Source organism: Xenopus laevis, chromosome 5S, assembly GCF_017654675.1.
Source record: "Xenopus laevis strain J_2021 chromosome 5S, Xenopus_laevis_v10.1, whole genome shotgun sequence".
Taxonomy (NCBI): Eukaryota; Metazoa; Chordata; class Amphibia; order Anura; family Pipidae; genus Xenopus; species Xenopus laevis.
In genome coordinates this window covers 49,748,304-49,809,251 of record NC_054380.1, presented here as the reverse complement: position 1 = coordinate 49,809,251, position 60,948 = coordinate 49,748,304, and the positions used below count along the sequence as shown (strand labels likewise).

At 38.8% G+C, this 60,948-nt stretch overlaps 1 protein-coding gene across 1 annotated transcript; it reads right to left on the bottom strand.

The window, feature by feature from the left end:
- Nucleotides 1-20,703: 20,703 nt before the first annotated feature.
- Nucleotides 20,704-36,943, bottom strand: slc35d3.S (solute carrier family 35 member D3 S homeolog). The gene is made up of 2 exons (XM_018265328.2): nucleotides 36,245-36,943; nucleotides 20,704-22,165 (listed from the first exon to the last, which is right to left on the bottom strand). The coding sequence occupies exons 1-2, from the start codon at nucleotides 36,678-36,680 to the stop codon at nucleotides 21,339-21,341; spliced, it is 1,263 nt and encodes a 420-aa protein (XP_018120817.1). The 5' UTR covers nucleotides 36,681-36,943; the 3' UTR covers nucleotides 20,704-21,338.
- Between the last annotated feature and the right edge of the window lie 24,005 nt (nucleotides 36,944-60,948).

The window sequence follows — 60,948 nt, the reverse complement described above, 5'->3', positions numbered from 1 at the left end:
GGATCTCACTATCATTTTAAAAACAGCCAGAAAGAACAGGATGGCAACCAAGCTTCTAACCAAACATAGTAATTTAGTTTTAAAAACGCCCATCGAGTTAAACCTTTTAGTCTACATGAAACCTTTCTAATTGCTATCTGCTCCATGGGAAGGGGGAGCTCCTAAAAGTTAATTTTAGTAATCCTGTATTTTCTTTCTTTCTAAAAAGCAACCCAAGCCCTTTTGAGATTACTCTTTGTCTATGAAGCAATTAGGGGGTATTTAAAATGAGTCCATAGATCTGGGTTACAAGTTTGATGGGGTTTTTAGATTGAAGAAGTCTTTCAAGTGTATAGTCCTCATATATACTAGTGCAGTGCTGTCCAAGTTCTGTGGTACTGAGGGCCAAAATTTTACTGGCCTATGTGGAGGAGGGCCAATAATGGAAGTCAGTGTTGGCCACTCCCCCTTTTAAACCACACCCACTGTAAACCACACCCATATTACCACAAGAACTTTTAAGATCGTATCCACATTAACGGTGGTAGCACACCAAAAAACCAAATGGTTGGTGCTCACTGCAGGGAAATCCCTCATCACTCATATGTGAAAAATTGAAGTCATGTTAAAAACATTCCCTTAAATCCATATGCCTCATCCTCCCCTGCGGATAATACAACAACCCCCCAACACATGATTAAACACCTTAGGGGCCCTTAACAACAATTTCCAAATGCTAACAAACCCCTAACAGGCTTACATCCCAAAGGTAGGGTAGGGCAAGCAGCACTGGGCAAGCAGTGAATGGCACACACAGGGAGGCAGGGCCGGGCCAAGGTATTTTTGCACCCTAGGCAAAAGCTTCAATCAGTGACCCCCCACCCAGTCCTGCATTACCATTTCCCACCTTACCAGTCATATAGCCCCCTGTACCTGTGCCAGCACCTATCATATTGCCTCCATTTGTACCTATGCCAATGGCAGTTAATCCCTCAGATTGCCCCCAGGCCCCAATCTGTACCTGTGCCAGCATAAGACAAAACATCCATCATATTTTTACCCCCAATCTGTACCTATGCCAGCGGCAACCAAAAGAATCCATCATATTGCCCCAATTTGCATCTGTTCCAGCAGTAGCCAAAAATCCATCATATTGCCCTCAAACATCTGTGTACCTGTGCCAGCAGCCACCATATTGCCCCATATACCTGAGCCAGCAGCAGCCAATCCCTTATATTGCCCCCAATCTGTAACTGTGCCAGCATCAGCCAAAAAATACACACTATTGCCTTCATACAGTATATGTACTTGTGCCAGCAGCAGCCAAATATCCATCATATCATTTGTTTACCTGTGCAAGTAGCAGCCAAGCTATTGCCCACAAATATGTACCTGTGCCAGCAGCTGCCAAAAGGGAGCTGGGGAGTGATTGTCTGGAACAGGGGGTTTATAAAGTTGAAAAACTATTAAAGGCCAAGCAAATCAGGGTTTAAAAAAGAAAGAAAGGAAATTCCCTTTAAAAGTGTGCCCCGCCCATGATTGCGCACTAGGTGGGCGCCTACTCTGCCTGCCCCTAGTTCCAGCTCTGCAGGGAGGGAAGGCAGAACAGAGCAGGAGACAAGTAAAGCTATCATTCTTATATGTACTACATACAGTGACACAGTGCTGGTGCCCCATTAGCATTTTGAATAAGGTGTGAACAGGTGAACAATGTGGGCAGTTTCAGTCTGGGTCTCAGGTGTGAACAGTACAGGCCTTTAGTATATAAACACTAGAGGTGTCACAATTGTGAACAGTACAGGGGGATCACATGTGTGATACAGGGGATTAGAGTCTGAATTTGAGGTTTAAACAATGCAGGGTGCAGTTTATCTCTACAGTGATACCTTTTAAATTTTACATATGGTAAAAAGACACAGCATCTGGGGGGCCAAAAAAAGGGGGGGGGGTCGCGGGCCGCCAGTTGGACAGCCCTGTACTAGTGGTAAGGTTCAAATTGTTTTCAGAATACATCTCACAGTTGGAAGTGTGTCCTTAGGCTGTGGGGTGTATTTTTGTCCTAATGAGCAGTATGATGCAGAAGTGTCATTAATTAAAACATATTTGAATTTTTGATGCCCCTCTGTAGCTACATCTGAAACATAGGGAGGTGGACAAGGTAGATTAAATAAGCAGTTCTCCAGAGGGTGGAGGGTCAGGGTAGAAGAGAGGGGTGTCTTGTGCAGGACTGATATTTCCCACAACATATCTGTTGAGGGCTTGCAGAAAGCATTTTGCATGGATTCTTTGCCTCTAAGAATGAGGCCTGAAGTTGTATGTTAGGATTTCCAACATTTATACACACTGGTGTGTATATGGTGGTTACCTTTGTGATAAAAGTAAAGTTTACTTAGAACTTTCACTCATGAATAAGAAATCACTTCTTGTTCAGATATGCATTCTTTTTTTTGTTGCAATGTTACTATTCACTAATACTTATCAATGAATTAGACACTTTGTAGGATGTCCTGTCACTGAAATTCTTACCCAGTATTTACATGGGTTAATTTAACAAGCTCAAGAAAAAAAACAGAATAGGATACAGGTGTGCATTTTTAGCACATTGTGTTATTCATTATCCTACCATATGAAAGCTTCTGTTCTCAAAATACTTTTAGAACAATTTTATTTATTTATTTATTTATTGTATAAATATTTTCAACAGCAAATACAACAAAACAGTTGTCAGTACAGGTATGTACACAAAAATATTTTATTAACAAAACACATTCTAAACCTCTCCAGTAATAAGTCTATCCTGCTCTAAGGTCTTTATTTGTAATGTTTTAGAAGAAAATTCTTTATTTTCCAGCCTTGTACTCCTTCAAAATAGGGTAATCTGGTGCATTCTCTCTTAAGAAGTTGACATACGCTCCCATCTCACCTAGTCTTTCAACCTGCTGAGATGTTGCATTTTGTGCAGTGAATGGAGCTGATTCTGGGGGAGTGTCTGACTCTGAGGGAGGAGGGGACGAATGGGTCCTGCCTTTGAAAGATGTATAGCTGAATTGAACATGAAGAGCTGGAAGATAAAGAGTATGCATGTTGAGTTCAGGTCATGAAAACATAGCAATGGAGCATTGAAAAGCAGCAATGGAGCATTGGAGACTGGAGACTGAATGTATCCACTTTTTAACAGATAAAGGGCAACCCATCACTGTCCAAACACTCAACCTTACAAAACCTGAAATATAATATCTACAGATAAAACAAACATCTCAACATTTAGATTGTTAGCTCTATTGAATGGGGCTAGCTTTGACACCTGTTTAGGTCAATATTTTGTATGTAAACTATATGTACCCTCTTTTAGCGAAGCAGAATATGTTGGTACCAGTGATGTAACTGTAACGACAGGGCCTGCTTCCTATGTAGTTACGCCCCTGGTTGGTACATGTCAATAACAGCTTTATAACGGAGTTGCAGGTAAGCTAGGGCTCTTACACCACATGATTCTTTCTTACTGACTAAACCTAATCCGCTAAATACTAAAAAAAAAAAATTAAAATCAAATGTGCTCTTTCGCCAAAATTGCTCCAGGTTATTCATGTTAGTGTCATGATTCTTACAACTTACAAATTGTAGGACAGTTTTGTTTTTGTTCATGAGCCACTCCAGTTGTATTTGTAAGTATTGTCTTGCTAAAAGATTAGTTTTCACAAAAATATAATTTATTATCAATTTATTTATTAGACTTATACAGGATCTTCAGGGATTTTTTATAGTATTCATTTTGCTTTATGATTTAACAAGATTTCCAGTACCTGGTGAAGACATTCTAGGTGCAAAATAAACACAAAAATATCTCCAATCTTTTGGTCCTTTTTACACACACTGTTAAATTTCTGTCAGCCTACTACTCAAACAAAGAAGCAAGATTAATTTTGAGGAGGAAACTTGAGAATCAGTACAACTTGATTTAATTAAAGTATTTAATTAGGATCATTTTATAGCTTAAGCAGTTCAGCTTTAATTAAAATTAAGAATTTACCAATTAAAAAAATGCTTCATTTGTCTGAATAATTCAGTCTTCCATTGATAATTTGCTTATTTTTCCAAATTTGATTTGATTTTGAAACATAGTCTGTCACATACCTTGCAGAATTGACACTGATACTGATAACTAACGATTGCTCTGAATTCATTGCATTCAAATAAAATAGAAAATATAATAATCAGATCAAAAAACCATCTTTTATCTCAAACTAAGCCAAGCTTAACACTATAAGGGATCATTTACAACTCAATTGGAGTGAACAGAGTGCAGTTTCAAGAGCAACCGCCATGTTTTTTCTCCACAATGCAGTTTTTTCCCCAGAATTCCAGCATCATTGCAGTCATGAGGGGGAGTTGCACCCAGTGCGGAAGAGTCTGCACAATTGCACTTTAACACAAATTGGACACAAATTAAGTGGATCATTTTAAAGTCCTGTAGGGAATTTGTGCAAACTCCTTGCTCTTATCCTTTGCAAGGGCAGAACCACAGAGCCTGTGTCTGTGTGCTGTAAGCTGTTACCTAGCAACCAGCTGTTCAGTGATTTCAGTGCAACAGGAAGTGACACAGCAGCTAGTGAGTGGCTGGCAGGAAGAGGAAGTCACAGATACTGGCAAAAGAAGAGAGCCGCATGGTGGACAGAGAAAGATATGAGAGAGCTGCTGGCGGGCCCAGACAGCTGAGAGGCTGCACCACAAGCATTCATTTGGATCAGGCTGGCACAGGGAAGCCATATACTGTGCCTGGAAAGACAGAGAGTGTGAAAGGAATACAGACTGGAGGAACAACCAGCAGAAGATTCCTATCTGGTAGTTGCACTGTATGCTGGACTCGCCTGAAGAGAGCTCTAAAGTAAAGTATCCAAAGAGGATTTGTGAGTATCCTGTTTAAAGGGACAGTACCCTAAAGAGCGCTGAAGATAAACAGACTGTTTATTAAAGGACATTAAAGGACTTTGCCTTTTTAATTAGCTAGACAGCTTTGCGCTAGCAAATTAGTTAGTGAGGCCCTATTGCCACCAGTTAAGAGTACTGCCTGTATTGGGTGCCCATTTATTTTAGATAAACAGTTATTCAGTTTAACCAATACTGTGTGTGTTATTACTGTATTCATAGTGGGGTCACCCGTAGGTGCATTCCCGGATCCCACTAGGTCGAGGCACTACGCTAGTAAGTACCAGGTACCCAGTCTCTCCCAATACCACTGTGGAGTGGCTCAGGTTTGTCCCGTGTTATCAGGTAAGCGCCACACGTGGAGTGTAACACCAACAAAGGGGTGTCGAAAGTAATGCACATTTCAAAAGTAAAAGTAGTAACCTCCGCTGTATGCTGGCAAATGCACGGAGTTTGTCAGGTAAAATGGGAGACCTAGAATTAATTGCATGCTCTAAAAATTATGATATAATTGGTATCACTGAGACCTGGTGGGATGAAACATGTGACTGGATTGTGAATTTAAATGGTTACACCCTTTTTAGGAGGGACAGAGGGATTAAAAAGGGTGGAGGAGTGTGTTTGTATTTAAAGCCTGAATTAAAGCCATGCGCTAAAGAAATAAAAATAGCTGGCACTGGTGAGGGTGTAGAATCACTCTGGGTAGAGATTTTGACTGGGCAAAAGGTAACAAAAAGAATTATCATTGGTGTATGCTATAAACCACCTCGTATAAGTGTCGAGTATACCAGCTACTCTTGCAGATACAAGCGGCTTCACAGCTGGGTCAAGTTGTTGCTATGGGTGACTTCAATTATCCAGACATTGACTGGGGTAATGGGGTTGCTAAGACAGAAAAAGCTAGTAGGTTTGTAAATATGCTGAATGACAACTTTTTATTCCAGCTCGTTCAAGAACCTACTAGGAATAACTCTCTTTTGGACCTTGTAATAACTAACAATACTGAACTCATCTCTAACATTTGTGTGGGTGAGCATTTAGGGAATAGTGATCATAACATGGTCTCCTTTGAGATTCTGTTGCAGAAGCAATTCTATAAGGGAGTAACTAAAACACTAAGTTTCAGACGTGCAAACTTTGACAGTATAAGGGCATCTCTGCAACATATTAAGTGGGAAATGCTTTTCACAGGGTTAAACACAAAACAAAAATGGGAAGTCTTTAAAATGCTGCTTAATAAATATACTTGTCAGTATATTCCACTTGTAAGCAAGGAACGTCGTTGCAAAGCAAAACCTTTTTGGTTCAATAGAAGCGTTGGTGTTGAGGTGGGTAAGAAAAGACGTGCTTTTAAGGCTTTCAAGTTAGCTGGTACAGCTGAAACATTTATAAGGTACAAGCAGTGTCGGACTGGCCCGGCGGGACACCGGGAAAAAACCCGGTGGGCCCCGACCCTCGTGGGCCCCCGCCGGGCCAGGCCCCCTCGACCGATATCTTGTTTTTTGAAATAAAAAAAAAATCTTCGTCGATGCACAGTGTGCGCATGCGTGCAGACGCAGCGCCGTGCGCGCATGCACACAGAGGGTGCCACCGTGTGCGCATGCACACTGAAGGGCGCCGCACGGCGCGTTGCAGCAGGGGGACGGGGGCCTGTAGGGGGGCCCTGGACTGGAGTCCCGGTGGGCCCCGGGCCCCCCAGTCCGACCCTGGGTACAAGGAGGCCAATAAATCATGCAAAGAAGCTATAAGGCAAGCTAAAATTGCTATAGAAAAGGATATTGCTGCAAGCAGTAAAAAAAATCCAAAATTATTTTTTAAATATGTTAATAGTAAAAAAATGAAGCAGGAAGGGGTGGGACCCTTACTATCAGAGGGGGGTCAGCTGGTTGATGAAAACAAAATAAAAGCGCAGATTCTGAACTCATATTTTTCATCTGTCTACACAAATGAGGAACCAGTAAGTGAAGGTTTCCTTCTTAACAGTCCCAATTCTAGTAATACAACTAATGATGCATGGTTCACACATGAAGAAATTCAAAGGAGACTTGAACATGTTAAGATTAACAAAGGTCCAGGGCCAGATGGTATTCATCCCAGGGTAATTAGCGAGCTTAGCTCTGTGATTGCCAAACCTCTTTACTTAATTTTTCAGGATTCATTGAGATCTGGCATAGTGCCGAGAGACTGGCGAATTGCTAATGTGGTGCCTCTATTCAAAAAAGGAACCCGTTCTCAGCCTCCAAACTATAGGCCAGTTAGTCTGACGTCAGTGGTAGGAAAGCTTTTCGAAGGGTTAATAAAGGATAAGATACTGGACTTCATAGCAAATCATAATACTATGAGTTTGTGCCAGCATGGTTTTATGCGTAATAGATCTTGCCAGACTAACTTAATTTCTTTTTACGAGAATGTAAGTAGAGACCTCGATTCTGGGATGGCAGTGGATGTGATTTACTTAGACTTTGCTAAAGCATTTGATACAGTGCCACACAAAAGGTTACTGGTTAAATTAAGGAATGTTGGCCTGGAACATAGTATTTGTACCTGGATAGAGAACTGGCTAAAAGATAGACTACAAAGAGTGGTGGTAAATGGAACATTTTCTAATTGGACCAGTGTTGTTAGTGGAGTACCGCAGGGCTCTGTACTAGGTCCCTTGCTTTTCAACTTGTTTATTAATGACCTGGAGGTGGGCATTGTGAGGTTCAATGTTGATAAATGCAAGGTTATGCACTTTGGCAAAAATAATATAAATGCAAGTTATACACTAAATGGCAATGTGTTGGGAGTTTCCTTAAATGAAAAGGATCTAGGGGTCTTTGTAGATAACACGTTGTCTAATTCTGGGCAGTGTCATTCTGTGGCTACTAAAGCAAATAAAGTTCTGTCTTGCATAAAAAAGGGCATTAACTCAAGGGATGAAAACATAATTATGCCTCTTTATAGGTCCCTGGTAAGGCCTCATCTGGAGTATGCAGTTCAGTTTTGGACTCCAGTCCTTAAGAGGGATATAAATGAGCTGGAGAGAGTGCAGAGACGTGCAACTAAATTGGTTAGAGGGACGGAAGACTTAAATTATGAGGGTAGACTGTCAAGGTTGGGGTTGTTTTCTCTGGAAAAAAGGCGCTTGCGAGGGGACATGATTACACTTTACAAGTACATTAGAGGACAGTATAGACAAATGGCAGGGGACCTTTTTACCCATAAAGAGGATCACCGTACCAGAGGCCACCCCTTTAGACTAGAAGAAAAGAACTTTCATTTGAAGCAACGTAGAGGGTTCTTCACAGTCAGGACAGTGAGGTTGTGGAATGCACTGCCGGGTGATGTTGTGATGGCTGATTCAGTTAATGCCTTTAAGAATGGCTTGGATGATTTTTTGGACAGACATAATATCAAAGGCTATTGTGATACTAAACTCTATAGTTAGTATAGGTATGGGTATAGAGAATTTTAATTAAAAGTAGGGAGGGGTGTGTGTATGGATGCTGGGTTTTCATTTGGAGGGGTTGAACTTGATGGACTTTGTCTTTTTTCAACCCAATTTAACTATGTAACTATGTAACTATGTAACTATGAAAGGGTTAAAGTCCCATTTAGCGTAATTTACAGAATTCAAATATGTATGCAAGTTACATGTTCCCCTAGTGCAACTGCATTGCTGCGATTAACACAGGGAACTATTGGAACTCTGAAGCTACCATCAGGCTTGGAGACTAAGATAGATCCAGGGTTCTGCCAGCTTCATTAGGTGCAACTGTGCTCGATTCAGGACAGACGGCAGAAAGGACTGAGTTAGTGATGTGTGGACCAGCCCGATACCCGCTGGTCGGGGCAGGTTCGGAACAACCTCATACCCCTCTTCACCAGCTTCCGACTCTCGGGTACCGGTTTTATAGCCCTGCGCCTGCTCACCTGCCCCTTTTGTGACGTCATCAGAGGGTTGGGACGGCGAGGGTCTATTAAAGGAACCCGGGTGGGCGCAGGTGAAGGGAGGGCGGATATCTGGCGGGTGGAGGTCGGGAAAAACCAGACCCGCACATTACTGAGTGGCTACAAGTCCAACTATATGGTAGTTCAAAGGACTCCCTTTTGAGGCAAGTACCTTTAACATATGGGATTTTTTTGGCAGTACTCACTATGGGCAAATTAGTAGCACCGCAACTGCTTTAGCAGAGGTTAATGAGGCATTTAGTGTTGTCTTAACTCATCTTATTTTTTACATCTGTGTGGTATGTAGTGTAAAAATTCATAGATGAGATGAGCACCAAATGTTGACTAAAACTAACGTGTTAATGTTATGCTTTACAAAATGAAACATTTTTTATAAACTAATTGCAGAAAGACTTTCACCAGCTCCCATCTGATATAAAGTCAGCAATTTGGGGCAAGCCATATAAATATGAATTACATATTTTAGAAATCCATATTTCTTTTTTTAAACCAGAACTAATTCTGGGTATATCTTACCATACCATTTTGTTTTGTAAAGTAGAACATTATCTTTCAGTGAGAGTGAAAGATAAAGCAATAATTAGAACAATACAATACAGAAATCGAGAGTAATGGAGAGTGAGGGTTTTCAAATGAAAAAAGATATTTAAAAAAAAAAAAGCAAAATAGAATAAAATATTTAACAACCGCATGCTTGCTCTCTATTTTTTAACTGTGCAAATTGCAATAGATTGTTATTATTTCACTACAATGGAATGATACAGAGCTCAGTGCCAGATTTTACAACTCCTTTTCTTTAAAGAGGCATCTGAATGTTTAGCCAAGAGATCTGATTGGCTTATAGTTCTCATCTGCTTTTAATAATACAGCCCTAAATATAACTCATGCAGAATAAATGTTTTGAAGGACTTTTGTTCCCCTAGTGTGTCTGATGCATAGATCCTGAGCTAGAAAAATAAAAATAATGCTGCATTTGTAAAAAGTGACATAGTATTATCATATGATAAACCTTCAACTAAAACAGGGAGGAATATATAAAATGTGCTGTTTATCCTTTTGGTTAAGATTTCCAAGTACAGGTGTGGGTTCCGTTATCTGGAAACCCGTTATCCAGAAATCTCTGAATTATGGAAAGGCCATCTCCCATAGACTCCATTATAATCAAATAATCAAATTTTTAAAAATGATTTCCTTTCTCTCTGTAATAATAAAACAGTAGCTTGTACTTGATCCCAACTAAGATGTAATTAATCCTTATTAGAAGCAAAACCATCCTATTGGGTTTATTTAATGTTTATACAATCTATAGTAGACTTAAGGTATGAAGATCCAAATTACAGAAAGATCCATTATCCGGAATACCCCAGGTGCTATATGTTCAAGATTCTAATATTCCAACAGAAAATTATGTGGAACAGGTTTCCAGTCTGCCTATTCCCCCCCACCACCACAGCACTTCAATTTGAAGGCGAGAGTAGCAAGTAGAACTAGGCTATAGTAGATTTACTATGTGCTCCACTCCACTTTTTCAAGCCCATTGGTTCTTTTCCAATCTAAAAAAAAGGGCGAGGGGTCTAAAACCTGTAGTGATACAAGCTGTTTACTGCACCATAGTTCTTAATTTTTCCCTAGTTACTGTTCTACTAGATTGTAAGCTTGCTTGGGCAGCCCTCTTTACCTCTTGTATTGGTTATTAGTTGTTTATGTGTCAAATAAAAAATAAATTTTTCTTGTTACTTTCTAAAAACTCGCTTTTGGATTGTGTAGAGGTATAATTACCAAAACAGTGTTCTTCTTAGATAAGATAGCAGTAAAATCCTCACACTCTCCAACTGTTTACAAGAATTAATTTAAATAAATAAAATATTAAAGTGCAACTGGTGATTAATCAATTAATTCAAGTAAGATTGAACTACTGCTCAAGTAAATTAATAATAAGAATTGATTCATTAAAGTGCCTGTGCTCAATAAATATAAAATTGAAAGTATTTATTAACTTACAATAACAATTGCCAGAAATTCATTTAAATTAAGATCAGAAAAGGAAAATAGTATTTTATTTATTTAAATTAATTATTGGAAACAGTTGGAGAGTGTGGGGATTTACTGCTATCTTATCTAAGAAGTAGTTGTTTTTGTGTGTAAATCTGTGTGTTCAATGTAAACCCTCACCTATTGTACAGTGCTGCAGAATATTTTTGTGCTTTGTATTTGTATATAAAAATAATAATAACAGGAAAAACATATAATAGGCTACGTTATTTTTGTCAAATGGTCAGGATACCACATATTTATTAAACTGTGTAGCTAGGTAATAAGTTTCACCTATGGATTGCAATTAATTCCATGAAGTATGTGGCATCTTCACAACACTCTGCCAATATGGTCAGCTAAGTGGCAGATGATAGTCAACATTGAAAAATGCAAAGTCATGCACCAGGTTGTAAAAAAATTGCAAGCCACCCGGATACCAGGAAAAGTCCCGGTGGGCCCAGGTGACAGTGGGCACTCTTGCTTCTAACCATTTGGCCTATTTTATGGTCATTCCCCCATTCCCTTTATGGGAAAAGCTTAATAAACGAAGAATAGACTATAGTAAATATATAATAAAAGACTAGGAGAATAAAGAGGTTGAGTAAGGAGAGAAGGAATAATAATTTGTAAAGTGGGCTCACGGTCTAAGGTTTTCTGGTGGGCCCCTAATATTCTAGTCCGACACTGCATAGATTCACCTATCTAGATTATTAGTGCAGTTTTGGTCTAAAGTGGTCAGGATATTATTGAATTGAAGAGAGTCCAAAGAAGGGCAACAAGCTGGTAATGGATATGGAAAGTCTCAAAGAATGACTGTGGAATTGTGATTATGTAGGAGAAGAGGCACTTAAGTGGGGAATAAATAACTGTGTAAAGGATATATTAGGGGTCAATATAATATAGGTTATAGGTCTTTATTTACCAGTATGTACTTCCAGCAGACACAAGGGCATCCATTCCAATTAGAAGAAACCATCGTCCATCTTAATATTCAAACGTTTTCTTATTATTTTAAAGTGAGAGCTGTGAAATCGTGGAAATCGCTCCCTGAAGTACCTGTAGTTGTACTGATACATTAGTCATAAAGGGGTAAGATGGCCTTTCAGAAAGTAAAAGTAGACAGAATTAATTAGAATAGCTATTAGTGCAAAGTTGATCCCCAAGAGTTTATTCCATCTCTGAGGCAAATTGGAGAGGTGTTTTTTTACTTTTCTCAGGCCTTGAGATGCAGGTTTTATTTAGACATAAAAGTTTGGAATTGATGGACAAATGTCTTTTTTTCAGCCTAATTTAACCTATGGTATTATGATTCATTACTGATGAATCATTGAATCATTGAAACCAACCATATTCCTTGACCACCATTTTATGGTAGTAGGAATTAACCCTTAATGCTGGATGAATTTATTTGAACATGAAATTTATTATATTATATACCTTTCTTAAGGCTCTATTATCTATTACAATACATATATTTATATTATAATTGTCTGCTAAATTTGTCTCTATAAAGAATTAAAAAAGAAGCAAGTCATTTTTCCTGTAAAATAATTGGAAACAGATTTCAGCACATTAAAAACAGGGGAACAAAAACTTGAAAAGAAAGGAACAAACACACATTTGTAGATAAAGAGCTACTGGCCTTAAATAATTTACGAACATCACCACCAAGTGAACTTCTGCAGCAAGAAATATTTGTTTTATTTACAAAGCCAGACAAACCTTTATATGCATTTACAAGTACTTCCAGCATATTAGACATCAGTCTTCACAGTTCATCATCAGTTCATCAGCTAAAGTGTAAGTTCACCTGAAAATAACATTTTAAGGCAGTGGTTTATAAACTTTTAAGCTGTATTGAGGGTGCAGTTTAAATAGCTATTAGCATAAGAAAGATGTGATTCCTTATATGGCATTCTGCATGTATTTAAATCACTATAGCAGAATGGTCGCAATTACAATATTATGTGTATTTCTAAGATTGGTATGATTTAAGTTTGGAAAGCAAAAATTTGCTGTAAAAGAGGAGTCAACACACAAAGGGCAAATTAAATCTTTGTTTTATTTGGAGTTACTTAAAGACAGACTGCTATTGACCTTTGCTCTTTTGCTTTGTTTTTAATTCTTATCATTTTTGTAGCTCTTCATTTTGCCTTTACAACTGACTCTCTAGGCAGTTGTTTGAATTTAAAATATATATATATATATATGTATGTGTGTATATATATATATATATATATATATGTATGTGTGTATATATATATATATATATATATGTGTATATATATATATATATATATATGTGTATATATATATATATATGTGTATATATATATATATATATATATATATATATATATACATTTTGTGCATACTGCTACTGAAAAATGCCTTGCCCTTTAAACAAAACAGGGATTGTTTGTCCATATATTGCAATATATTTAAGCTGGCCAACTACGTCAAAGTCATCCCATATCTGGCCAGTCCTATGCTCAATTTTCATCTGATTCATTAAGAATTCTATGGTTTAATTATACATTTTATAAAAGGGACGAATACGTTTTACCTGCAACTTACTAGCTGCTTTCAAAGATAATGATAATGGGTTGAGTGCAGAGGAATCTTGTATTTGTCTATATGTATTTTGTGGTCACACCCTCATTGCACCCCCGCCTAATGTTTTTAAAAACTAGTGGTGAGCACAACTTTCCCTTGTTTGTTATAGTTCTACAAGAGCAGTGACCAGCTCCATGTTGTAGCTCCCACCCCCTCCAACTATAGTCAGGTGATCCCACTGGTGTCTAATAAAAGGGCAGCCAAGTTTGGGAGTTTTACTTTGAAAGCAGCTAGTAAGTTGCAGGTAAAACGTATTCGTCCCTTTTATAAAATGTATAATTAAACCATAGAATTCTTAATGAATCAGATGAAAATTGAGCATAGGACTGGCCAGATATGGGATGACTTTGACGTAGTTGGCCAGCTTAAATATATTGCAATATATGGACAAACAATCCTGTTTTGTTTAAAGGGTAAGGCATTTTTCAGTAGCAGTATGCACAAAATGTCTCTGTCTTAAATATATTGATAATGGGTTGAGTGCAGAGGAATCTTGTATTTGTCTATATGTATTTTTTGGTCACACCCTCATTGTACCCCCGCCTAATGTTTTTAAAAACTAGTGGTGAGCACAACTTTCCCTTGTGTGTTTTATATATACATATAATAATATTCAAGAGAAGCACTCCCATATATAAAAAATTCTCATTTATTTCTGTTGCATCAATGTCCAACATTTCGGTCCTTGTTAGGACCTTTCTCAAGGAAACAGAAATAAATGAGAATGGGAGTGCTGGTTCTCTTGAATATTACGTTATATATATCCCAACCGTGCACCCCGGCTATACAAGCCACAACAGTGTGTGCTTTGGAGTGCGGATACTCACTGGACTGTGATATATATATATATATATATATATATATATATATATATATATATATATATATATATATATATATATATATATATATATGTTTATTGACAATTAGATTTCTGATGAAGAAAACATTGTAAAATTATTTTAAAACCACAAAAACACCATCTTAAAATGTTCAAATTCATTTGCCAAGAAACAGTTTTTTGACTTTGGCTACATGTGAAAAACCTTACAAATAAGGTTAAGGTATTCAGAGTGATACTAATCTTTGCCCAAATGTATTGCAAAATTAAGTAAATATAAGAGTGACTAAAACATTTTTGTCAACATAAACAGTATAGCATGGTGCTGAGAGACTGGAAAATTGCTAATTGCTAATGTTGTGCCACTATTCGATTAGTTGAATGTAAATGGTAGGAAAGCTTTTCAAAGGGGTATTAAGGGATAATACTTGGCTTCATAGCAAATTACACTACTATAAGTTTGTGGCAGCATGGTTTTATGCATATCAGATCTTGCCAGACTCATTTATTTGCCTTGGATACAGTGCCACAAAGGAGGTTAATGGTTAAATTAAGGAACACTGGCCTGGAACATAGTATTTTTACTTGAGAACTGATTGAAGGAGAGATTACAAAGTGAGGTGATAAAAGGATTTCATTGAATCAGTGTTGTTAGTAGAATACTGCAGGGTTCTGTCCTTGGTCCTTTGCTTTTTAACTTATCAATGCTCCTCACCTCGAGGTGGGCATTGAAAGTACTGATTCTATAATTGCTGATGATACTCGGATGTCCTATTTATTATGCTGTGTAAATGAAATTTGAAGAAAACTGTAAAATAAATGGTAAATATATCAAGGTAAGTTTTATTTTATGCCATGTAAACAACAGATATGCCGCCATTCTTTTACATTCCTTCAGACCTTTGTAAGTAAGTTCCAGCGGAATTTGCTCAAACAATGTGTGGCCTATAATAACTCTTCCCCTAAATCCATGCAGGATGTTTGCAGAGTGATTTGGCTAAATTGAAAACTTGCCAGCAAACTGGAAAATGAGGTTTAGAGGCAGATTTATTAAGGGTCAAATTTCGAAGTACAAAAGACTTTGAAATTCGACCATCGAATTAAAAAACGTTGAATTCGAACATCGAATTCAACGTTTTTTTCAACAAATTTGGCAATCCTGTGGTCGAATAAAAATCAGTCGACCGACCAATTGGTTCGAACGATTTTTAGCGATCCATCAAAGGATTTCTATTCGACTAAAAATTTTTTTAGAAAAGTGCTGTGGAAGGTCCCCATAGGCTAACATTGCACTTCGGTAGCTTTAATTTGGCGACGTATGAAGTCGAAGTTTTTTTTTAAAGAGACAGTACTTCGATTATCGAATGGTCAAATAGTCGAACGATTTTTACTTCGAATCATTCGAATCGAAGTCGAATGGTCGAATATAGCCTATTTGATGTTCGGAGTACCCAAAAATTTACTTCGAAATTTGAACTTTTTGACATTTGAACCATTCACTCGAGCTTAGTAAATCTGCCCCTTAATGTTGATAAATGCAATGTGCGCTATACATTAGCAGTGTGTTGGGGGTTTCCTTAATTCAGAAGGGACTGGGACAGTGCCATTTTGTGGCCACTAAAGCAAATTATGAGGATATACAACTAAGGTTGTTTTTCATGAAAATAGGGCACATGATTACACTTTACAAGTACATCAGAGGACATTATAGCAGGGGACCTTTTTACCCATAAAGAGGGTCACTGCACCAGAGGCCAACCCTTCAGACTAGAGGAAAAGAACTTCCATTTGAAGCAGTGTAGGTCAGTGAGGTTGTGGAATACACTGCCGGATGTTATGATGGCTGATTCTGTTAATGCTTTTAAGAGTGGATGATTTGGATGATTTCTTGGAGAAGCATAATATCCAAGGCTATCGTGATACTAAAATCTATCATTTGTATGGAGGGGTTGTGTGGGTGTATGTATGTGTGCTAGGATTCATTTGGAGTGGTTAAACTTAATGAACTTTGGACTATTTTCAATCCAACTTAATGTAACTATAGGCTCAACAATTTTCTCAGGTTGTTTTTACCATAGAATTAAGGTGCAGATATCATATAAAGTTTACATCTGTTCTGGGCAGGGCCGGAACTAGGGGTAGGCAGAGTAGGCGCCCGCCTAGGGCACAGTCATAGGGGGGCGCAATTTTGAAAAGGAAAATTTTTTTTTAAGTTTTTTATTTTATTTTTCTTTAAAGTTTTAACTCCTTGCGGCTGCCCCAGGCCCCCAGCAGAGTTCCGCTCTGCTTTCGAGACCCAGCCAGTCTCTACTTGTCCTGCTGGCTGGATCCGTCTTCTTTAGAGGCAGCAGGCCAGCAGCGACACGTATTGCGCAATTGCGCATCCAACCAATGATGCGCCTGCATCAAGAGAGGCGCACTGCCGCGCGCTGACGTCAGGAGGGACCGAGAAAGCTGTGCGCCTGTGTGGTGTGACCTGGCCTGGTGCGTCGTATGGGTGCGGCCGGCGTTCTTACTTAGCTCTCTCCTCTGAGGCGCCTCTGACAAGTTTCCTCCTGACTCGGGTGGCTGCCTGTGCCTGGCGAGTGGTGACTGATCTGCTGCTGCTGGTATTGGAGCTATTTGGCACACAACAACAACAGGTACAGACTTGGGGGGGCTGGGGGGGGCAATGCATTTGTTTGGCACAACAGGTACAGATTTGGGGGGGGCAATGAATTTTTTTGGCACAACAGGTACAGATTTGGGGGGGCTGGGGGGGCAATGGATTTTTTTGGCACAACAGGTACAGACGTTAGGGGGGGAAATATTTTGGGTGCTGCTGGCTGGCACAGGTACAGATTGGGGCAATATTTTAGGTGCTGCTGGCTGGCACAGGTACATATTGGGGGGCAATATTTTGGGTGCTGCTGGCTGGCACAGGTACATATCGGGGGAGATATTTTAGGTGATGCTGGCTGGCACAGGTACATATTGGGGGCACTATTTTGGGTGCTGCTGGCTGGCACAGGTACATATTGGGGCAATATTTTGGGTGCTGCTGGCTAGCACATGTACATATTGGGGGCAATATTTTGGGTGCTGCTGGCTGGCACAGGTACATATTGGGGGAGATATTTTAGGTGCTGCTGGCTGGCACATGTACATATTGGGGGCAATATTTTGGGTGCTGCTGGCTGGCACAGGTACAGATTGGGGGCAATATTTTGGGTACTGCTGACTGGCACATGTACAGATTGGGGGCAATATTTTGGGTACTGCTGGCTGGCACAGGTACATATTGGGGGCAATATTTTGGGTGCTGCTGGCTGGCACATGTACAGATTGGGGGCAATATTTTGGGTGCTGCTGGCTGGCACAGGTACATATTGGGTGCAATATTTTGGGTGCTGCTGGCTGGCACATGTACAGATTTTGGGTGCTGCTGGCTGGCACATGTACAGATTGGGGGCAATATTTTGGGTGCTGCTGGCTGGCACATGTACAGATTGGGGGCAATATTTTGGGTACTGCTGGCTGGCACAGGTACATATTGGGGGCAATATTTTAGGTGCTGCTGGCTGGCACAGGTACAGATTTTGTGTGCTGTTGGCACAGGCAGAATATCTTGGCTGCTACTTGCATGGATAATTGATGGATTGCACTTTTCTCTTAGTAGTTGTGTTAAAAGTAAAATTTTGTGGATATTCTAGTATTTGCACTTTGTTTAACAGGATAAAATTATCCTACTGTTTTGGTTTTTATGATTTTTTTTAGTGTACTTTATTTTTGTTTGTTAACATTACATATTTATATAAAAGAAAAGTTTAATTCATTAATGTGTTGTAAGGTTTCTTTATTAAAAAAAAAAAACTGTAAGTGATTAGGTGGTAAATGGTCCTACAGAACGGGGGGGGGGGGCGCTGATTGAAGTCCTTGCCTAGGGTGCCAAACTACCTTGGCCCGGCTCTGGTTCTGGGCCCTCATTTTCTGAATTCCTGAATAGTAGTAGTTTGTTTAGTTATATTCAGTAGTTTTGGTCTCCAGTGCTCAAACAGGACACTATTGAATTAGAGAGGGTCCAGAGAAGGGCAACTAAGCTAGTAAAAGGTATAGAAAATCTTAGCTATGAGGAAAGACTGGCAAATTGGGGTTGTTCATCTGGAGAAGAGGCTATATGATACCTATGTATAAATATATAAGGGGATCATTCTGGAAGGAGAAAAAAAGTACCCCACTTGCTTCTCACAAATTAGTTTTTCAAAAAATTAAAGTTAAAAAGGACTCCAAACGCCGACATGCGTTTCGCAATAATAGCTTTGTCAAGGCGTAAACAAAGCTATTATTGCGAAACGCACGTCGGCGTTTGGAGTCCTTTTTAACTTTAATTTTTAGAAAAACTAATTTGAGTCTATTGGGTTGATGGAATAGAAGGGGTGGGGAAGTTATCAACTTCAACCTGTGCTCGGTTACCTCGCTACTAAAGCTCACAAGAGCCCGTGGATTTGTGTTTTTTTAGGTCTTCTCAGAATAGGATTAAAAATCGAGACCACAGTCCCGGATACTCTGCCTCCTTTGTCTTTGTGGTGTCCCAGGGATAGAAATCAATTTAGGTAGCAGTTTTGGGACAACTCCACCTCCTCCAATTTTCTATTTCTTGCTTAAACCTTTTAACCTGAGCATTGTGTGTTTTTTTAAAATTAAACCTATTAATTGTGGTCCTCTTTATATCAACTACCTTATTTATTATTAACTGTTCAGCACTGTTAAGCACTTTATATTTAATGAATTTATATTTAAACCAGCACTTGAGCACTTTATTTAATATTGCAATTTATTCTTTAATTGATTGTGGGTGCAAATATAAGGTATATGACAATACACTGTATTGTAAGGCTATTAACTTGGGTTAAGTAGAATTAACTTTATCAAGTATTTATCATCATTTTCTAATTTATAATACAATTAACAGAATGAACTATATTGCACTTGCACTTTAATGTAACTTAATTAAGGTTTAATTTAAGTAAATCATAACTAAGCACTTTATACTCTTAAGTGGTTAGTGATTACTATAGGGTAATCACAAAACATTTAATAGGTAGTTAAAACAATCGAGAGACTGCTGAACGAGTGGGAAGCAAGTGGGGTACTTTTTTTCTCCTTCCAGAATCAATTTAAATTTACTGACTTAGGTCAGACCTCTGCTTCTGCTGCGGGATAAATTTAAGTTCTAAGGGATCACCTTGTTTGTGTATATAAGGGGATCATATAATATTCTCTCTAATGCTTATTTACCAGTAGGTCTTTCCAGCTGACGCAAGGTCACCCATCCTGATTAAAAGAAAGGAGGTTCCACCTAAATATGAAGGGGTTTTTTACATTGAGAGTTATGAATATGTGGAATTCTCTCCCTAAATCAGTTGTACTGGCTGATACATTAGATACTTTTAAGAAGGGGTTGGATTGCTTTTTAGGAAGCGAGGGAATATAGGGTTATGGAAGATAGCTCATAGTACAAGTTGATCCAGGGACTGGCAAATTAGAGAGGCTTCAGATGGGGTTTTTTGCCTCCTCTGGATCAACTAGCAGTTAGGCAGGTTAAAATAGAGTTAAAAGGTTGAATTTGATGGACGTGTCTGTTTTTTTTAACCTAACTTACTATGTTACAATGTATATATGTGTGTGCATGTAGGTATAGATGTGTTTTCCTAAATTACTAAAAATAAATTACTAAAAATCAATGTATTAAAATTCAGAATTTTTAAGAACACTCTTTAAAACAAAAATCTGTCATTTATGTTAAATTTCAAGGATATCGTAAAGAACCCATAGGCCTTGCCACAGAGGGTTGAAAAATGGCGGTGCCACATGCCTTTGATTTAAATGAAACACAACTGTGATTACAAGTGGCTTCTACCAGAAAAGACTTAAAACTAGTGCAACTGATCGTCTACATGGATTGTGAACCTTTAAATAAACTGTAATATGTTATAGGATGCCCTACTCTCTTCATTTTTTGAATAGTGTTTGAATTATTTGTCTTTTTTGTACTTGTTTGGATCTGTCAAATAGGGATCACTAACCCTGGTAGCATAAAAAAACTATTGTATTGCTACAATTTTATTGTTATTATATACAGGTATGGGATCTGTTATCTGGAAACCTATTTTCCAGAAAGCTCCAAATCACAGGAAGGCCATATCACATAGACTCCATTTTAATTTAAAAAAATTACATTTTTAAAAATTATTTCCTTTTTCTCTCTAATGATAAAACAGTACCTTGGTCTAGATCCTAACTATGAGATAATTAATCCTTATTGGAGGCAAAAAATCCTATTGGGTTTATTTATTGTTTAAATTATTTCTAGCTGACTTAAGGTATGGAGATCCAAATTACAGAAAGACCCCTTTTCTGGAAAACCCAGGTCCTATAATGGGATAATGAGTCCCATACCCGTAAAGACCTTTTATTTTTTTATCCTTCTATTCAAGCCCTCTACTATTCATCTTCCAGTCTTTTATTTAAACTATTGCCTGGTTGCTATGGTAATTTGGATCCCAGCAGGGAGCTGCTGCAATTCCACACTAGGCAGCTGCTGAAGGAAAAGCTATATAATTTTAACACCACAAAACTTACAAAATGAAAACCAATTGCAAAATATCTTAAAATAGGATGTCTATGTCATAATAAAAAGAAATTAAAAAGTGAACCACCCCTTTAAAGTGGAAGTAGTATAGATATTAATTTCAAAATAATGGGACAAATTGAATTCCATCTTCTTTATATCCCCAACTGTTTTTGGTTTATTGACTAACTGAACAGATTTTCTAAATTATTGTACAATAAGGGAAGCAAATGGGTATTTGGGCATCTGAACTGGTATTAGTTTAATTTAAAATAAAATATATGTACAAGCATATTTTAGGATGATCTTTTCTGAAGTAATTATTTTCCCACATGACATACAAAATATAGTTGTTTTTCACCACAATAATTTCATGTATTATGGGCTCTGCAGCTCTTCATTTTCTATTAGGTAATCTTTCTTCAAAAATCTTGACCCTCTAACCAACCGCCATACACCAAGGTATGTGTCCTTTAATGATTTCTTGTTGTCTCCATTAGTACAAGGGCCTGGCGTACCAGATGACTGCAAGAACTCTTCCAGTTTGCTTCCTGTCTTCTTTTCATCATCTTGAGAGGATACAGCTCCTGACTCTACTTGAGCTTGTCCTTCAATACTGTCATCTTGTTTTGTATTTTCCATTGCAAATGGTGGATGATCTCCATCCAGTTCAATATTTTCTTCCTTGCATGTTTCCTTTTCCAAATCCTCATAGTTTATTTGTCTTCTGATTTCCAAATACTTAGCCACACAGTAGATAATAGAGCCAACTGTGTTGACAACCACCCCTGCAATAAAAAGTGATGTGGGTGCCACATCTGTGAAAGCCAGCATACCCACTGTAATTGTGACAATGCTCTTTACCACTCCAACAAAACTGGTGGTTACAGCTGAGTTTATGTAAGTACAGTGCAGTGTGGTAAAGTTCATGGCACAACCAATTAAGGTACAAAAAATAAACAAAGATACCATGACTGGATCTTTCCAGCCAGGGAAAGACCATGCATTGATCATGTCCATGCTGATAAAAGAGAAAACAATTAGCAGAGGTGTTTGTGTAACAGATATGACATACTGTGCAGTAAGAGGCCCATGTTCACTATCAGTACTTGTCTTCTGAATAATTACTAAGTAAGCTGAATGAACTATTACAGCCATCACTCCTGTTATGTATCCTACAGGTTCGCCGCTCAGGTCCCCAGCCCCTGTTAGGGAAAGAAAAAATAGATTGTGTCACAATGGTATATAAATATGTATTGCTAGCAAACACAGTTGGTTTTTTGTAGAATTAAAGAGGGAACAAAAAGCATTTCACACTATTTTCTGTAGTAGTGGGCACATCATGGCATCATTCAAAAGTAAAATAAATTATTTCCCAGTGTACTGTATCTGTAGTATTTTCTGGATATTGCAGTATGTGTTATTATTTGTCTGTTTCAGAATTCACCATTTCCTATTCTTTAACAGGCAGTAACTCTGATTATTGCCATATGTGTATATGTGACAAATGGTAGTGGTTGGATAAAGGGTTAGACTGGGAGTAGGCAGACAGTAGAGGCATGTGCCTACCCCTAGTTCCAGCATTGCGGGTCAGATGGTTTCTGATGTCAAAAGCATTCTCTTTATTTCCATTAGACATGTCTTCCCGACTGTATCATATATATGTCTAAAATTTGCTTTGTGGTGGATACAATGTTCTCTTTTTTTTGCTACAGTTTATACTGTATACTATGGCCAGCTCTCATCATTTCCCACAGTCAGGTGATTCCAAGCCAGTGGCAGCCAAAATAAAGGTTCACCATCTGTGAGTTTTCACCCAACTGTCATTACAGCTGGATTCTACCAGCAAAGGCTTGATCATTTGAAGGGATTGATGACATTTAAGTTAAGGTTAGTATGTTAAAGGATTTTGTAATCTTAGAACCTTTTCAATTGCTATTCATTTCCTTTAAATAGTTCAATTATTTGTCTTCTTTTTCTATTTGTTTCCAGCTGTCAAATAGGGATCACTGACCCCAGCAGCTAAAAAACTATTACTCTGTGAGGCTACAGTTGTATTGTGATTGCTACATGTTTTCTTATCTTTCTATTCAGGCCCTCTCCTATTCATCTTCCAGTCTCTCATTCAAACTATTGACTAATTGCTAGGGTAATTTGAACCCTAGCAACCAGATAGCTGCTGAAATTCCACACTAGACAGTTGCTGCAGGAAAAGCTAAATAATTTTAAAACCACAAAAAATAAAACATGAAAACCAATTGCAAGCTGTCTTAGAATATGGATGTCTATAGCAAATTAAAATTAAATTAAAAGGTAAACCACCCTTTTAAAGGGGAAGCAATATTGCTAATTTTCTATTTAAAGCCATCCGTAGAAGATATTTTACTTAAAAGTTATTCTTTTCTTTCACAATGCATTAAAAAGTCCCAGAGAACATTGTTTGAGTGAAAGGCAACCTGCCGCTCTACAGATTGGAGGGCAGCATGCATGTCTAGGTCTCTGCATTAAATCATAATATAGCTTCATATTATTGTAGCACAGTTCTATAATCTCCTGTACTTTTTTCTTATAACCCTGGTCATAGAATGATGATGACAGAGAGAAAGACAAAATCTGTTGAGGAACATTCGGTAAAGCACATTAGCCAAACTATTCATTATTTTCCTCAAACAGATATTTTTCGTACCATCACCTAAAATGAAAACCTTTAAGAATGCAAGAAAAGTTACTAGAACATTAAGGAAAGAAAATATAACTATATTTATACCATACTTAGTAAGGAAATAGAAAATATAACTTTACTCTGAATTAAAATTGAAGCTTTGTCCAGCTCAGACAGACAAACCAGCATTCCATTAACTTTTATTCCATAACTTTGATTACATACAACAAAATGCTGCATAAAACACATTAGCACTATAAATAAAAAAAAACATTTTTAGTGACTAGGGGTATTTAAAATGCATAAAACTTTTCATAAACTGGTTATATATAAATATTTTATTAGTGTGTTTCCTCAATCAAACATTTTTCCTTTTTAGGCACTTCTGTGCTTTCTCTGCCTGCATTTTTACTCTGGCAGATGAAAGGCTAAAGTTTCAAAACATCTAACTCTGACTTAAAACCGCATGTAGAGAGACAGATTGCTGAGAGTGGAATAGCAACACATTTTTAACAGATTACATTTAGAAAGTTTCTTATTTCCATGACTTCGAGTTTATATAAAATTTTTACAATAGCTCTGCTTTAAGAGAAATCTTTTTTCTAATCTCGACACATATTTTATGTGTGTTCTATAGATCTTTTGGTGAATATGGCATCTCTATATTTTATATCCCCTTATATAATTATAAAATAGCACAACATCTTTATATTGAGCACAAAATCTTCATATTCTGCTAATTATTTTTCAGGCTTCAGGCATTGGCTCTGTTTCTCTTCCATAGCTCTGAGTAGCTGCATTGACAAGGACATCTTTGGCCATTATGTAATTACACAGAGAGCAGCAGAGATTGGCCCAAAAATGCCTGCTTTTACTCTGTGTAGCTGAAGCTATGGAAGAGAAGCAGAGCCAATGCTCTATGTGACTTTGCAGTTATCAGGTAAAAAAACAAAACAACCACAGACAACACAGTACAATATTTTGTCTGAATTGGCAGCTGGGAATCTCTCAAACGAGGCAGCTTTATGGGAATTTAAGAAAAACATTCTTACCAAAAAATATGTAACTGCATCTACGGCAAGACGGTTCACTGTATATTATATTCCAGATTTTTAAAAGTGTTCAAGGTTAGCCATAAATCTGAAACAAGACAGCCTGTATACTTCCATAACACTTAATGGAAGCAGTTGTTTCATTAGCACTGTGTACACAATTTTTGCTCTTTGAGGGGAGAGTTTGGCTTGCACACCGCTCATGTTTAGCAACCTTAGTCTTGCTTTGTACATACAGCATAATACATGAACATGCATGTGACGAGGGGACATGTCAGCCACTCCTATGTCACATGCATTTGCATAATAAGCGAGTTTAGCATCACAAGCAAGCATAATAGGGCTGGGCTGCTTTATTATTGCTGAGATTCAGGTGAATTCTTGTAAGAAAACAAGAAAGAGTTCTTCATCTGGCACCAGATCTGATTGTGTAGCCTGTGCAAGCGAATGGGCATGAGGTCCTCCATTCAGTTGGATAAATAAGATTTGGGGAGGAGGCAAATAAGGGCAATTCAGGGGGTCTCAGACTGTTAAAATGTGATTTAAAATATGTTCGCCTTCAAGGCTCTAAAAATGGTTCTACACCTACAAGAATTTGAAATGGTCTGTTCATGGGAAAGGTGCATAAATGTATCTTTAACTATAAATGTATTTTCCCAAAAATAGAAGAGCAGGGAGATCTAAAAGGACCAGTCACATCGATTTTGTTTATTAAAAAATTCGTTAGTGTAGAATGAAAAAAAAAATACAAAGACATATTAAACTTTTAAAAGTCTTTATTAAGAAATAACTCACCGAAACTCTGCTTGCGCACCTCTTCAGAAAAGGAGATCTGGCGGTGCTCGGTTTTTCCTCCCTGCTTTCCTAGCCAGGGAGGAGAAATCGAGCGCTGCATGAGGGATCGTTGCCGTGTTGCCTTTCCTGAAGAGGAGCGCAAGCGGAGTTTCGGTAAGCTATTTCTTATAAAAGACAGCGATTTAAAAGTTTAATATGTCTATGTGGTTTTTTTTTCCGTTCTACACTAATGAATTTTTTAATAAAAAAAATTGTTTCTGATCCTTTAAAAGTAGATTCTACTGTAAACTAGGTCAGTAAAAGGTAGGTGTCTAAGGTAAGTGTATGATGATTGTTGTTGTCACTCTATCCATTGTTTAGTATCTGAGTAATGAAACTTGTCCGCTGTTCTCTTTAACATGACGGCGTGATATTAATGCTCATGATCTGGTAAGGCCAGGCCACATCCTTCCTTAATAAGAACAGATAACCCTGTTAGGGGCATAAATCCATCTAGACATTTCTCTAAGGGGCAGGGATCTTGTATTTAACTTTTGTATTGATCCATGCATGCAAAAGAAGTGCTTTAGAATTAAAAATATACATACACACACAAAAATATATATATATATATATATATATATATATATATATATATATATACACATATATACAAATAAATATTAGGATATTGTGATTACATCTAAATCCTTAATGAGTCTGACCTGAATCCATAAATTTGTGTGGAGTTCTATAAATACTTACCTTTACCTAATAATTACCTGTTGAAGTACCATCTGAAGGAGATAGAAGTATTTGAAATTGTATTATTATTTGTATTATATATCACTAAACTGTACAATAAAGGGTGTATACAGATTACATACAAAAAACAATAGCTGATAGAGGAGTTCAAGTTTTGGTGGAAGCAGATTTTTGCATCAGGTAATTAGAGATACAGTGATTAAAGATAAAATCATCAGTATAAAATCTGATTGCATTGTTTAAAACATAGTAGCTGAGGTTGAGAAATGACACTAATCTCAGTGCTGATCCAAATAAATGTGCCTGTTCAATTTTACTCCAAGATGGCAATCCTACCAGCCCCTGAATTACCTTTGTACTAGGAGTTAATTTCAGAAATGTTTATTTAACGTACGTTAAGCTTCCATATATATCCATGTCTCTCTTCCTGGTAAGAAAAACACCTGAGACTGTAACCTACTTGGGATGATTTTACCTAACAGGTTAACAACACAATTTGTGAATTGGTAAGTAACTGCTGAGATCTAGGAGATCTTTTTCTGGCTTTAATATTAATGAGATGTATCTTTCAAGGGACTGAGCACTGAATTGATTACCTTTAAGTAAGTGATTCAATTCATTAACTAAATGTGGAATCAGCTGCTTCTTAAAGGTTTAGTAATAAAGAGAAGGAAATCCATCAGGGACCGATGCATTTGCCAGTAGAGCACTTATTTTGAATATGAAAGTATTTTCATTTGGAAAGAAATAACTTGATTATGTATTTCTCAAAGCTAAACTACACAAAGGACGGGGTTTCTTTAGGCAACAGACACATGATCGCTAAACACTGAAAACTTTTGGACAGGTTCAAACACCCGCAGGATTCCCTGTTCACATCTGATAAATCTGAGCCATAGCTTTTTTTTTTTATTGGAGCATGAAATATATAAAGGTAATCTATCAAAGAAAGGTTCTCCTCAAAACTAAAGTGAAATACAATTTACTAAATGGCAAATGTTTAGATTTGGAGTATTTTCTTCATTTATAAAAATTTGCCACAAGCTCGCCAGTTTACTAAAAGCAGAGCAAGTTTTGGCCAATTAACTTTGCACTGGCGAATATTGTCTTTACATTGGTGAGGGTTCATCTCTTTTCAGCAGATGAACATTTGCCATTATGTGAATTTTTACTTGTTTATCAAGAGCACAAGTATGAGTTTTTGCCAAGAGATATTCCGCCAGGTTCAGTCTGGCAAACTACCTTTAAAAAGATGGGGCAGCTACTTTCCTCCATGCTAATATCATACATACATCATTTTTTAAAACATATTTTTCACAGAGAATTTAAGCCAACAAGAGTTTGGCACATAACATTTGCAACAACACACTTACAATTTTAACTCAATATATAATGTTTAAAAGTCAATGTTGTGCACATACATTTGCTTTAGTCACACAAATTATAGGTAGTAATAAAAAGACATGCTTCTCTAAATTTACATATGCCACAGCTTCCATCCGGGCTACCATTGAAAATCCACATTTTAAAAAATATTGTAATATTGACAAAACACCAAATAATTTTTGCTCACCTTTAAATTAACTTTGATGTAGAGAGTGCAATTGGTTTTCATTTTTAGTACTTACGGTTTTTGAGTTATTTTGCTTTGTATTCAGCAGCTCTCCAGTTTGCTAAGGTGCAAATGACCCTAGCAACCATACACTGATTTGAATAAGAGACTGGAATATGAATAGGAAGTGGCCTGAATAAAAAGATGCGTAATAAAAAGTAGCAATAACAATACATTTGTAGTTTCATAGAGCATTTCTTTTCTAGACGGGGTCAGTGACCCTCATTTGAAAGCTGGAAAGATTTAGGGTCCTACGCAGAACCAATCTGTTAAACCCGAACACGCATACTTACCGCTTGGACCTGCAAGTACCTTATCCCCAACCCGATCTGCGACCCGCTGACAATCAAGAAACAGGAAGTGCTGTCATTGGAAACTGGAAGTGATATCATTTGAAGTTGGCGTGATCAGAAAAAAAAGAGTAAAACAGGAAGTGCTGTAGTTGTAAACCGGAAGTGACATCATTGGAAATAGGCGTGATCAGAAAAAAAGGAGTAAAACTCGCTATTGAGAAGACCCGTGACCCGAAAAGCGACCCGAAGTACCCGACCTGCTGCAGGACTCTAGAAGAAGGTAAATAATTTAAAAACTATAAAAAAGAAAAAATGAAGGCCAACTGAATTAGCGATTCTATAACATACTAAAAGTAAACTTAAATTTGAACAACCTCTTTAAGTAGGATTTGACAAACCACTATGATGTCATGAAAAAAATAGCTATGGATCTCAGACTACCATATCAATGACAGCACTGTTATTTAAAGCAATGTATCTATGTTTGTTGACAACAAAAACTATACTGAACATATTTATCCATGTGCTAAATTTTGAAAAAGTGGTGATCAGTAACACTATGTAGCTGATAAGATTCAATGCCAATTAATGTAAAGCAACGCACTTGGGATTTAAAAATGTTCAGATTCCTTATACTTCTAATGGGGAATCCTCGATGAAGAAGGACCTAGGAATACTTATGGGAGATAACCCTAGATGCAGCAAGCTATGCAAATGGAAACAATATTCAGATGAGAGAAAGTTAATTTAAGATTCCATCTAGAATGTACAATGCTGTTTTGATTTCTAGTAATCAAAAGCAAACTTACTTATAGTCCACAGAATGACAAATGACTAAGCTGATAAAGAGGATGATCAGTGGCATAGCTAGATATTACTGGGCCCCACAGCAAATTATTTTTCTGGCCCCCAAATTGTTTAGAGGTTGACTTGTTTTACCAATATTTATTGAAACTGTATATGAATTAGGGCCTCATACTCCTCCTGGGCCCCCCTGCAGCCGCAGGGTCTGCTTCCTCTACAGTTACACCCTTGAGGTTGATCTTAGACTTTAAATTGTTACAATAAAAAAAAATTAAAGTGGGGGTGAACACATGTTATCTCCTACAACGTTTTTACATTATTAAAGGGGATATAAACCCAAAAATCAATTGATTTAAAACTCAGAGTACTTCTCTGAGGATTTTACATTTTTAGTGGTTTCTGGATTTATTGACAAATTATACCAGGAGAGTCAACAACCTTAGGGTTAGCTGCAGTGAAGTTACTACCAAGGAAGCAGTGGATGTGACTTCAACAGGACCAGGGCCAGAACTAGGAGTAGGCAGAAGAGGCACCTGCCTAGGGCACAATGAAAAGGGGGGCTGGGTAGGTACCTGTCTTCTGCCTACCCTTAGTCTGTGTTCGCTGCTCTCCCCTGCCTCCCTCCCCTCCCACTGAGCCCCACCATGCTGCAGGGCTCACAGCTGCAAGCTAATGTAATGAGAGGGAGGAAGGTGCAAAGTTACATATACCTCAGCTTGCATCAGGGCTACATCTGAAATACACTTTGTAAAAAAATAAAATAACCAAATCAGTCAAAAATTGGTCAGATAAGACTTATTATGAAAAATGAATGTAATTTGCAAAAAGTGTTCATAGAAGTATTCTGAATAATTGTGAATCTTCTGTTTACATCAATGTATTTATTTTTGAGTTTAGATCCCCTTTGCTCTGAACTTCATTTTGCAAAAATACCTTTACTTTTGATCACATATCAGCTGCAGAAAATCTCTACACGTACATTTTTAAAACAAAAATATCACAACACTTTTAGTGTATTTCTTTTTTTATACAACCACTAAATGTACATTTTTAATTTCCCCAATAGGGTCATTAATAATTGAAGCTGACAGTATATTTATATTCTATTAACTGTTTTCCCCAAGCTGTTCTGATTAGCTTAGCTTGCATTTTAGACACTAGCCCATCCCTGTAGACTAGAGGAAAGGCATTTTCACCTGAAGCAATTCAATTGATTCTTTACCATGAGGTGGTAAGGGCTCTTACTCACGCGCGTTTTTACCTGCGCTCCCCTGCGTTCCGTTTTTCGGCGTTCAGCCGCAGGGGAGCGCAGGAATAGACGCATATAATTTTTTCAAATGGGGCTGTACTAACACAGGCGTATGTAGGCGCCGAACGCAGGTTGAGACGCAACATGCTTCATTTTTCCTGCGTTCAGCGCCTACATGCACCTGTCTGAGTACAGCCCCATTTGAAAAAATGAAATGCGTCTATTCCTGTGCTCCCCTGCGGCTGAACGCCGAAAAACGGAAAGCAGGGGAGCGCAGGTAAAAACGTGCGTGAGTAAGAGCCCTAAGGCTGTAAAATGCTTTACAAGATGATGTTATGATGTCATGTTATGACTGCAGATTTCCCTAATGCCTTTAGAAGGCACCTGTCACCAGGTCTTATACCTTGGGGGCACATGTGCATCTCTCTGTGTGCAGTCCACAGCTTTCTTGTGTTGACATACCACATTGCTTTCATTCCAACCCTCTCTCTGTCTGATTCTACTGTATTTACTGCTACTTTCGGGAAATTTGCTATGCTTTATGCTTTAGTTTGCAATACCGGCAATCGGGTTGCTAGGGTCCAAATGACCCTAGCAACCATGCATTGATTTGAATAAGAGACTAGAATATAAATAGGAGAGGGCCTGAATACAAATACGAATAATAAAAAGTAACATTAACAATAAATGTATAGCCTTACAGAACATTTGTGTTTTAGTTGGGGTCAGTGACCCCCAATTGAAAGTTGGAAAGATTCAGAAGAAGAAGGCATATCATTCAGAAACTATATCCAGTTAATATTGAAGACCAATTGAAAAGTTGCTTAGAATTTGACACTCTAAAACTAAAATTTAACTCAAAGGTGAACTCCCCTATAAGGTCATTAAAGGACTATACCCCCAAATTAATACTTAAGAAACAGATAGTTAGTATATCATATTAAGTGGCCCATTTAAGAACCTTACCAAGCTGGAATATAAATATCATTAAATATTGCCTTTTTAAATCTTTTACCTTGAGCCCCATTTTATGATATTCTCTGTGCTGCCTCAAGGATCGCCTGACCAGAAAAACTGCAGTTCTAACTGTAACAGGAAGAAGTGTGGGAGTAAAAGACAGATCTTTGGCTATTAATTGGCTCATGTGACCTAAGAGATGTGTGCCCTTGGTTTGTTTAGGTGCACCATAAATCATGGTTACAGGGTGCAGTCCTAGCAAAATGGCAATTTTGTATTTAATATTACCCAATGGCACATGATACTAAAAAAGGTATATATATATGGTTTATTTAAATATTTTGAAGCTGTGTATTATTTTAAGCCTACTGCTTCTCATATAACTACTGGCCCCCAGCAGTTGCAGTTCTTGCTTCCTCTATAGTTATAACCTAGTTATTCCGTTCCTTTTGATTTTCACCACTTACTTCTCTTAAATTGCTAACCCTATTACTGCACTTAGCAAAATAAGGTCTAAGATTTTTAAAAACCTAATTCACAGAGAAGAGTCTGAATTCTCATTAAACAATTTGAACAATCTCTCTCTGTGTCCTGCCTTGTGGCCTGCTTCAGCCTCTTCCTATTCCTACAGCAGTGTAGACATATCGTATGTGTAGGTGGTGCAGATGCACAGTTACCCTGCAGGACACAGATGACCCCAGCAGCTCATATAAATATTTTTAATATAACATTTATAATAAATTATTTATTCTAACTCTGCAGCACCCCTTATTAATGGAGTAAACTCTCATTTGACTGCAAAAGACCTGTAGGAAGGCTTGGCTGATGCATTTCCACCATGCTGAGATACTTGCACAAACATGGAATCTGCATGGAAGAATAATGAGCACAAAGCCTTACCTGGGACCTCAAAACAAATATCATAGTCTGAAATATGATAAAGATGATCTAGACATGCCAGAGGCCATTGGGAAAGCTGTAGACTAATGAAGTAAAAATGTAACTTGCCACAATTGCCAATGGTTTGTGAGTGAAAAAATGAACAGCATTTAATGTACATGAAGTGGGAAAAGTGGAATCCACCAACGACTACATTATGAATGCCAATGTGAAATGGTCAGCCAAAATGCTGAAGCTGAAAAGGCAATAATCTTAAACAGACATTAAAAGCCAACATGAGTTATGAGAAAGCTAAAAGTTTTGGAATAGCCCTTCACTTTATTTAACCTGATTTTAAATATATTGTGTATGCAAGATGGCCCAAGACGATCTCAGAATTAGAAGTAATGGGCTTCAGCTTTGCTCAGAATCAATACACAGCTTCATAAATGTGCGGGATTTTACATGGCACTTCAAATGCCTTTTTCATACTATATATAGCTTGATAAATAGGACCCCACTGGTCCCATACCTCCTGCTAAATTTATTTTGCTACATATATATTTAAGAACTGTCTGCTTACAATGTATTAAGTACAGGCAGGACAATGCAGGCAAGACAGATACAGGGTACAGGCAAAGCAAGTCCAAGGTACCAAAGGGTGAGAAAAGTTTGAGGTCATGAATCAGGCCACAGCGCTCACAACAGGAGTCTAAAAGGAACTCATACACACACAGAAATCATGCAGAGTGGGCCTATGATTGGGCAACTGGTATTGATTAGAGTGGGGCTTTAATTAAGAGACTTTAATCCCACTTGAGACACCTTTCTGATTGCAGCCAAGCCTGGGAAAAAGCAGTGAAGTCACTTCCTCTGTACTGGTGGGAATGGATTAATCCTTACACTAATTTGGGATTGGTCAGGAATTCTGTTTTTATTTTCTTGCCTGATTTAGTTTTTGAACGGCGATTCATTAAGTAATCTGATTATATTGAAAGGATGTTTTTTTTCTCACCAAACTCAAAGCAATGTTTTTAATTAAAGCATAACAATGTAATTGTCCACTTTGTTTTCTACAGGTAATAAATATATATACTCCCCCCCCGTTCCACTCCCTTTATAGTCAATGGCGGGTAGATATCCCAAGTTTGACCGAAGAGCAATGGGAGGAAGTAACGGACAGGCTTTACCAGTTTCTCATAAGCACAAGGGACAGACTTATTCAGTACAAATTCTGATGAGGATTTACTTGACCACTAATAGACTTTATCAAATGGGGAAAATACCCCATCCACTGTGCAAAAGATGTGGAGATAATAATGGCTCTCTCTGGCATATTATATGGTCGTTCCCTATAATAGCTAGATACTGGGCTAGTGTGGTAGGCTATATAGTTGATACACTGCTGTTACCCCCTCTGGGAAAACAGGAAATATGCCTCCTGGGTCTGATAGACGACGTGATACCAGCCAATAACACCAGGGTCCTAGTGTGGACATTGTTATTTTATGCTAAAAAGATACTAATACTGCAATGGATGGCCCCTACTCCTCCCAAGAAAGGAATCTGGTTTGCCTAAGTTAATAAGATGCTGCCACTAATGAAGTTGACTTACGAGGCTAGAGGACAACCTGAAAAATGTGAAAAGATATGGGGTGTCTGGATGGAGACACATATGTTAACCTTGCCATAAATGTGTGTTACAAATATTGCTGATCTTTGACTGTATACAGAATGTGAAGTCATAACTGCTGCTGTAATTTTGTTTTTTTTTCTTTTCTGCTCCCCCTTCTTTTCTGTATCCCCCCCCTATTTGAAATTTCAATAAAAAGAACACCTGTTAAAAAAATAAATATATATCCATTTAGTATGATTTTAAAGACATTTTATGTATTGTCACAGATAATATGCTACAAAAGACCTTATCCTGCTGAACTCTGCATGTCTAAATGTTGAGACAATAGGCCTCATTTACCAACCAGAATGAAGTGCAAAAATAATAATAAAAAAAAAGCACTTAGTACATCCCATTCGGGTGTTTGCAAATATCTACAGGTCTCTTTTTCAGAACACAGAGACCTGTGGAATGTGCCTTAAATGGAACACTGTCTGCATAAGGCAGCGCTCCATTCAAGAGAGGCAGGTGGGGGAATCACATAGTCAGCAGCTGGGAGTCACACTGGTGGCCTGCCATTACTGCCTTTTTCATCTGGTGCTCACTACAGAATCAGCACTAAGGGGCGTGCACTTGCACCCCCCCCCACCAGGGTCAAGAATGAACCCTAACATTACCACTAATCCTTAAATTTCACCCAAACAAATGTTGGAGATACATTTAGCATTATTAGACATTATGTGACCCAAAAGGTCACAGCTGAAACAGCTGAGACTATGTCCAAAATCTCCTTATTGCACAAAGATATAAGCAAGCTGATTTTCACACAATTCTTGCAATGTCTTGTTATCAGAGTATGCATATACAATACAAGTGATGTAATTAAGTATGCAATCACACAATATTTGGTCAGCCAAAATAATCAGAAAAATCAATGATACTGATCAATATATTGTGTAATGAGCATTGTGTTATTCCCCGGGCACATACATCTTACTTGCATAATTAACTAGAGCTATTGTAAAAAACCTCAGTCATCCATTAGAAACTGTTTTTCAAACCTGTCCTCAGGGCTCACTGACATCTTGTATTCCTTTTTTTTGTCAGTAAATGGTTTCATTTATGGAGAGGGACTTCTGTCAAATTTGCATGTGATACTGCTGACCTGCCCTTTTGCTATGTGAATATCCAGAAAGCCTATACTGTTATAAGGTCTAGGGCAGTGACCCCCAACCAGTGGCTCATGGGGATGGTTGTCTGCTCTGGGGGATGGGATGGGGGGGGAAGAAAGCTAATATTACATATCCCTATCCCTATGATGAACCTAATCATCATGACAATACAGAGGATAACCTAATTATGACTTGCCTTGGGGTGTGAAGTTTAAAAAATGTTCTGTGTTAATGGGAATTAAATTTAAAAACAATTTCTCGAAACTAGCTGAAGAAGTCAGACAACTTCCCCCACTTGCCCCCTTCTGGGACACCCATGCTCAGGAGCAACATGTTGCTCACCAATGCCTTGGATGTTGCTCCCAGTGGCCCCAAAGCGGGTATTCATTTTTTTTAATTCCAGGCAAATTTTGGTTGTATAAAAACAAGATATTGTCAAACAGAGCCTCATGTAGGGGCTATCAAATGGCTAACCATTGCCATTATTTGGCACCCAAGGAACATTTTTGATGCTTTTTCCCCAACTCATTTTACATTCGAGTGTTGCTCAGAAGAAAAAAAGGTTTGGCATCTCTGGTCTAGAGCATAAGATGGAAAACCAGTGCACCAGAGCACAATTGCCACACTAGGACCTACCTTGCAGGATGTGTGTTTCAGACTAGTAGCTTTTATATCCATGCTGCAACATCTGACCACTGGTGACTAACCTTAGTTGTCACAGTGATCTTATCTTCCTTATGTAAGCAAAGGAAAATGAACATGACTACCAGTTCAAAAGAACTAAGTGAGTTCAATCTTCTTCTTGTCTTCTCTCCAGCTGCTGTTCAGATGATACAACCAGCACCACCCTAACATCCCAGGCACCTGTCATGTTTAGGTAATGGAAAAAGGTGTAATGCAGGATAATGTAAAGATGCATACTAAGCGTGGCTTGTGGTCAGCTGCTCATGCCCCAGACGTTTAGTGAGAGGAGATAAAACAGGTAATAAAACTTCCCCTGGGTCAGATCAGTTTATGATTAAGTGCAAATAGCACAAAATGTGTAAGGCTGTACTGTAGCTATTATTTGATAAAATTACCTTTTTTGCTTTTAGGACACAGGTTTAGGGGGTGTTGTAAAAGCATAAAAAAAAGGTTTCCCAGAAAAACAAAGGCTGTTTTGTATATATATGAGAGAGATAGTAAAAATGAATGTTTTGCTTTGCCTTTGAATCACTTTCCTTCACATCTGCTTATTGTGTAAAGGAGTTGAGATGTTTTACTGGACTGCATGGCAAAATGACATTGGTTTTGGGCTTGGTTAAAGCACCACCTCCCCTTTAGTTATAAGCACTGCTGCAAAACCTCAAACAGCGACTTTGCAGTCACATTTCCATTAAAGCCACACTGCTCCTTTTCCCCAATCAGTGTAAGAGGTTTGCATGGACTGCATGAGAACTCTGTTTCTTACCTGCTAGTGCTGCCCCACAGGTGGTGATAAACACAGCAATGCCTACCCCTATAGAGGGCATCCCGTTCCTAAGTACCAGCACTCCAATCAGCAGCGTAAACAAAGGCAGACATCGCTTGAAAACCACGTACATGGGCAAACTGAGCCCTCGCAGGGACCAGAGAGTCAGGGTGGCCTGCAGAGTGCACAGAATAGTTACTGCCGCGAAGATCCGCGCAAGGCTCAGGCTGAAAGGGGGCACAGAGATCTTTCCGCAGCGTCTGAGCACTTCCAGGGTGACTGCTGCTGTGATACTGAGGGCGCACTGCACCAGGGTCAGGAAGGAGAAATTGTACTTGCTCACCAGAAACTTGAGCAGAATGTTAAGAGAGCCCGAAAAAATCCCATGTGCTATGGCCACCGATATGCCCAGACACCGTCCCCTGCACAGTTGCATCCTGATCCCAGCAACCAAACAGCCCCGTTAGCTCTAATGTAGCGTCTAACGCCTGAAAGGGGGGAATCCCCTGTGTTCTCTATGAGAGGCAACGACTCAGAGCATCAGATCTCTCCCTACAGCCGCTCTAGTTCTAGTTCAGCATCTGGACAGCTCCATCCCAACCGCTCCGCTCTATAAGGCTGATGGGAAGCAGAACAGGAGGAAAAGTAACTTGGTAGAAGGCGTCAAATGGGGATACCGAGAGAGCTGAGCAGAGAACCCCTCCGTGCCATGTCTTATCCCCTCCCCCCGAAGAAGATTCATTGACGTATTTGGGCCAGGGAGTACAGGCACTTTCCATTTACTTAATTATATGTGAGTACTTTTAATAGAGTTGCAGTTTTCTTTTAATATATTGCCCTGATGATGAGTCACTGTTGGTGTAAGGAGGGTAATTGGCCTTAAAGTGGCCCAAAAAAAAACAGATTAGAGTCAAATTCTAATCACATTTCTAATACGCATTAATAACGCAATTTCCATGGTTTTAATTGTTAATAAAAGCTGTATCTATATATCTGCACTCCTGACTTTACTCCGGAAAAAATGCCACACCAACTGGTTGAAAGACCAAGGGGAGACCCCACAGAACAAGGATCAGAGTCTGTATGGAGGAGCAGTTTAAATAAGATCCATGTGTGTTTGATATGTCCAAAAGCCTGAACTTTATTTGCTGCTGTGGTTTTTGCAAATGCCCAGAAATCAAGTAATATTACAAAAAAAAAAAAAAGATTTTTATTGAATAGACTCCACAGCTGACAGCAGTAGATCATTCTGGGAATTTCAGAACTGTTGATAATAATGTTAGTTGAGCAGAGTACAGGGCAAGTTAGTAACAGAACCTTTACGTTACAAGAAACGTTAAAGAATGAATATTCGGATAAAGCCAGAAGTGATAGTGCTTGAGTTAACCCCACGCTGACCGCAGAGCTGGGATTTAAAAAGCAATGCAGTACTTTCAAATGAACCAACACTTTGCAGTACAGTAAGACATTGCTTAAATGGATTACATTACTTGTCATATAAATGAATTAACCCCAGGGGTGGAGCAGATCATTTGCTACACTCAGGGCACAGTCCAATAAATTCATCTACGGACTGATTATTGCAAAGGTTGCTTTCCCAGCACAGTTTCCAAGACCCCTAGATGATGCCAAATAAATGAATGCCAGAATAATAATAATAATAATGATATATGTATAACCGTATATAAATATGCCATGGAGTGGAAGTCCTGAATTAATGTTTTCTTTAAGTGTTTCATCTCAGGGATCCATTTTACTGGGATAGTCAATTAGCAGCAAAATCATCTCCGCTGGGTTTTATTTAAGTAGCGGGTACATATGATTGCGCGTCCCTTTGTGCGCCCACGGGAAGCCTCTTGTACTGAAATAGGCGCACAGCAAGGATCGCGCGCTTTATTCAGTGACACTCGGTGGCAGTACTTTTCGCTAATTAAACATTCCCATTTAATGAGGACCTTCGAACTAAAATAGCTGTGAAAACGAGCTGAAAAGTAAAAGCTTCTGAGAGCAGTATTGGTTCTTTGCTATTCACTATTTGCTGGTTGGTGGAATCCTAGTCTGGCACTAAGGGCAGGGTACAACATAACCAGTTTGTTTGATTACAGCTTTCTAGAGCCGACTGCCGTTTCCTGCACTGCTAAACCGTCTCCAGTGATTGCGACAGTTTTCATGTGAAAGGTTAGCAGGTGCTCAGTACAATCATACACTGATACTAGAGGCTGGAAGCACGTGCTTTTCCTCATTCATGGGATGTTGAAATCCCATCACCCTATATCACTTGATTTGCATATCGTTCTACAATTACCTTCCACAGTCCCTCGATTTTATATTCTAGAAATGATTCAGGCAGGGAGCAGCTAGATTCCAAGGCACAGGTGTAAACCTTCCTTTTTATGGGAGATTTCCCAGTTTCTGAGCTCAGAGAGGTTTGGTGTGAAGCTCTGCTCCAAGGTTTTGGAATTCAAATCAGTGGCAGAACTACCAGGAGAGCAGGGAGTGGGATTGCACCAGGGTCCGCATCCCCTCAGGGCCCACATAGCTGGCAAAAAGATAGCTCTAGAGGGGGTGGTGGGCTATGCTGCATGCCTGCACCCTGGCCTGGTGCCTTCTAATCATTTGCTAATCTTCAGCGTTTGTATTGCAGCCAGTGGTGGATTAATAGGCTGTGAGGCCCCTAGGCTGTACTTTCCACAGGCCCCCCTTCTAGGCCATTCCCACTCCCAAAAGTTTAAAAAAAACAAATACAACAATTAATCAAGGTCACGGGTGCACCTGGAGACACAAGGGACCCATGATCTATCTTTTTTCAATTATTATTTATATTTGTTTTTCTTTTATATTTACATTTATCAGCACTGCATGTGCCTGAGCTCCCTAAGGGTAGGACTACATGGGCATTTCTGTGCAATCCGACGCGCTGCACAAAAACGCAGGTATCAAAGACGCTGCCCTAAGACGCTCTGAATTTTGTGCAAGCTAGTAGCATCACTGGCACATATTGATTGTGATGTACCTTAGACAGCTCAGACACGTCACACATGTGCTTTGTCTTTGCTGTCTAATCTTCTCCCAATAGGTACTGTCCATTCTTCCTTTACTGGACCTGGGCCCAGCAGTGAAGATAAAACATTTTTTGACATAAAAAAACTATAATAAAATACATTTTGTCTTCCTTTCTTCTATATCTACTCTCTGGTGCTACAGACAGAGCAAATATTGGCCTTGTCCAACTCTTAGTATGAAATCTCTTCAACATTCATTTGAATGAACTTTACACAGCATAAGAAATGATGGGAGCCTTCCATGTAGTGACATTATTTTGTTATTTTCCCTATTCTAAGAAATATAGTTTGAGCTAATTTCAGTCGAGTTTCAGACACTAGTGTTGAAGCTGCTGGTGGAGAACAGAAAGATTACAGTTTCTAAGTCTTATTTACAACTTAAAGTGTGGTCAGCGAAAATGGGCGCAAGGTTATGTACTAACTGACACTTTTCATCGAAGGTACAGGTATGGGATTTGTTATCTGGAAACGGGTGTAACTACAGAGGAAGCAGACCCAGCAGCTGCAGGGGGACCCAGGAGGTAGAGGGGCCCATAAGACCCTCCTTCATATACAATTTAAATAAATATTGGTAAAACAGGTCAGCCTCCAGACATTTTGGGGGCCTGAAAAATAATTTGCTGTGGGGTCCAGTAATATCTAGTTACACCTCTGTCTGGAAACCCATTATCCAGAAAGCTCCAAATTATGGAATGGCTGTTTTTCATAGACTCTATTTTATTCAAAATCCAAACATTTTAAAAATGATTTCCTTTTTCTCTGTAATAATAAAACAATACCTCCTACTTGATCCAAATTGAGATATAATTAATCCTTATTGGAAGCAAAACAGCCTATTGGGTGTATTTAATGTTTAAATGATTTTCTAGTAGGCTTAAGGTATGGAGATTTAAATTTCGGAAAGATCCTTTACCTGGAAAACCTCAAGTGCTGAGCATTCTAGATAACAAGTCCCATACTTGAATCCAAATACATTCCTTGCACTTCCATATAGTTTTACTGATTGTCATTTTGCCTCTTCTGATCAATAATGCACACACATACCCAGTGGCTTAAAGGAACAGTAACACCAAAAAATTAAAATGTTTTAAAATAATGAAAATATAATGTACAATTTCTCTGCACTGGTAAAACTGATCTGTTTGCTTCACGAACACTACTATAGTTCATATAACCAAGCTGCTGTGTAGCAATGGCGGACATTGAAAAAATAGTGCATAACAGATACAGAGCTTATCTGTTATCTGCTGTGTCACCTGAGCCTTTTCTCAGGTGACACAGGCTGCCCGATTGCTACACAGCAGCATGTTTATTTAAACAACAGTAGTGTTTCCAAAGCAAACACACCAGTTTTACCAATGCAGGTCAACACTTTACACATTATATTTTTCTTACTTTAAAACACTTTAACATACCTATTGATGCTGATGAACCTTGGAACTATCACCACCCTGAATGTGTACGGGTTTTGTCAATATGTACAGCAAATCAGATGCTAATACACACACTTAAACTGCAAATTACAAGTGAGTTCAGTTCAAAAAAGCATGCACAATAGCTTGTGTTTTGCTACATTGTGTGCAATCAAAAGGAAATAAATTTTGCATGTGGACACAATAATGCTGGAGTTCTGAAAAAAAGACTGTGTTGTTGGTCAAACACTGAATTTTGCTCCCAAAAAATTCCATTTTGGCTTGTAACTAAATGTGCCTTTATATTTCTTCCTCCCTGGAAAACCTGCAGTTAAGAGAAATCTATTTTTATTATGTTTTCATGTCAAGCATTTTAATGGGCTCCTCTATACACTGTTTTGACACTGTAGTCAGATCATTGAAGACATTGCATATGTAGCAGAACACATTTTCCTTAGAACTCATGAGGTGCAGTAGACAGCAAAATTCATGTTGTGACATGTACGTATAACTTGGCCAATTAGGGACTGAGTTTTCCATTCCTAAGGATTTCTAGTTGTGAAATTGTCAGAATAAGTGTAAGCGGTTATGACATTCAAGGTATGTCTCAGCTGAAAGGGTGGTAAGGCAATATCATAGAATAGCTTTGTTTATTGGGGTGAAGTTATTGAGAAATATACTGCCTGTATGCACATTATAGCACAGATGACAGGTTATTACAGTATGCTAATGCTAATAGAACAGATTACCTGTCCTTGTTAATGAAACTTTTTTTTTAAATGGTGAAAGTATTACATTTAAAGTGGATGCATAATGACGTGTCAGTGTGTACGTTCTGAAAAAGATAAATGTAGCTTGATTTATTTATCTTTTGAAGGGTTTAGTTTAGTTTGTAATATTTAGAGCCAGAACCTATGTATTAATTGTACCTACAATGTTAATTGTATCTGTAAATGGGAACATTTGTCTTAATTTTTAGATACCTGATTGATGTTGGCCTTCCATCAAGGGGTATTTGAGTGAAAAATACACTAATTAATTTGGTGTAGCCATAGAAACTGTGCCCAAGGTAATGACATCAGTCATGACGGACGGACAGAAAGCATCTGCTAGGCAAAATTGTAGTAGAAGATTAGCAAACGGAAAGAGGCCAGGTGACATTGAACAGGGCTGTTTGGTTGCTACAGCTTCTACTCATTACGGATTTTGATTTCAAGCAAAATCCCTGGAGTAACAACCACAAGATCTGGACATTGATTGACTAGAAAAGCGTCAAGTGGTTAAATCAATAATTACTTATTTTTTACAGATTTGGGTAGAATTTATTTTAAGTTGTGAAAATGTCTACAACAACCCTGGAGTAACAAGGGTTAACTTTCCAAAGTTAAAGGAACAGTAACACCAAAAAATGAAATTAGTTTAAAGTAATGAACATATAATGTAGTGTTGAGCTGCATTTGTAAAACTGATGTGTTTACTTCAGAAACGCTACAATAGTAAGTGAACTACCACTTTAAACCATCCCCATGGCTGGCACAGCTTCCAAAATATAATTAATGCTTTACTGGCAGTCTTATACTGTATAAATAATTTGTCCAGTCTGATTACAAAGATATATATACTACAAGGTGAACTAAACCTCATAATATAAACATTTTTGTTTTTTTGTTTTTTAAAGTATAGTTTTTTTTGCAACCCTTGCAGTGCAAATGAAAGACATAGTCAGACGCATCACAGGATCAGGGGCAATCGGCAGCATCCCAGATTGTGGCACTCCATCTCCCGCTCCATGCTAAAAACATCAGGAGCGGATCAAAATTCGGCACTTACAGTTACAAAAGGTGCTTTTTGTCGCCCCCTTTAAACTGACTACTCACTGCCACCTGAACCAAGGTTCTCTGGTGGTGTATGGCCCAAACTTGCCAAACTATCCAGGCATTTGAATAACATCCCTTCCAAAAGCCTGCATTTTGTAGAAAAGTTGATAGGCAGCACCCTTCCTGCAGTTCAGGATCATTTGTCAAAAGTGCTTGAAACCAATGTTCCCTCTAAACTGTGCTAACAAAAATCCCGAGGCCAGCACACACATCAAATCGGGGTGCACAAATTTTTTTGTGTGATAACACAAATATTGCATTTATTTTGAAATGCATCAACAAAATAATTTTTTTACGCACATAGCCAAAAAGGAATTGGAGGGAACAGGGCCTGCAATGTAAAATGCTGGGGCCACAATGTGTCTGTTATTCAATACTGGCAGTGCTTTATTAGTCCTGGTGATATCATTCCATATAAAAAGTGTTTGTGATTATAATTACATCCCCCCTCATATCTCTTTATATATGCAGCATCTTATGTCCCATAATTCATTACATACAAAGAGAATACTTATTTAGAAATCCTGAAAATGTATTTTATTATTTATTTAATTTGTTCATTAATGACCTAGGGTAGAGTATTGTAAGTAATGTATCAGTGTTTACAGGTGACACAAAACTATTGGAACTATAGAACTATCTTCCAGCACTCAATATTTTTTACCCCAAAATTGGAGAAGCTTCAAATGGTTTTTTTTTTGCCTTTCTCTGGATCAACTAGCAGTTAGGCAGGTTATATATAGACTTAAAATGTTGAACTTGATGGATGTGTCTTTTTTCAACTTACTTCTATGTTACTATGTTACCCAAAAATACACTAAGATGAAAGATTACAAACTATTCATATATTGCTTGAGTAGTTATATATTATGATATGAATATGTGAAGCAGTTATTAGAAATGATAATTTCTAGATATTCTGACTCTTGTGTTACTTTTGCAGCCATTTGTACCACTGAGATTTGCTACATGCGCATGAATTTGGAAAATTTCACGGTGCCTCTTGTTTTCTCTGGCTGGCTTTGGGATTTGGAATTACTAGTGCTACATATGTACTTCTGTCTAGCAATGTGTTTTCTATCAGATTTGGTTTATCTGTTGTCAGGCCTTTAATGAGAAGTAAAGTCTCTAAAGAACATTCCCTAAAAAACTCAGTCTTAATATAGTCTCTAACATATTTCCCCCAGCTCAGTGTCCAGTTGCTTAGTTTGCCTTTGTAATGGAAAAATCAGGTCCTGCTACAAGCTGTTTTAAGCCAGGGCTGCTTCCCTTTCTCCTCTAACAGAAATTTCCCCAGGCAAACACATGCACACTTCACTGCTGCTGCTGTTTTTTTCTTTCTGTGTTAGCATATTCAGCATGTACGTGCTGAAAGTCTTGCCCTCAATTAGCCCATCCACTATCCCATTGACCAATCAGATGTCTCCTCTTTCGGGAAGATTTAGTCACCTGGCGACTAATCGCCTCTTCTGCGTGGCGACAATCTCCCCGAACTGCCTTTCGTCTTTCGCCTTCTGCCTGCTTGAACAAAGAATCGCCACACGGCGCTTCGATTTCCGAAGTCGTCCAAAGTTTCCTCGTGAGGCAACTTTGGGCGACTTCGGAAATCTAGCGCCGCGAGTGCATTAGCTGAAGTGTACAGTGTAGGAGACGTGGGAGGAAGTGATGTCAGCTCCTTGAAAATGGCGATCTGCTATAGCGGCTTGGGAAGCAGAAGTATGGTAATTAGGCGTGTGTCAGGCCTTAAAAAAAATATATAAACACCCATCGCTGGATTTGCAAATGAGGGACCTCTAGGCCGGTCACCTCCTGCACCCCCTTCACCCTAATGCACGCTTGTGCATTTTAATATCTCACCTATTCCCTGTACCTCTGCTCTGGGTGTCCTGTAGGAGCCCAGAAACATAGATACGGCTGGGCTGCATGCTGCACCTTAAAATGTGCCTTGCCACAAACATGGGCCTGTAATCACCCCCTGCAGTCCAGGTGGCATAAATAATAACTGTAACGTTATTCTGCTATATACAGTATATTGGAAGTGCAAATTTACCCACAGAAGAAACTATTGTGTTAACATATGTTCCTTTAATTTCCACATAGTAGGGTCTGGCACCTGTTGTGCACAGAGCAATATTGCTTCTATTAGCACAGGCCTCTGTGGGAACCCTGAAGCTAATAGATGGTTGAGAAACTCAGCCCGGATGACAAACAGTCACTCCTGGTAACTTAAAGAGCCAAAATCCTATTTTTAAATTGGGACTTTGGCTCTTCTAATACAGAGAGTGCCATTAACACTCTTGGTACTAGCAATGTGGCCCTCCCCAACAAAGAAGAAGGAAGCATGGGGGGAAGGCATCAAGCCCTGAAATGGCCCTGGTGCCAAAAGAATTAGGTGCACACAACACTCTCATGGCAAACTGTAGAAATGACACCAACCACATTTTCAGAACAATTGCTGTCAAAAATGTGTGCAAGCAAAATTGCATCAATTTTGACACTCTGCCTTTGGTAACATTCTTTGTATATTTTTCTTTCTCCAGTGTGCTGCATCTTACTTGGAACTGTAGAAATGTATCCAGTTACTGGGAAGTAATTTTAAAATGAATTATATCTGCACCACTCTGTTTAATTAAAACTAAATGTCTATAAAGCTATGCTGACTGTGAGAAACTGAGAGAAGAATATATGGACGGTACTGGCCACCAACCAATATCTGCAGGTCAAATTTTTAACTGTTAATTGATGGATCCAAACATCAGAAATAAATGCACATAAAGTGACCGAGCAATTAACAGAAGATGTTAAAAACACATGCTATAACCTTCAATAGGGGACACATATAGCAGAAATTACATAGTAAAAAAGCCTGCATAATCTTGACTAATCTCAATTGTGGATATTGCAATTAAAATCAAGACTGTAAGATTGTTTTTGCCGATGTAAACTGCAAGCTTCATACCACAAGAATGGACTACTTATGAAGACAGCAAATTTTAGCTTTTTTTCTGTTGTGATTATCATTATAACTATAGAGCAGGGGTCCCCAACCACTGGGCCTCCGAGCCTAGGGGACAATTAAGCCGGCGCGCCCAAATTGGATGGCGGCGCACCAGAATTGGACGCCGACCCCTCCCAACCCCCTCTCCTGACCCCCTCCCTAATGGAATAAAGGTTGATAACTGTAATTATAGGCATGAGAACATGACTTAAAGCAGTGGTCCCCAACCAGTAGCTCGTGAGCAACATGTTGCTCTCCAACCCCTTGGATGTTGCTCTCCGTGGCCTCAAAGCAGGTGCTTATTTTTGAATTCAAGACTTGGAGGCAAGTTTTGGTTGTATAAAAAACAGGTGTACTGCCAAACAGAACCTCAATGTAGGTTGACAATCCACATAGGGGCTACTAAATGGCCAATCAGAGCCCTTATTTGGCACCCCAAGAACATTTTTCATGCTAGTGTTGCTCCCCAACTCCTTTTACTTCTGAATGTTGCTCACGGGTTCAAAAGGTTGGGGATCCCTGACTTAAAGGAACAGTAACACCATAAAAGTGTTGTAAAATATTTAAATTAATTTAATTAAATTATGTACTGTTGCCCTGCACTGGTAAAACTAGTGTGTTTGCTTCAGAAAGACATCTATAGTCTATATAAACATGCTGCTGTGTAGCCATGGGGGCAGCCATTCAAAGTTGAAAAAGGAGAGAAGGCAGTTTAACATAGCAGATAACAGATATGCACTATGCAATACAATGGCATCCTACAGAACTTTTCTGTTCTCTACTATATAACCAATAAATTGTACATTATAATTTAATTACTTTAGAACACTGTCATTTTTTGATGATACTGTTTCCTTTAAATTGACTGTCAAATATCACCTAAAGCACCCATGTTAAGTCTAAGAACAGAAAGACAAAGACTAGAATTAGCCAAAGCAGGTTACTATAGGTATACTCTTGAATGATGACTATAGGTATACTCTCTAGAATGACGGTTTTATATAATCTCTTCTCATGACATCAAGCCCTGCAAACCTATAGCAACCAATCAAATAGCTTTGAATACTGTAATGTGAGTCAAAAACAAAGCAAATACTATATTGATTAGTATGGGTTACTGCTTTAATTTGAAATCGCTTATTGTTATGAATTAGCCAGAGATGGTCATGTTGAAGATTGGGCATGGGCAGTAATCCAATCCATTAGTGATTAGTGTTTTTCAGCAAGCTGCTTGAGCAATGAAAGTGTTTAACTGGTTGCCATGGGTTACTGGTGAAGTGCAAATGTGACCAGTGTTCATAAATGAGCAGCATTGTGTTTTACTCCCAGGGCCAGAACTAGGGGTAAGCAGAAGAGGCATGTGCCTAGGGTGCAAAGCTTGGGGGCATTAGGCACGTACCTTCTGTTGTCTTGCCTACCCCTAGTCCGACCAATTACCCCTTACTGAGCAGTCCAAGTGCTCCTTATCCCATGTGCATGTGCGCTTGCGTGTATGAGCTTGTTTCATGTGCTCTTGCTTGTGCATGTGTGCATAAGTGCCAGCACAATATGGGGTGGGAGCGACATGGCTGTCTGAGTTTGCCTAGGGCACCCAGTGCTGTTGACTCCACCTTCACTGAAGGATGGAAAGGATAGGTCTAGTGGATCCCTGTGGACAACCCCACTAATATATTTTGGCACTGCACATAGGGTATAAGTAGGCAGGGTCAAGAGACTAGGGAATCCATAAAAGGTGGTACTTCCTCGCCTTATTGACTGCCTTATTGACTACCAGATGCATACTCTTTTACATAAAACAAAAACAAAAAAAGATTTGCATTAATATATGCTGTCTGCTTTGTGTGCAATCTATTTTTTTTCCTCAAGTGAAATGCTCTGTTTCGTGAATTTAAAAGAAGTTAAATTCACAATACCAATATGCTTATGGGTGCTTCTTTATCTTAACTAGTTCTTAATGCTAATAGCAGAAACAGTTGTGATTTTCCTGCTTAAGAAAAGGAGATTTGCCAGGATATGTTCCGGAATAGCATACAGTATCTAATTACACCTATATCTTCTACAAAATGGTATTGAATTACTTACTTGTTAAACACAGACTATTTTTTGCAGTCAACAATTAGTTTCCTTGTTTAAGCACTAATTCTGCTTGGGCAGAGGGAATGGAGACATATCAATGAGTACATTTAAAATAAATAAACCCACAGCAGAAATAAAGCAGCAGTCAGGGGCGCTTCACCAATGAGGCGAGTTGAGGCACTCGCCTCAGGTGGCAGTGCCCCCCTGTTTGCCAGGGGCAGCAAAAATGGCTCTCCTGTTAACTAAGAGCCAAATCTCCGCTTTTCAACCCGGAAATTCGGCTCTTCTAGTGCAGAGAGCGCAATCGCGTTCTCTGCACTAGCGACGTGGACCACCCCCGACCCCTCCAGTGCAACGTGGACCGCCCCGACCCCCTCGGGCATTGAAGAGGTGAGTGCCGTGGAGAGGGGTGGGGGCAGCAAAAGGAAGGTTGCCTCAGGCGGCCAAATTACCAGGATCGCCCCTGGCAGCAGACAGCTGCTGCAGAAGAGCAATAAAACTGCAGCAAAATGGTTTTACCTAACCAATAGTGGGTTCTCTTGCTTTTGGTAAATGTAGAACTTACAAAAATGGAACTTTATTTTTAGTTGGTAGCGCATCATTATATTATTATAATTATATTATGCTATAGCATTTTCTAAAGCAGCAATTCTGCCAATTTCTCTATGTATATTCATGTGGAGAGTTTTTCTGTTATGTTAAAATCAACAAGTTGTATTAAAATCAACATGCTTTTTTTGACAATATAGCCACTGTAATAACATAAACTGGCAGTGCATTCAAAAATACACACACACATATATATATATATATATATATATATATATATATATATATATATATTAATTTGGCATAAAAACAGTATCTTGGAAGTACAATTTATCTGGAAACCGTGTGGAGGCTGACTTGCATATATAGCACAGAGTCAGCCTTTCCTCCTACTTGCTAGTCTACAGAACAAAAGAAAGAAACATCAAAAAAAGGTTGAATAAACATGTAATGGAATTAACTCAAACGCTGCACTGAACCAGAACTGTGAGATCTGGAAGCAAGTATCAACTTGGATCTGAAAAAACAGAAGTCAATATAAAGATTTATAAAGAGAACACAATAGTCATATTGTTATGTTGGCTACAATTTGTAAAAATTAAATTTTTAATAAAATAAAGTTTTAATTCATGCAATTACTGAAAATGTATTTGTCTGCAATGCCAGTCATGTTACACAGTGAAGAGAGTGGACGCTCTCTCATATCCAGTAGAGTGTTTGCTGGTTAGAAAGGACCAGCACAGCAAAAGAAAATGCAGAACAACAAGTCAGGCCAATGTACCCTGGGAATAGATTCTTAGTTCCATGGCTGCAGATAACACAGTCCTAGTGGCTTACAAAAGTACCCAGGCCATGATCATACTAGGAAGATGGCATCAACTACCAGAGCATTTATTGGATATGATTGGTTAGACCGGAAGGATTTACTCTGCAACCTAGCCAATCTCTGTGTAGCTGTACTGGATCTGAGACAGAGGGGAAGATGAGCAGCTTCTATAGGCAGCAGAATAGCTGTAAAGTTTATCATCAGTGAAAACTCCTGATTTGTCCTTATCTTCTAATGTCTTGGGTATGTGTGTGGCTGCAATGCAGGGACACCAACAGGGGGCACAGAGGGTACTCTTGTACCAGGCCCGGGTCTAAAGGGGAGCCCGGCTGTGCTGCGCTTTTCAAAATAATGGGCCCCCCTTGACATTGCTGATGTCGTGCCGCACCTGCCGAAGTCCCGAACTGCTGAAGAGCCAAAGACGCAAAACAGAAAAGAGACCCATAGTCATGGAAGGAGCCAAAGTTAAAGTTCCAAAGCTGCAAAAGGACCCAAAGACACAAAAGGAGCCGAAGTTGAAGTCCCAAAGCGGCAAAAAGATCTGAAGCCATGAAAAGAGCCAAAGATGTCCTTAAGCTGCAAAAAGACCGAAGCTACGACAAGAGCCAAAGTTGAAGTCCTGAAGCCATGAGTTGAGTTCTAGTGAACACCAATATGTTTTTTTTTTAAAAAAATTTATTAAACCCCTAGCCACCAATGTATTGTTTTAATACTCTATAGGCCCCTGCCATTAATGTTTTTTAGTAAATTATTCTATAGGGCCCAAATGTTTTTTTTTTAAGTTGTAAGGGGGGGGGCATGGCTCCAAAGTTTTTTAAAACTTGGCCCTGGAGCCAATGTTTTGTTTTTTTAAAATTATGGGGGGCATGCCCACCAATGATTTTTAAAAAACTTTTATATGAGGCTCTGGCACCAATGTTTTTTGTTTTTTAACTTTTAGGGGGCCCTGGTCACTAATTATTTTTTCTAACTTGTAGGGGGCACTGACCACCAATGTTTTTTTAAAAAAAACTTTTATGGGGGGCCTTGGCACAACAATTTTTTTTAACTTATAAGGAGGCCCTCACCATCAATGGCTTTTTATTACTTGTGTGGGGTAGTTTACCATTTTTAGCGCTGATGTCTGTGTGGTCTTTTAACTGTGGTGGGGGGTGGGCGGGATCTGGGGTGGAGCTTTGGATGAGCGGGGCCCAGGGAGCACAGAAAATTTTGTTGTACGGGTGTCCATGATTTCTAATGGCGAAAGGACTGGACTGGGATTCAAAATAGGCCCTGTCATTCCTAGTACACAGAGGCCCAAACAGCCCCACCAGCCCAGATAATAGTCACTTTCTGTGGCATCTTACAGCAGCACCTCTGGCATTTGACAGAACCCACAGATTGCCAGTCCGGGCCTGAATGGTGGCCCTGCTGCCATGTACACGTGTGTGTTTTACCTATTACAGTATATCTGATATCTGCATTTGTGTGTTTGGACCTGACCCAGATCTCCTTGTGCTGCTGCCTAATAAATTCTGTATTAGTATGTTTGCTGTGTATTGGTACACTTTTAGCGCTGAACTCCATTTTTTGTTGGATCGGAGCTTGAGGACGTAACACAGGCGTTAAAATATAGTTACATAGTTAAATCGGGTTGAAAAAATACAAAGTCCATCAAGTTCAACCCCTCCAAATGAAAACCCAGCATCCATACATGCACCCCTCCATACCTACACATAAATTATATATACCCATATCTATACTAACTATAGAGTTTAGTATCATACTATAGAGTTTAGTATCACAAATCACAAATAATTGGACTGAGTGAAAAGTCACAGGTAAAAACTACATTACATCTGACGCGACACAACTGTCGGATGTGAACGCAAAAATCAGCGTCTTCATCCGACAGTCTAACCATGTAGTTTTTACCTATGACTTTTCGTTGAGTCCAATTATGTTTTAACGCCTGCGATCACGGAGTTCAGCCCTTAGGGTTGCCATCTGTATGATTTTAACATGGACAGCATGGTTTTTTGAAGGGCTGTTCGGGTCAAAACTGTTTGGGTCAACCCACTTGTTTATGTCTCTGCTCTGAGAAGGATCTGTATCAGCCTGGGTAAAGAAATACGGAATGGGTTTCAGCACATATGCATGTTTTCACTCCAAAATCTGCTCTGTGTGTATGTACCCAGGCCGACACTGTGCCTGACAATGAAGAGGCAAAAGCAAGTGGATTCCAGTAGATCGGCTGATTCACATTAGTCTGGGATTAAGTGCAAGTGTGTGAGTTGATGCAATCGTGTTAGAAAAACTAAGGTTACTGACCATTGCATTTGATGTACTGACTCACCTGCTAATACTGTATGTGTGTGCCTTTGATCAATTTGCTTGCAAAGTGGATAAATATGGCCACATTGGCTCAGAGTTATGATTTATATAATTTCCTCTGTACAGCATTTATTTTCACTATTCAGGCTATTTAACCCCACAACCATTTTAACTGTCCAATAGTTCCCTCTTTAAAGTGTATTAACAATTCCAGTCCTAGATTTGTGTCTTTGTCATGAAAACATTTGTAGACATTTTTTTGTTATACTTTTACGTACTTGCCCCACCATGAAATTTTTTTTGTGGACACCATGCAAATATCCCCTTTTCAGGACCACAGAATCAGGTATTTACATCACTGAATTGAATCTTTGGTGAGTCACATTGTTCCCAAATCAGTTCTGAGATGGGGAAATTCCCAACTGTGTTTCTTGTATGGGGCCCCTAGACAAGGTCGGTGGGACATGGAATTACAGGAAATGGACCTCTGGCAGGGGTCACCCTCTGGGGTCCACTCTAGGTTGGGAATACCTGCGTAATAGTTAGGGATAACCTGCTTGGGAAGGAGGTTATTACAAACCACTACCTGAAAGGGGCATTAATAATGGCTGCCCTGAAATGATCTCCCTAAATCCTGCAGGTTTTATTTACCATGCCATTGTTTGCTGTCCCATTTACTTAGTTGTACCCTGGGCACTAAAAACTTTTGCTCAGTGCCTCTGTGAATGGAGTAGAAAAACTGCACACACTATTGTTAGGTATACATTTTATATACCACATTTACTTGATAATTTTTTATAATTTCAGACCAAGAAGACTATGAAATCTTTTTTAGGCAGGAAGCTTTAAAATCAATTATTTAGTTTGTGCTTTTGGTTATACTTACCAATAGTACAGTGGATGTGGCAGTGTATAGCAATTTTATATGTGTGTTATTGCTAACATTTTTAGATACAGCCTAATCAAACAGCCTTTACAAACACAAGACGCCCCATACTTATCTATACTAAAAAATAAAAAATAAAAAAAATAAAAGGTTTTATTTTATGTAAAATAACCTGACCACATCAAATACCCCATTAATAAAATATACAGTTTAAATATATATTATAAAATATACAGTACAGTGGATGTGGCAGTGTATAGCAATTTTATATGTGTGTTATTGCTAACATTTTTAGATACAGCCTAATCAAACAGCCTTTACAAACACAAGACACCCCATACTTATCTATACTAAAAAATAAAAGGTTTTATTTTATGTAAAATAACCTGACCACATCAAATACCCCATTAATAAATTATACAGTTTAAATATATATTATAAAATATACAGTTTTAAAATATTGTCTGATGCTCCCTGGATTAGAATGTTGTTATACTATGGGATTTCAGTGTTGATCTGTTTGACTCTACAGTAAGCTTTCTGTGACCACTTTCCCTCCTCTGACTTGGGATAAGCAATTACTACAGCTGAAAATACAGTTAGGTCCATAAATATTTGGACAGAGACAATTTTTTTTTCTAATTTTGGTTCTGTACATTACCACAATGAATTTTAAATGAAACAATTCAGATGCCATTCTGCAGACTTTCAGCTTTAATTCAGTGGGTTGAACAAAAAGATTGCATAAAAATGTAAGGAACTAAAGCCTTTTTTAACACAATCACTTCATTTCAGGGGCTCAAAAAAAGTAATCAGACAAATTAAATAACTGAAAATAAAATGTTCATTTCTGATACTTGGTTGAAAACCCTTTGCTGGCAATGACAGCCTGAAGTCTTGAACTCATGGACATCACCAGATTCTGGGTTTCCTCCTTTTTAATGCTCCGCCAGGCCTTTACTGCAGCGGCTTTCAGTTGCTGTTTGTTTGTGAGTCTTTCTGTCCAAAGTTTAGTCTTCAACAAGTGAAATGCATGCTCAATTGGGTTCACTTCAGTTGACTGACTTGGCCATTCAAGAATATTCCACTTCTTTGCTTTAATAAACTCCTGGGCTGCTTTGGCTGTATGTTTTGGGTCATTATGAAACGGCTCCCAATCGATTTGACTGCATTTAGCTGGATTTGAGCAGACAGTATGTCTCTGAACACCTCAGAATTCATTCGGCTGCTTCTGTCCTCTGTCACATCATCGATAAACACTAGTGTCCCAGTGCCACTGGCAGCCATGCACGCCCAAGCCATCACACTGCCTCCGCCGTGTTTTATTGAGATGTAGTATGCTCTGGATCATGAGCTGTTCATACTTTTTTCTTGCCATCATTCTAGTAGAGGTTGATCTTTGTTTCATCTGTCCAAAGAATGTTTTATCAGAACTTTGCTGGCTTTTTAGCAAAGTCCAATCTAGCCTTTCTATTCTTGAGGCTTATGAGTGGCTTGCACCTTGCAGTGCACCCTCTGTATTTACATGCATGTAGTCTTCTCTTTTGGATATCGATATGCGATCAGCCACCACTATTGTCTTCCGTGGACCTCCAGGTGTGTCCAAATATTTATGGACCCAACTGTATGTAGTCATATATAGTACTATGTAGAATAAGTAGCTTCTTACAGGAACATAATAATAATAGCATTCAGTTTTGTGGTAAAAAAGAGACTCATAGCCCTGCCCCAACACTCCCATCACCAGGATTCCCCCTCAAAGTTTTAAAAGCTTAATCCTACCCTCAATGTGGAGACTAGTGGCAAGTTTGTAGGAAATGACCAAAAAGAGACTGGAATCTACTGACATGGAGTTGCAGAAAATTAAAATCACTGTTAGTTTAATATAATATTCTTTTTTCCCTACTCTTCCAACTTCATGTCAGCACTCTCTGGAACCAAATAAGCTAACACCCACAATATGCAAGTGCTATTAACAATTAAACCTGGATAACAACAAGTAGCATTCCAAGACAACCCCAAGAAAAGTGAAAAATACACAGAAGGCACATAAGAACATAGAAAGATATTCCAAGTGCAGAACCTGTGAAGAGAAAGACACAACAATTTAAAAAAGCAGGGGAAAGAAGCAGCCACTGATACTCCATATAGATAAGAACTGGATAGAAACATTATTCCCACATGGAAATACTTATGCAGCTATATAGCTATACATATGCCTTTCATAACTACTGAGAAAGAAACCTAATTTCATCATAGACCCTGCACAGTGTGAGAACTCGTGTGGCGTAAGCCACTAGCTGAGGGAGTAGTGTGTTAATGGGTAGGGAGGGGGTGCAAGTAGCCTTGGGGCACACCATTTTTAAATCTAATAATTCTTTAATTCTAAACAAGGATATTATCAGAAAGGGATTCAAGATTAACCATATTATGATCAACGTGACACAAATGGCCATATTTACTAAAGAATGTAACTGAAAATCTGGAGGCTTTTTAAAAATGAAAATTCCATTGAAATGAAAACATTTGCAACTAAGTAAAAGGAGGAATAGGCAGGCCCGGATTTGTGGAAAGGCCACCGAGGCCCGGGCCTAGGGTGGCAGGATTTTAGGGGGCTGCATGCTGCCCAGCCACATCCACATTGGTTCAAAAACACAGGGGATGTGCTGGACATACAAACATTTTTTAAATTTCCAGTGCACCAATCCGTATTAAGGGGAGGGGACAGGTGTGACATATGGCACTCTGCCTATCGGTGCCCGCTATGTAAATCCGGCCCTGGGAATAGGACACGTTTTGGAGAATTAACTTTGCAGTGGTGAAAATTGTCATGCCAGGGCCACCTTACACTGGCATTTTTAAAGTTAATACTGTAATTACTCAGTCTCAGGCTCACACAGAGACCCTTTATTGTATATCTCACCAGGGGGCTGTGGAAAGGTGACATCCATATCTGTCATCTGAGATGGTCTGGAGCCACACCATTTGGGCAAGGAAGCTGGGCCAGTCTGTTCTTTGATCGGCTGATCAAAGAACAGAGCTGTGGACCTAGAGCAGCAGGGGGGATAGCTAGTAGAAAATTATGGATTATAGGAAAGTATCCATATCTCCTGTGTCATAGGATTCACAACCTCATAACTTACATATTGGTTATGAGAAGGGCACATGCTTCCTAACAATACCAAACAGGGCTAGCCTATACCCACCTGTTAGGAGGGCTGGTTCCTGGGGGACTGGAAAGTGGGAACCTATTAGTGTTTGGTATTGTTCTTCTAGTAGCAAACCCCCTGCAGGGGGTCGTAAATGTCATGTTCCTGGGCACTCCTACCTCATGCATAAGGTAATGAGGGGAGTGTCCCAGCAGGAAATAAAAAGGTGACATGCCCAATATCACATTGTCATACAAGGAGGCTCCATTTTTTCAGTGGATGGTATGTCCAGCTTCCAACTCGTGCCTCAGAGGAAATACACTGACAACTTCAAAACTTGGTAAAGTAAGGGTTTTCTTTGTGTTTTTACTCCCTTTTATTTTATTTACTGTATTTGCAACTATGTGTCATCTTTGTAATATCATTTTTATATATATACATATGCACTGTTTCTTTTAAACATTAAATATCATTTAATACATTAGTCCTTGTGCTCTAAACGAACTCATTGCCCATATGAATGCTTGTGCCTACGTGTATGAACTCTTTGTATGTGTGGAAAGGGAAAGTTGCCTATTTGTATGTTGGATAACTAGTATGGCTAGCAGGAAAGTGTGTTTGAATGTAGATTAACCCTTTGGCTGCTGGAGTGCTTGTTAGACTAGTAGGATCTTACCCTGAGTAACTACCATAGGAGAGAGTGTTTGATGTATTGTGTAGTGTGAGTTATTACCTGTTATAGAGGGCAGGGGCATAGTCACATTAGGTTTCTATCGCCTGTTAATGATAGATGGTGGCAGCAAATGAACTTTGTGGGTGTTGGTGTGTTTTTGGGGTGTCTGATGTTAGTCTAACCTGTGTGTAAGGTGATTGAGAGACTGATTGTAACCGCTTGTAGCCAAACCCAAGAGTTAAGTGTGGTTGAGTGAGGCGGTTTTGTGACAAAAATGTTCTTTGCATTGGCCTAAATTCACAAACTCTTCACCAGGATTGGTTACCAATTTACTAAGTGCACACAGGGTGCAACAGCCATGAGGCAAGGTGAGAACCTTGCCTCAGGCGGCATTTCTCCGCAAGTTACCAGGGGCGGCAAACAGCCAGGCACCTCCTGGTAACTTTGGCCGATTTCCGGGTTTTAAAATTCTGCTCTTCTAGTGCTAGGGCTCTCACTAGCGATGCACTGATTATGTAACCCCAAAAGCAAACCCAAATTTGCAAGATATAAATTCTATAAAAGGGTGCAAGATGCAAATGAACCTGTGGGGCAATTTGTCACAGATCTGAAATTGCTAGCCAGGGACTATGCATTCACTGATGCTAATGAAATCATTCATGACAGGATTGTATTTGGCACAAATTCTCCAAAAGTACAAGAGAAATTAATAAATCAAGGTGCTAATCTTAATCTAAGCAAAGCAATTGATATTGCAAGATCTTATGAAGCAGCTCAGGCACAACTAAAAGTAATGACAGCCTCAGATAAAGTACACAATGTGAGCAAAACTCCCAATCCCTACAAACAGTCACATTCAAATAAAAGTGCAGAAAAAAACCCACAAAATAAATGCAGCAGATGTGGGAGATCACACACACAGTGCAAAATTGTCCTGCAAAAGGCCAGACATGCCACCGATGTAAAAAGAACAAACACTTTGCCAGAATGTGTTTAACACAGGATGTGCAGGACATTGATGTAGTTTCAAATGATGATTCATGTGACTTATCCATAGAAATGGTAACTACAACTAGCCGATCTGCATTCATAAATGCAATTGCAAAAGATCATCCTGACCAGGTTTTCACTGAAATAGGAGTAGGAAGCAAACATTCTCTGGTAAAATTCAAACTGGATACAAGTAAATGTGATACCTTTAAATATATTTCAGCAGAAAAGGTTTTCAGAACCACTCAGAAAAACCAATCACAAGCTGTATGGATATGGTGGAGAACAACTAGATGTGAAAGGTATTTGCACTTTGGACTGTAACTATAAAGATAAACAGAAGCTGCAATTTTATGTTGTCAAAACTATGGCTAATCCTGTTTTGGGGCTCAGGGCCTGTCTGGATTTAAAGCTAATTCAGCTGGTACTGTCTATGGTAGATTCACAGAATACAGGGACACCTGATAAAAATAGTTGTGATATTCTTAACAAATACAAAGATGTCTTCCATGGATTTGGACATTTTCCTGGGGAGTACAAAATTCAGGTGGATAAAACAATCAGTCCAACTATACATGCTCCTTGCAGAGTCCCAGTGGCCCTTAAGGAAAGACTTTCCAAAGAGTGTCATTGTTAAAGTTGATGAGCCCACTGAATGGGTAAATTCAATGGTCATAGTAGAAAAACCTTGCATGAAAGAACTACGGATTTGTCTAGATCCCCGAGACCTAAACAAAGCAGTGAAACGAGAGCACTATCAAATGCCTACCCTAGAAGACATTACAAGCAGACTAGCAGGAGCAAAGTATTTCAGTGTCCTAGATGCCAGGTCAGGGTACTGGCAAATAAAATTAGACCAGGATAGCTCTATGTTAACAACATTTAACACACCACAAGGAAGGTACCGATTTACATGTCTTCCTTTTGGTATTCACTCTGCTCAGGAAGTTTTCCAAAGAAAAGTTGATGAAACATAGGCAGATCTTCAGGGTGTTGCTGCTTATGTGGATGACCTGGTTTATGGTAAAACTCTGGAAGAACATGATTCCAACTTAAAAGCCAGGCTTCAGAGGTCCAGGGAAAAAGGAGTTAAATTCAATGTGGACAAATGTACTTGGAGAAACAAGGAAGTATAATACTTCGGTCATATCCTGTCAGTGGAAGGCCTAAAACCTGATCCAAACAAAATTGCAGCAATAGCTAATATGAGACCACCTGACAGTCGGTCAGAGCTTGAAACGGTTTTAGGACTTGCCAATTACCTGGCAAAATTCATTCCACACCTTACTGATGTTCTGTCACCCCTAAGTGAACTTTTAAAGAAACATTCTGATTTTCAATGGGGATCTCAGCTGAATGAGGCATTTAACAAAATGAAAGAGGTCATATCCAATGCTGGAACTTTTATGATACTAAAAAGGAGGTAACAGTTCAAGTGGATGTATCCAAACATGGCCTTGGAGCAGTACTGCTGCAGGAAGGGAAACCTGTTGTCTTTGCATCCAAGTCACTCACAGACACAGAAGTGAATTATGCCCAAATAGAAAAGGAGATGTATGCAATTGTATTTGGATGTGAACGTTTTCATCAGTATATCTATGGTCGGAAAGTGACTGTGGAATCAGATCACAAGCCTTTGGAAATAATCATGAAAAAGAGCATTTGTCCCAGCTAGGCTACAAAGGATGATGTTGCGTCTGCAAAAGTATAACATTTAGGTGATATAAAAACCAGGAAACATCATTCCTGTTGCAGATACCCTAAGCAGATTACCCCTTCAAGAAAAAAAGTTCTACAGAAGAGGTTTTTGAAACACAAGTACATTTAGTTATGTCAAGCCTTCCCCTTTCAGACCAGAAAAGGAAACAGCTCAGAAGTGCAACTGCGGAGGACCCTCAACTAGCTGCAGTGAGGAAAGTCATATTAAATGGATGGCCAAGGTCAAAACATGCCTGTCCTCCAGCAACAGCAGCAGCAGCAGCAGCAGCAGCAGCAGAGTTTTGGAATTTCCGCGAAGAACTGGTTCTTATGGACAACATCATCTGCAAAGGTGACAGGCTGGTAGTACCAAAATCCATGAGAACAGAACTGATTAAACAAATACATCAAGGACACATGGGAGCTGAAAAATGTAAAAACAGAGCACGGGATATATTCTACTGGCCAGGTATGAATGCACAAATAGAAAATATTGTACTAACGTGTCCACTTTGTTTACAACATAGTGCAGCAAATAGCAAAGAACCAAAGATTCCGCATGGTGTGCCATCAAGACCATGGCAAAAAGTGGCTTCAGATCTATTTGTGTTAGACAATGCAAACTATATTCTTGTAGTGGATTATTACAGTCGATTCTTTGAACTGGAATGTTTGAAAAACACTTCTACTTCTAATTTCATAGAAACACTAAAAGCAATATTTGCCAGACATGGAATTCCAGATGAGTTTGTGTCAGATAATGGCCCCCAGTTTGCATCAGCAGAGTTTGCACGATTCACTAAAGCCTATGACTTTCAGCACACAACTTCTAGTCCAAACTATCCACAATCAAATGGACAGATTGAGAAAACAGTTCAGACTGTTAAGCATCTGCTCTCAAATGCAAAACAAAGTGGTGGAGATCCCTACATTGCCATACTGGAATACAGAAACACACCAATTGATGGAATTGGGTCCATACTACCCATGACACACAACCAATTACTAACACAGATACCATCAGCTCTTGTGAGTACAAAACTGCAGAATAAACAACAAAGACAATCCAGATACTACAACAGAGGTGCTAGGCCATTATCTGTCCTGCAGGAGGGAGATCGGGTCATGATGCAAAAGCCTGGAGGAAAATGGCAACCAGGACATGTGACTTCTAAGTTACAAACACCAAGATCATACCTGGTAGAAACTGATGATGGTGGTGTATACAGAAGGAACCGTAGATATTTGATCAAAAAATGTGCACCACTATCTACAAACAGTTTAGATGATGATTTTGAAGTAAGTGAAAGTACACCAGTGGAGCAGCCACTGTCGGACTGGGACACCAGGGGCCCACCCAAAATCCTTAGACCAGGGGCCCACCATAAAACCTTAGACTAGGGGGCCCACTCTCAGTACTAATATTCTTTATCTCCTCAATTAACCTCTATTCTGCTAGTTTGTTTTCTTTACATACTATAATCTATTATTTCATCTATTTAGCCTCTTTGTTCTCATAGAATAGGGAAAGACCACGAAATAGGCCAAAAGTTTAGCAGCATGAGGGCCCACTGACACCTTGGCCCACCGGAGTTTTCCTGGTATCCCGGTGGGCCAGTCCGACACTGAGCAGCCTGAACTGCAACATAGTTCACAAGTTCTTTCATCAGACACTAAGTCGACAAATGCTAGTGCAGGAGTACAACCACAGAACAAAAACATCAAAACTACAAGATGTGGTCGAATGGTGAAGCCACCCCAACGACTGAACTTATAATTATCCTTATTTACATTTTCATTAAAGGAATTGTTCAGTATAAAAATAAAAACTGTGTAAATAGATAGGCTGTGCAAAATAAAAAATGTTTCTAATATAGTTAGTTCATGTACTAAGTGGCCCCCCTTCAAGTCGCTGACTAGGTGAGAGTTATAGAGCTGAAAAGCAGGACATTGGATTCTGGCTGTTTTATTAGACATATATTCACTCCAGCGTTTATACAGTACATCTTTGGCTATCTAACTATATTAGAAACATTTTTTATTTTGCACAGCCTATCTATTTACACAGTTTTTATTTTCACACTGAACTGTTCCTTTAATGTTTCTCTGTGCTTTAATACTTTCATGGGGAAGGGAGATGTAATATAATGTGGCGCACACTAGGTGTCGCTATAACATGATAATGCTTTATACAT

Bases quoted from the DNA above. Each gene is read 5' to 3' on its own strand.
- slc35d3.S (XM_018265328.2), bottom strand. From the start codon at position 36,680: ATGCAACTGTGCAGGGGACGGTGTCTGGGCATATCGGTGGCCATAGCA. The intron at 22,166-36,244 runs GTAAGAAACAGA...TTTCCCTAACAG, and splicing joins CTGTGGGGCAGCACTAGCAG to GGGCTGGGGACCTGAGCGGC.